Raw genomic sequence first — 60948 nt, forward strand, 5'->3', positions numbered from 1 at the left:
ATTTTACAAAGGATACACATAAACAGACAGATGGAAGGGATGCACAAAGCAAGACATGCGGGAAAGGGCATGAAGCTTCCATGCCCTCTCTGGGTGTTCTACCCTTGAGGAACCTCCATGTGTTCAGCTGTCAAGGGCTCTCTGAACTCTGTCCTTTTGAGTTGTTATGGAAGCGTCATTGTGTAGGGACAACTGATTACATCATTGGTCACTGGCAATCAATTCAAATTGCAGCCCCTCTCTCCTCCCTGGAGGTCAGGAAGTGGAGCTGAAAGTTGCCCTAATCTTGCAGCCAGTCATCTCACTGGCATTCAAAAAGCATTTTTATCATTCCAGAGATTTCAAAGATTTTAGGAGCTCTGTACCAGGAAACCAGGGCAAAGATTAAATATTAATATAGCTTATTATAAAACCATAATATCTCAATTACCATCCCCATTTTATAAGTGAGAAAGTTGAGTCAAAGAGAGGCTAAGTAACTTGCCCTTATCCTACTCCTAGGGAGTAGGAGCCAGAATTTGAGCCCAGATAATAATACTATAATATAAGCCTATACTTTTACCTACTATGCCATGTTAAACGTTTATTGGAGGCTATTGTTTGTACTAGCCTCCTGCACGAGGCCCCAAGAGACCAGACCAAACCAAAATGGAGTCACTCGTGTTAGGTGCCACATAATCAAACTAAACTCTGAAATGTCCAGTTTTCCAAAAACAGGAGATTCACATCAACCAATCAATCAGAAGGGGTCTAGTTTACCTAAGCGCATGATAAGAAAGTTCCCTCTGTTTTAACCCTACAAGGAAAGTACCTTTGAAACCCATCCTTTTTGTGTTCCATTTCTGCTCTCTTCAGCCCTTTTCTGTCCATAAAGCCAAGTTTCTCTGCTCAGCTCATCTGAACATTCATTCTATTTTATAGAATGAGGTGTTGCCTGATTCTAGAATCACAAATAATGGCCAATTAGATCTCTAAATTAAATTTTCTATAATTTTCTCTTTTGATAGCCATATCTTCCCATATTATGAAATGTGTTACTGAAAGATTCCAAGAATGAAATAATTAGGGCTGAATTAGTAATTAATAGTAAAAAGCAAATGGGAGAGAAATGAAGCTTTTACTAGGAAATAGCTGACAGAATTTAATGATTATTAGATATATCGGAATGAGGAAGAGTAAAAAATTATTTCTCAAGTGTTGAGAGCATAGGGAAATGATAATACCACAGACAGAAATAGGAGAATCACAAGGCTGTAAAGATTGGTAATAAATATTTCAGATTTTGTATTTGTTAAGATAAAATGATAATCATGTACAAATTCTAGTATGCAGCTAAAATAGATTTTACAAACTCAGGAGAGAGGTAAGAATTGGAAGTACAGATTTTGAAATTACCCCACATAAAATGGATAGTGGAAGCAATAAAACTCTTAAGTTCTCCAAGGTTAAAAAAAGAAAAGGATCAATCCTTGGGCTATAGCAACAGCTGAGAAGCAGGAGAGAGGTAGGAGGAGAGCCAGGGCAAGGTAGTCTCAGAGTTCAGCAGATGGGAATTTCAAGGAGAGGGTAGTGAACAGGCTTAGTACCACATAGGCTGACTTCTCTTTTCACTCTATACTCTCTCCTTGGAAGACTTCATTCTCACCCATATGAAAATGAGTCACATGTCCATATCACCAGGCCATACATTTCATCTAAGCTCCATACTCAGATTTCCAGCTGCCTGCTTTTATCTCCATCTGGATGTCTCAAGGGCATCTCAAATTCAAGATGCCAAAAATCTAATTCTGCCTCAAAACATGGTTTTCTTCCAGTATTCCCTATCTCGGAAAATAGCATCTGGCTGCACAAACAAGAAACCTATGAATAATCCACAACCTATCTCTCATCTCTCAACCCCAGCCAATCCATGCTCAAGTCATCATGAGTTTTAGCCACTAAATATCACTGTCCCCTTCCTGCCATCTGGCTATTACCATTCTAGCCTAAGCTACCACCATATTCCACCTAGAATGCTGTAACTGACTCCCATTTGGACTTCCCATGTAATCTTGTCCTCATCAAATCCATGCTCCTCAATGCACCTAAGAGGATAATTTCAAATGCAAACCTGAGTATGTCACATATATCCTAACCCTACATAAAACACTTGTTTCCATAGCTCTTAGGGCAAGGATCAAATCCCTTGCCTTGGCCTATAGGACCTGCACGATTGGCCCTTGCCTATCTCTCAGTCTCATCTCTACCACCTGTCTCTTTGCTAGTCTTCTTTCAGTTTCTTGAATATTCTAGGCTTCCACCACCATAGACCTTTGCATGTGCTTTTCCCTCTACCTAGAAAACTCCTTTCACCACCATCTCTACCCTCTATATCCTTTCATCTACTTATCCTCCAACTCTTGGTTCAGTGACACTATGTCAAACCTTCCTATTATTAGATGTTCTCATTGAACCATTTTTCTCTCCTTAGCTTTGAACACAACTTTAATTTTATAATACAGTTGACCCCTGAACAACATGAGTTTGAACCTCGTGGATACACTTATACATGGATTCTTTACAATCACAGGCAGATCAAAAATATATCATTCCAGGGATACAAAACTGAGTATATGGAGACCAAGCTTTTTGTATAGGTGGGTTCTGCATGGCCGGCTTCAGGACTTGAGTATGTGGGGATTTGGGCATATGTGGGGGTCCTAGAATCAATCCTTCATGTATTACTGAGGGACAACTATAATTTGTAATTGTTTGACCAATGTCAATTTCTCCTATCATACTAGAATCTCCACAAGGGCAGAAGTTGTGTCTTTTTATTCATTACTGAATCACCAACACATAACACAGTACCTAACATGGGTGTTCAATAAATACTTACCAAATGGATTATCAAATATTCTTTTTAAAAGTGCAAAAGGGCCAGGCATGGTGGCTCACGTCTGTAATCCTAGTACTTTGGGAGAACAAGGCAGGAGGATTGCTAGAGCTCAGGAGTTCAAGACCAGTCTGAGCAAGAGTGAGACCCTGTCTCCACTAACAACAGAAAAAAAAATTAGCCAGGCACGGTGGCGTGCACCTATAGTTCCAGCTACTGGGGAGGCTGAGGCAGGAGAATCGCTTGAGCCCCAGGAGTTTGAGGTTGCAATGATGACACGTGCACTCTACCCAGGGCAACAGAGCGAGACCGTGTCTCTAAATAAATAAATAAGAATGAGGACTGAGCAGGACAATTGGTGTTGACTACTAAGAAGATCACCAACAAACTTTGAAAGTATAGTTTGAATATACTGATAAGGACAGAATCCAGAATGAAGGGACTCAAGGAGCAACTGAGCAGTGGAAACAGGGGAGAGGATGATGAACTAGAAGGCTGACACAGGGAGCAGCAGTGTCGAGAGAAAGCTGCTTACTCTCATTTTGCTATTCATTATGCCATTATTACTGTTCTCGCAGTACTGGGAAGGCAAAGAGGAAAGAATTGAAAAGGTTAGAGACAGTCTACAAGTCAGAGAAGAGAGGACTCCCACTGAAGGAGTTTGTTTGAAAATGTCAACAAAGAGATGAAGTAAGCAAAGATAACATAAAGGAGTGGCCGGGAGTGGTGGCTCACGCCTGTAATCCTAGCACTCCGGGAGGCCGAGGCTGGTGGATTGTTTGAGCTCAGGAGTTCGAGACCAGCCTGAGCAAGAGCGAGACCCCGTCTCTACTAAAAAAATAGAAAGAAATTATATGGACAACTAAAAATATATATAGAAAAAATTAGCCGGGCATGGTGGCGCATGCCTGTAGTCCCAGCTACTTGGGAGGCTGAGGCAGGAGGATTGCTTGAGCCCAGGAGTTTCAGGTTGCTCTGAGCTAGGCTGATACCATGGCACTCTAGCCTGGGTAAGAGAGTGAGACTCTGTCTCAACAAAAAAATACCATAAAGGAGTGGTTAACTTAAACATGCCAATATAACCAGTTGAAAGTATTATTTGAATTTAAAGATAAAGATGCTGATGGGTTAATAACCAACTACACCTACTTAGAGAAAGCATGTGGATGAGAGCCATGTTGCAATCAAATGTTAAACTACACCACTTAGATGGAATCAGCAAAATCCAGATTATAGGAAACTTTATAGGACCAACAACCTAGTTCCTTCAACAAATAAATTGCAGGGGGAAACAATGGAGGAGGAATTTAAAGAATAAAAAAAACTTAAAAAACACCAACCAATCACAACATGTGGATTTGACTGGCTCCTAGTTCAAGTAAACTAAAAAAATTAAAAAATACAAAAATCAGCACACAAGCAGAAAATTGAACCCTGGATATTTGATGATAGTAAGGAAATACATTAAGTACTTCAGGTACAATAATAGTATTATGGTTATGCTTTTAAAAGATCCTTTATTTTCCAGAGATAAGATGATATTTATAGATTTCAGAAGCCTGATATTTGCTTCAAATACAAAAGGAGGTATGCAAGTAGTGATATAGAAGCAACAAGATTGGTCATGAGCTAATAATTCCTGGAGCTGGGTGTTGAATTCATTGGGCTTCATTCCATTTTGTAGTTTTTGAATATGTTTGAAATTTTCCATAGTAAATTTTCTGAAAGATTTGGTTTGCAAAAATAGGATTTTTCTTCCATATACTGTATTTTTAGATGGCCTCAGTTTTCTTGACCTGAGTTCCATGAATTTCAGGGAACCATGAGGATTATTAAACCACATCTAAGCAAAATTGGACTAAGTGATCCACCAAAAAACTAGGGTTGGGTAGAACACAAGATAACACTGGCTGGGTATGGTGGCTCATGCGTGTAATCTAGCACTCTGGGAGGCCCAGATGGGAGGACTACTTGAGGCCAGGAGTTCAAGACCAGCCTAAGCAACATAGCGAGATCTTTTCTCTATAAAAAATAGAAAACTTAGCTGGACATGGTGGCACAGGCCTGTAGTCCCAGCTACTTGGGAGGCTGAGATAGGAGGATCACTGGAGCCCAGGGGTGTGATGGTACAGTGAGCTGTGATCACGCCACTACACTCTATCCCTGGCAACAGAGAAAGATACTATCTTTAAAAAAAAAGAACACGAGGTAATAACACTTGAGGCCATAGAGGGTGGGCTTCTCTGGCCAGCTAAGCTAACTCAGCTGCTCTGGAGGATTCCTGTGAAGTGAGAGACCCCACACAGCATAGCTGGATGAAGCCCCCAGCCCCCAGGATGGTATTGCTAAGGTATCTCTGATGAAACTATGACCAGGTGGCCACATGTTATTACCACACGCAACAAGAGACCCTTGCCTGCGACACCATGGCAGGACAGGAAGAAGGAGTCCTTTGAGAGAACAAGCCAAAACCTACCAAAACATAAACAAGTTGAAACCAACAGGCTCTTCCTAAAAAATGATGCACCCCAAGCAAAACATAAAAAGAGAAAAAGAGTACTTAAATGAAGATGTGAATGGATTCGTGGAATACTTAAGACAGTCACAAGGGGGAGATTACAGCAACAGACATTCAGGAAGTAAGGGAAGAAATTGCAGTTGCTTTAAAGAAAGATAGTTGACAGGAAGGAAGACGATTAAAAAGACAAGCAGCAAAGAAAAATGTAATAGTATGTTTCCACTGTAGAAAACCTGGAACTGCAGATTGCCCAGCCACACTTGAAAATCAGGATATGGGCACTGGAATATGTTACTGGTGTTGGTCCACAGACCATGAAATAAACAAGTGTAAGGCCAAAGTAGATCCAGCTGTTGGTGAATTTCCTTTTGCAAAATGTTTTTTGGTTTTTTTTTTGTGGGGAGATGGGACACCTGTCTAGCTCTTGTCCTGATAATCCCAAAGGAGACTATGCTGAAGGTGGTGGTTGCTAACTTTGTGGCTCTGTGGAACATTTTAAGAAAGATTGCCCTGAAAGTCAAAATTCAGATGGAATGGTCACAGTTGGTCACTGGGCAAAGGGAATGAGTGCAGACTATGAAGAAGTTTTGGATGCACCTAAACCACAGAAACCCAAAGCAAAGATAACCTCAAATTGTTAATTTTTGATAATGACTAGCACTATTGTTAGTTAGCACTGCATTGTTACTTTCTAAAGGGCGCCTACTTCACTCATAAGAGCTAGATTTCCTTGGAGCCAAGGCTATATTATAGATATCAGTATGATCTGGGGGATGGTCGAAAACAGTTTTCTGCATTCTGTCCATCAAAGAATACTTCTGCCACTGTTTGGAGAAAATCAGTGAAGAAAAAAGAATGAGATGATTAAATTGGATTTTCTAAAAGAATATATTTTTAACAGAACTTAGACATATCTAAGTGGTTATATACCTGATTGTAACAATCATCTTTTTTAAAAGCAAAAGTATGAATAAATGTAAACCACCCCTAACAAAGGGTACTGCTTATTTTGGGGAATGAATTTCTGGTTATATTGTTTTCTTGGTTCAAAGTAAGTTCAAAGTAAATTATTATTATTACAGTAGAAATTTATAAGTTGTCACAAAGTCTGTATTTTTTAAATATTGAATAAAAACACACTTGCTATTTAAAAAAAGATAACACTTGAAATGCAAAATATGACAGGGGTAGACCTTCAAGTTGCTACCTGTTAAAGGTTTTGAAAGATCAAAATTTAACATAAAGGACGACAAGAAACTAATTGGAGGATGCATAAGAAGTATGCTGAATGTCCAAAGTCCTGGGTAAGAAAAATGACTCCATCTACTCTTCTGCCCCTAAGGCAGATTGGAGATTCGACGCCAAAGAAAAAAGTCATGCAGGTATAAAATGACCAAACCTGAATGTGGAATATTTGTTCCTAACGAAAGAAAAGAATAAGTGCACTAAAATAGTGTTATGATGTTGCCGATCTAGGGGTAGAGTCATTCAAATCTCCACAACCCACTTGTGTCATCTCTTCTTTGTCAATTCCATTTCCTTCCTCCCACAAATCTGAAATGCCCTAACGGTTGGAAAGACCCTGAGACAACAGGGGAAGAGAAAGAGGTAAGACCAAGTGTTTGGAGGAAAAGGATTAAACATTATTTTCCCCTCCCACTGAATCCTGAATTTAAGAAATAGTGTAAATTGGACTTGATAACTAGCACCTGCTTATTTGTGCAGGGTAAACAACGCGCAGAACTTGCAGGACAAGCTGTTTCGATACCTTTGCATAGCAGTGACTAAGCTACCGAACTGCGGGGCCCCTGCTTTCTTTGCCACCGGGCCCGCAGCAGCAGGAGTTGGGCCGGGCGGAGGCCGGTTCCGCTGAGGCGGACGGAATGTTAAGACATCCTCTCCAAAAACGCCGCTACCTCACCGTGAGCGGAGTTTAGAGGCCGCTGCTCCTCCTCGGGGACCAAGCCTCACCGCCAGACTTAATGCCTACAAGGCCGCGCAGCACCGCCGCGAACTTCGCGCCGGGCACGGCGGACGGGGCCACGCCCAACTCCACGCCCAAATTCCCGGGCTTTCTCCCGCCCGCGGTGGGGAGAGGAGCAAGAGAGAATGTTCGCCAATCAGAATGCAGACGTGGAGGTCGTTACCCTCAGGACCAATAAGAGAGTGGGTGGGCGGGGCCAAGAGCGCTCGTTCGCTCTTGGGATTTAAACCTCGGAGGCCGGACGGTTAACGGCGAGGTGGGCGCGTTGGGTGGCTGTGCGCCTGCGCGCACTGCGGGACTCCAACCGAAGCCGGTGGCGCTCTGCTAGCAGCGCGGTGGGACTCGGGGCAGCGAGCGGCCCTTGGCTCGGCGGGTGAGTTGGGCGAAGGGCGGGGCGGCGGGGCGGACGCCTGGGGGCTGCCCGCCCGCTACTGCGGGAGCCCGTACCCCGTCCCCGCTGGATAGCGCAGCGCGGGCCCTCCCGGGCGGGCCGTGCAAGCTGCAGGGCGCCGTGCACGGGGCGCCCGGGGAGGCCGGCCGCGGAAGGCCGGGCAGGTGCCCGGGGAGGCAGCCGAGCTCCCCGAGGCCCCGCGGCCGGGCGGTGCGACTGTGCTCTGTTGTTCCCGGGAGAGGAAAGTTACACCTTTTGTGGGTGTAACCGTGCAAGGTGTTTGCCTAGCCCAAATGAAAATAAGCCTTATTTTTGTTATTAAAATTATACGATCTTAATAAAGCAAATGAAAACATTTAGATGGCCTTTCAGTATCCAGTGCTGCTGAGAGCGTGAAGAAATAAACACCCTTGCACTCTGTTGGCGGTAATCAATTTTTCTAGAGGGCAAAGAGACAAATTGGACAAGAATGCAAACGTAATTCCATTACCCACAAAACCATCAAAACACTGTTCACATTCGGGTTTACTTAAGGTATATTAATTAGGAATATATACATTATATTTACATGATCATCCTTATAAAGTATGTTTACTATAGTTGTATATTGGGAATGTAATAAAGCATGTTAAATCTCAATTAAAAAGCAGATTATGCCTTATGCAGTCCGTAATATATTGGGAACACATTTCTATGCCAAATGTAGATATGCATTACCATTTTTAATGGATGCATGGTATTTTTTGCTATGGCTGTATTGTACCACATTATTTAACCAATTCCCTACTGATGTATATGTTTGCAATTTCATGGTCAAAATAGTGTGGTGTAGTGGTCACTTATACATACACCTGCCTAGATTCTTGTCCAATTTATCTCCTTAGAATAAACTCCTTGGAAAGTATGGCACAACTTAAATTTTGATTCATAATGCCAAACTGCCCTCTGAAAAATTGATTACCACCAACCCAGTGGAAGGGTGCTTATCGCTTCACACTCTCACCACCACTGGCTATTGAAAAATCTTGCATTATTAATGAGATTAAATGTTTTCTATGTTTATTAGTTATTATTTCTTTGGTAGATCATCTGTCATTTCAGTATTATTTTACTGACGCGTGTACTTTGTAATAGCTTTCTAAGAGGAATTCGAATCAGTCATTTTAAAACTTGTTACAAGTGTTTCTCCCAGTTTGTCTCTTTAACCTTAGTTTTAGTGTTGTTTGCCTTGGCTGCTCTGTTTTAACACTGCAATTCTTTTTTTTTTTTTTTTTTTTTTTTTTTTGAGACAGAGTCTCACTCTGTTGCTTGGGTGAGTGCGGTGGCCTCAGCCTAGCTCACAGCAACCTGAAACTCCTGGGCCCAAGCAATCCTCCTGCCTCAGCCTCCCGAATAGCTGGGACTACAGGCATGCACCACCATGCCCGGCTAATTTTTTACATATATTTTTTTTTAGTTGTCCATATAATTTTCTATTTTTAGTAGAGACGGGGTCTCGCTCTTGCTCAAGCTGGTCTCAAACTCCTAAGCTCAAGCAATCCTCCTGCCTTGGTCTCCCAAAGTGCTAGGATCACAGGCGTCAGCCACCGCGCCCGGCCAACACTCCAATTCTTTAAGAAGCTGCATGCTTACCTCACCAGACAGAGATAGAGAAATTTGTTGTAACTCTGCAATAGCCTGTCTAATGGTTAGAATCTAACTACTGACCCAGCCCCCTATGCCAATTTAAAATCCCCCCCTTCCACCCTCAAAAATCCTTTCAATTTTAACAAGCTAAACCTAGGTCACTGAGTCACTTAAGATTTTTGAAGAGAAGATACTGTTGGGTATTTTGTCCAATATTGTCTGTATTTATCTATAAAAAGACAAGTTGTCTAGCTGCTATGTGAAAGTTTCCCTCTAAGTAAAGAGAATGGACAGGTCTTTGTATTAGAAAGAAAAAGAACTGACAGTTGCCTTTATATTTTACTATTTGCAAAAATCATCTTCACATGTTCAAGGAAAGAAATGGGAGTGTGACATAAATGAAATGCAAAGGAAATAACACATAATATATTAATCACTGTATAGTATAGCACACATACCATTAAAAAAACTTATTTGGCTTTAGTGTCAAAAATCCTCCAAGCCCAAATAGAGTTCCACAAAGCACTATTTATTTTTTTATATATATGCATAATCTCATTTAAATTCACCACAATTGAAATAATTCCATTTTTAAAATGGAGAAAGTAAGATCTAAGCCCTATTTTACTTTCTTCTAACATTTATTTATTTCCTCCCATGGGACTTTTGAATTTGTACAAATACTGCCTCGGCAAATAATTTTACAGAGTTACATCTGGGCTTCTTATTGATCCACCTATGATGACTGTCTTGACTTTTTCTATGGTAACTACCAAAAACGAAGTCACTAAAATCCTTACTTTTTTATATCTGATAGTATAATCAACCTTGAGTGAATTTTCTTAAGATCTGAAACCATGATCCTCTAACTCCTTTGCTTCTACAGAATCTCCTATGCCTTTTAGTTCTTTTTCGACATATCACTGCTTTAGAGTTGATTTTTTAAAAATAAGGAATGATTTCTCAAACTTTGTTCTTATTTTCTAGGTTGTTTTTTTAACCCTTAATGCTAATGCCAATCAAGGTACATTGAAATAAGGTAAGAAACTGAAAAAAAAAAAAAATAACTTTGGTTTGTACTTACATATTTAAGTAGAGGATCTTTACATCAAAATTAAAGGACAAAGCAATCACATTTTAAGAAAACTCAGGGCATTATGAAGTGTTTGGTAGATGAATCCCAAAAAGCAATAACAGTGATTCAAAATCCAGAAGACCTGGATCATATAGAGTTGGCTATTTTGAATAAATTTAAAATTTTTTTTCCCACTATTTACCAGTCTCTAAAATGGGGGTATTTTCTGGTTTCCTGTCTTCTGGGATGTAAAAGCTATTATTATGTGCCTCATTACTCTTCAGTATACCACAAGGTCACCACTCTTTTTGTATGCTGTTTTACTTTCTAAACCTAGAACTCTTTCAGCAAAGTCTTATTTCTGTGGTCCACTGCCTACTGAGCACTACTATAGCACTTTTACAGCATCAGCTTATATTTATGTATTAGTAATGTTTCTAATTGTCGTACGTGTTAGTTATATTTAAACTATGAGCTTGAGGATAGAAACCGTATTTGTGTATCTGGAATCTTGAACATAGGTAGGAACAAACTAATTACTGGTTGGTAGATAGAACTTTGGGTCTCTTAAACATATGGCAGAATTATAAATGTGGGATAACACTGCAGTAATGAAAATTATTATTGAGGCAGAATGAGTTCATTTGCTTTGGGTCTATTTTTACTGTTACAACAGATAATGTATTGTTTGCTCTTTTGAATAAATGTAAGTAACATGTTGAGGGTTACTTACCAACTTTGCTTGGAAAACAAGCAAAGCCCCTCCTCATTTTCCTATCTCAGTGTGTAGTACTACCAGCCACTTGTTTGCTCAGATCTGAAATCCAGGAGTTGTCCTGAAAGCCTCCCCACTTACGAATGACACATTCACTTCCCCAGAGTCCTGTTATTTCTGTTTCCTTAATTTTAAATTCATCTACTTCTCTCCATCCCCCTTACTACAAATCTATTCTAGGCCATTGTCATCAATTGCCTTGATTATTCCTACAGCCTCCTAATTGGTCCCACTGCCTTCATTCTTTCCCTCTTCCAAGCCACAGTATACCCAGGGCAATAATTTTGCTACACAATTGTATCTAGCATTTAAATTTTTTCCAGTGGCCCCTCAAGATAAAATCTAAGCTTTTTAAGGAAGGCCTGCAAGGCTCAACAGATGTGACCAACTCTTGCTTACCTTTTTAAACTATGCTCTTGTCCCTCCCAAGCCATACTGAAGTTGCCTGGATGCATATGCTGTAATCTCTAACCTTTTACACAAACTGCATCTTCTGTCTTAGACACACAGCTCTAATTCTTAATCCTCACTTTAACTGGCTCCCACTTGTTCTGCAAGATTTAGCTTGAGTATCTCCTCGTTATAAGAACTTTCCTTAAACTACTAGACCAGGGGTAGGCAAACAATGTGGCCTACAAGCTAAGAATGTATTTTTACATTTGTAAAGGGTTTTTAAAAACAATATGCAACAGAGACCATTTGTGATTCACAGAGCCTAAAATATTTACTCTTTATTCCTTCTCTGCACTAGGTTTATATGCTTCATAAGGAAAGGTGCTGTGTCTTGTTTGGTTAGGTGACTTCGAGCTAGCATAATGCCTGCCACTTAATCAATTTTTCCAATCCTTAATTGGTTGAAATTAATATTTCTAAATTCTTAGAAAATAAGACACTCAGGTGAACCTCTTTATGAGAATTCAGATGAGTAACGAATAACTCATTTGCTTTGAAAAAGAACAGCATGACGAATTACACACTTGCAGTATTAGGCTTTGATGAATTTAAACACAAGGCACAGATTTCCAGGTGTACACAAATAAGTACATCTCCATTTTACAATTGCTTTTTGCTGCTTTCATCTCTTAATCCTTTTAGACAAGGATGAAATAACGTTTGAACTCTTTCTTGTTAAAGCAAAATCTTCCTTAATAGGACCTTAAAGTCTTAGCTGATCATCTGAATTTCTAGTACTTCTTACAGTAAATAATTTTTTTTGTATTTCTTTTCTGCCCACCTACCACTAGTTCGTTGTTGGTTCTTAGATCCTGGTAAGTTTGTGGTTAAGTGATGTTTTTTATTTCCATATCAACACAGACCCTCTTTGTTGGTGTCTCCAACATAGTATTCTCTTCCTCATGGAATAAATATGGGTGCTCGATGCGTCCCCTACGTACAAAATGCTGGATACGGGATTCCAATCCTTGGCATTTAGGACGATCCATCAGGGGCTTATAAGTGCGCATTTTCACTCCTTCTACAAAGGCACTGGTCTGCTTTATGACAGAGGGCTTAACATTTCTCCATTCTATCATTCCATCCATCTTTGGTCCTGTTCCACAGGGTATTGCAACAGAGTCCAGTCCTTGTAGCATACTATACAACATGTGAGTTTTGACAGCATGGTTAGCCCATAGCTGTTGTAGGTGGGTAACATTGAACTCCTGAACCTCCCGGTCATAGATCCACTTGATATTTTCAAACTTACAGTCATACAAGACTAGAGGAAATTCTACAGCCATACTAGAGAAAGAGGGAGAAGAAACAGAGTATGAGAATACATAGCAGCCATCCAACAATTCTTAAACTGAGGGTTAGTTGGGTTAAGGGGAATGGGCAGGGGGAGGGCATTGATATCAATATTGAATATCCTTGACCATAGCTAATAAAATACACCACCATCCCTAACCTTTAACAACTTTGTCATAATTGCTAAAAAGGCAACAAAACGGATTAACTTGATCTATATTATGTTAATGTCAATGGTAACAAGTCACCTAGAAGTGAGCTGACATGGCTTCATCATACCACTTAATGCTATTTTTCCAAATTTGTTAGTGGCATTTCAATTTTGTATAGTATGAGGAAAAATTGTATTTCGTACCTTAGGAATGAATTACTGGTATCTATCTGACCTCACCCTGTTCTCAAAAGACAAATCTTGACTATTCTGCCTTTCCTACCATTTCAGACACTGGAAATTATGAAAGATTCAAAGTGCAGCAGTGTGACTACTCAGTAATACAAAATAAGCAAGATTTAATAATGAATATGTCCAACTTTTTAATTTTACCAGAACCTAACAATAATTTCACTTAACATAAATTCAGAAACAAAGATGTGGAAAATGAATGTCCTTTTACTTAAGAAGCCTGGTCCAAACACCTGTTTCCTTACTAATGGGACAGAACCAAAAAATTAGGAGATATCGCTTATTCCTACAACCCGTTTCCTTACTTATGGGATAGAACCAAAAAATTAGAAGATATCGCTCACTCCTACATGCAAAGGTTAACATTCCACAAGTTAGATTAAAGCTTCATGAAGGCAGAATGAGTGACAGTTATTTATACAATCATGGGGGAAAGGAAGGTTGCTATCTTGTTTCTTAACTTACCTATATTGAGGTTTCTGGGGATTTTTCTCTATGTTCAGCAGCTCATCAATAATCTCTGGCTTCTCCATTCCTTGGCCAATCAGAAAGAGGATAGCCATCATACAGCGGACTTGATGATAAAGGAACGCCTGACCAGTCACTTCAAATTGACATAACTGAAAAGGTTCTTGCCATCTTTCCTCACCCAGGCTCTGGCACACTAGCTGTACTTGAGCAGACAGAATCGTCCTCTGAAAGTTAATCACTCCATTGGCTACATCCATTTTACACAAGTTCCTGAAATCATGGGTGCCAACATACTTTTGAGCTGCATAATTCATGGTTTCAATATCTAAATCAGCACGAGGGAAAAAATAACGGTAAGTCCGCTCAAGACAGCTGAACCTAGCACTGAAGCTAGGTTCTACAGGGGCCCAGGCCAGTATACGGATGTCTGGAGGGAGTACCCGATTGAGAATGTGGGTATATCGGATCTCTTTTGCAGCATCACTAGCTTCATCTTTTAAGTAAAAACCCTCTGAATCCCTGCCCCTTGGAAACTTAGAACGAAGGTCAAGAGAAATCACCTGTGGAATTAGAGAAAGATACTGTATTTTAGAGATACAAATAATCTCAGTACACAGTATGTATACCTAGCATATCCTGGTATTGCTTGCTTTGGAAACAGTATAGTTACTGGCCCTTACCTGTCCAAAGGCACTAACTCCTTTGTCTGTTCGCCCACATCGGTGATAGCTGGATGTCTGTCTGCTTTCTACTAGTCGAGTCTTGGTTAGAGCCTCAAACAGTTTCTCTTCAATCGTATTATTTGTGTTTTCCTGACTAGCAAAGCCCTGGTATCCCCAGCCAAGATAGGCTATTTTTAGGGCTATATGTCTTTGGCCATGAGCTCTGAAATCAAATGCACGCTTAGCTTTTCCACCTTCTGATGAATTTTCTCTAACATTTGTGTCCTTGGTGTTGGCATGTTCCTTTTTAAGTCTCTGTACCTCCTGCTCCAGTTCTTGTACTCTTTTTAGGAGTTTCTTGGTTTGGTTTCCATCTCTGTCATTTTCAGCCATCATATGACAACCCCAGGAATAAAGGAATCATATAGGTCCACCCTAACTGTAAAGAGAGCAAAGGGATACAACAGTTTCAGTACCAGATTTAATTTAATGCCCAAAGAATACACTTTTGTTTGTCCAGGGAATATAAGCATTAGCTTAATTATTATGGATTGATCATCCACAGATATTATTCTTTTCCACCCTATCTGGTCAATTCACAGGGGAAAAGAGAAAAAAAATTCAGCTATCATACTTAAGGTTTCTTTAAAGTAGTCAAAATTGTGGGAAAGTATCTACAGATTTCATTTCTCTATTCTTCACTAACCAAGATGATTAAGGACTGATGTTTTTCTAATCATAAGATTATGGACTACTTATGTCTACTCTGAGTTTCCATTGCTTTCCATTATTTCAGATAAAATAAGTAGCTTGTACGTTCTATTATCTATTATTCAGTTCCGTCTTAAAGGTAGTGCAATAGAAGCTAGCCTAATTGGAGAAGCTTATCAGTGATTATATTTCACATTGGAAGTAGAACCTGGAGACAAGATTTTCTCACTTTAAGCAGTTTTGATGGCAGAAAAAAGGTAATTAAGCGCCACTGACTTTTTAAAGCCAAATTTAATGCATGACCTGATAAAAGATTTCTGTACCTCTAACGATTACAAGAGTCTGATGTAATTTAGATGTCACTGTTGAAATTCCTAGTGAATTTCAGTAATCTGAAGACAACTGTACTACGTCCTTAAAATCAGGACAGTCCTAGACAATCTATGGCTAATGGTTAGTTATAGATCATCTCCCTATCTGACGGCTAAGTTCTGAATCTAGGTAGCGCATTCAGTTTTTGCCCTTTGAGTTTCTGTGTCCATGATATGTAGATTAAAAGTTTAAATGTAAAAAATGAAACTATAAAAATACGAGGAAAAAACATGAAATAACTTTTAAATCTTGGAGTATGAATGGCATTTCTAATTAAAACACTCTAGAAACACAGAAACAACAGAAAACCAAAAAATGTAACTACCTAAAAATCAAAATTTCTACCAGCAAAAAAAAAAAAAAAAATTCAAAAGGTAAACAAACTGGGAAGAAAAATGAATGATGGTAAAGGGCTAACTTCCTTAACATGTAAGTATTTCATGAATATATAAATCACTTTTAACGAAAAGATCAATAAGAAAAAGCCCAATAATCTGAGAGGTAAATGGGCAAAGACTAAGCATTTCAAATAAAAAGTAAAAAGCTTATGTTTTTTAGATGCTCAATTTTACTCAATTTAAATAACTGCAAATATATATGAGAACTATTTTTCACAGACCTGACTGCAAAGACTAGAAAGTTTGATAGTACACTACTCTGGAGAGGAAGTAGACAAACAAGCTCTAATAACATGCTGTTAGTACAACTGTAGGTGAGCATTTTGCCAACAGCTGTCACATAACTTTTGACCCACCCATTCCATGTCTAGAAATTTAACCTACAAAAGTGCTTGCATGGATATTTAAAAATTTACATGATATTCATTGCAACATTAATTTTTAACAAATGACTAAACCTAAATCACATCAATAAAGGAATGGTTGAATAAACTGTGGTACATTCATACATTGGAATTTTATGCAACTTTAAAGAAAATGAAATAAGTCTACATGTGCTGATATAGCTGGATCACCAAGGTTATCTTTAAGGTTCAGCAGAGTTGTGTTCTGTGCGCCTTTATGCACGTGAATATGAAAAACTTCTGGAGAAATCATAAGAAACTGCCTTTGAAGAGTAAAACCTGGTGGGGAGGCAAAATCCTTGCTTAAAATTATTAAGTGCAAGTATTAGTTTTTTAGTTTAAAAAGAAAAATAGGGACACAGGAAATAGTGGGCAATAGGTCCTAGCTTAGATCCAGTCAGGAAACTAGCACTGGGTATTGGCCTGGTTGACTTGGGTACCTAGTTATTTCAATGACAAGGGTACTAGAACGAACAGGTTTATCTTAGCAACAGAAGATGTGTTAAAATTACTTAAGCATAGGGAGTATATATATGTATACACGTTATGTATGTGAGTGTGTGTATGAGAGCACAATACCACTTTTGTGGTGGTTTTTTAGATTAAATCACTCTTTTGATTAAAAGGACTCATTGTGAAGCCAGACTGCCTGAGTTAGAATTCCAGTTCAACCACTTAATAGCTGAGTAACCTTGGGCAAATTATTTAACTTCTCTGTGCTTCATGTTACTCATCTGTGAAAAGGAGATAATCCCACACCTGTGAGGATTACATGAATAAATGTAAAGTACACAGAACAACGGCACCCTCTATGTACCTGCTACATAATGTACGTTAAGCAGTATACCCTATATAATGTAGTCTCATATGCCTACCAGAACTCACCTGCCCTATCCTAGGAGCTACTAAAGGTGGCAAGGCAGTAGAAACTGTGAGTGAGTAAGAGAGTGGAAATGAAAACAGGTAAGAACTAAGTTATTGCTCCTCCAAACTGTTCTGATACTGCACTGATCTCTCTTATAATTATTGAATTTATGATTGACTTAGGCATTCTTTCTCCATTTGAATGCTATAAAATGGAGAAAAGGAAATGAGCGATTTATGAGCTGGGAATTTATTATAAAACTGACCAATGTTATCTCTTGCAGAAAGTCCTATGGGGAAACAATGGAGGGACTCATGGAACCTGATGGACAAAAATGGGCCAGTGTGGATCCAGAAGAACGAATGTGGGCAGCTGCTACAGCCTTTACCCCTATCTGTGCAGGGGAGGGTGAGGGAGATGGCAGGAGAGAAGCCCAATCTATCCAATATGATCCCTACAGTAAAGCTTCAGTAACCCCAGGGAAGCGACCTGCTCTTCCTTTGCAACTGCAGTATCCACATGTAAAAAGTAATGTCACTTCAGAAATAGTCTCGGAGGCCTCCCAAAGATTCCGAAAGCCAGTGATGAAGAGAAAGGTGCTGCGTAGAAAGCCAGGTGGGGAAGTATTAGTGACAGATGAGTCCATTGTCAGTGAATCAGAATCTGGTATAGAAAGTGATCCGGATCTCTGGGACCTAAGACAAAGGCTGATGAATCTGCAGTTCCAAGAAGACAAGGAATCCCCAGTTGATAGTTCACAAAGATTTAATCTACCAAATGAATACCAAGGAATTTCTCAAGATCAGCTCATTCGCTATTTACAAAGAGAAGGAATGGGCCCTCCAGCTTATGAACAGGACCTGATGGTTGCCAGCAGACCCAAGTCCTTTATTCTCCCAAGGCTGGACCAGTTAAGCCGAAACCGGGGCAAGGTAGACCGGGTAGCCCGATATTTTGAGTATAAACGGGATTGGGACTCAATGCGGTTACCTGGTGAAGATCATAGGAAGGAACTACGTTGGGGTGTCCGAGAGCAGATGCTTTGTCGACCAGAACCCCAATCCAAACCTCAACATGTATATGTTCCAAACAATTACCTAGTACCAACTGAGAAGAAAAGATCTGCACTCCGTTGGGATGTTCGTTGTGACCTTGCAAATGGTGTCATGCCCCGCAAACTTCCCTTCCCTCTTTCACCTTCTTAAATCTTTCCCCTCCCCCCTCTTTCCAGGACTTATCTCTTCTTCTGAATAGAAAAAACTTGACAAGCCCATGGAACATTATAGAGTAAGGACTTCACTCACCTCTCATTGGTCTTTCCTAGCTATGTATCACATTGGCATCAGATACCACTTTACCTCCCAAATTACCACTCAAATCGAGCAATTGTGAGAGAAATCATGGCAGAGAAAGAGAGACCAGACTGGTCTTTGTATTTTGTCCAATTAGTAAGCACCATTTCTGTTCTATAACCTTTTTGTCTTTGACCAAAATATGAGTTGCTGTGTTTTTAAAGTTGCTGGGCATTAAGCTTATCAATTAAAGAATTTTGGAAATTTGTGAGTTTGAGTCTTATTTTATTAAATACGACCCTCAGTAAGATGAACTCAAACCTGGGCTATGATTCTGCTTCCAATCACACCGCCCATTGTACTTTCACTACCTAAATAATGAGCCAAAAGGAAGGAACAAAATCCTACCCTTTACCCACAGTCCTAAAGAATGGGAGAGAGGTAACAGCATAGTTATCCTCACTACTAAAGAGATACAGCAAATCCAGTAGCTATGTAAAATACTTTTTTAATAGATGGTCCCAAACAGTACTATAGAACACAGGATTCTAACCCAAGTTTTGTTTCAAAATTTTAATAAATATATTGCCTTCCAGTTCTTACTTCTGGAGTATTATGTTTTTTTATAATTTGCCAATGAGATTTACTTATGAATTATGTCTATCACTTGTAGGCTATTTCTACTCTGCAACAGAATTTCAAACTACTATCTGAAATCAGATGGATGCAAACAAATACCAGAATCAATTTGGCCTGTTTGGGTACAGATCTGAATACTAATTCTGCTCACCTTACAGTGGAATGTGTCTGTTGTTGATAGTTCTAATCCAATGAGGAACATCTGAAGTCTGGAAGTTGACAGTTTTAGCATTGGAGGCCAGAAGAGTAACAGCAGAAATAGTTTGCTTGTTCACAGAAAACCTTAACATAAACATGAATGACCCTGACCATTAGTATCTGCTAAAATACATTTTCTCTATAGTATTTAAAGCTGTATAATTAATTCACCCAGTTCTAGGCATTTATCAGGAGAAGAAGTAATCAATGACTCAAAGATATATGTAGGATATATTCACTGCAAACTGTCCACCAACAGTGGCCAGTTTATTTAAAGAGACATTTGGGAATCTTGGGAAACAAGGAAAAATGCAAATTAAGTGAAATATCTTGTGAACTACACAGCCTGATCTCAGCCATACACTCCTGTACACAGAGCACCGGGGAAGATCAAAATCTAACTCTGGGTAGTGGGATTAAAGGTAATTTTTATTTATACCTCAGGTTTTTTTTAATTATTCTTTTTTTTTTTTTTTACAACCAAACCACTCTAATTATTTACCTTTATCTGGATCTCAAAGTCCAATATTACCAAAATCAAAAGTTTCCAAGTGATTACCTAGTTTAACCTTATTAACTAAAGAACTAGGCCAGGGGGTGAGTCTGGTCATAAGGCAGATTTCTGGCAAAAAGAGGACCCGACCCCAACATTTAGCACACTGTTTTCTCCAGCACACCATAACCTCAGTGTGAAGCGCAACAGTTCCCAGGCGAACACCACCTCGGAGGGGACCGCCAAACGACCACAAAGACGGAATTCGTGTGTGCGCTAAACTTCGACTACAAACTAAAACACCCATCGCCAGACGTTCAATACATTTTTTGAAGTTATAAAATAAAGAGCAATTATCAGTGGACTAGCAGAAGTAGCATTCGTAGCCTGTAAAGCAATCCCCAAAATGATTTTAAAATCGCCGCCGCTGCCTGCCTCCCATCGCCCGTACTACTTAGCGTGCCGTGCCGACTTCCACCACCGTTTAGCTTCCTGCGCGCCCCTAACGGGGTCGGGGCGGATTGACCGCCGCAGCCCCGGGGCCCTCTGAACGCCTGTGACACAATCCAACCACAGCAGCCCGGACTGCCGGGAGTCGCCGCCAGGAGCTCCGGGAGGTACCGGCACAAAAGAAAAAGACGTGGTCTTAGACCGAGGTCTCACTTCCATACGCCGGCGCTTCCTTGGAAAGATTAAAGTAAGGGAAAGAGGGCAAAAAGAGGACAGCCGCTCGGCTGTGTGTCCACTCGTCCGCTCCTCTGCGGAACCCAAAGGACCCCAACCCAAAGGCCCACCCTTACCTTCCGGTCGCCGGCCTCCGCACCCCGCGACACAGGAAGCCGTCGCTCGACACCGCGCCCGCGCGCCCGCGGCCTCATGGGAGTAGGCCGGGCCGCGGCAAGCGCAGTTCCGGGAGCTCAGCGCGCAGGCGCGGCGCGGCGCTCTCCCGGGCGTTTCCCGGTCTGGGCGCTGCGAACGGAGGGCCCGTAGTACCACGAGAGTAAAAGGAGAAATTTTAGTGCTCTGCTAAAATAATAGAAGGGAAGTAATTTTTCAAATGTCTCCTATGCTTATTCGAAAACTAACAGATTGAAGATCCAGGTCCGATTTTGTACCTAGAGTAAAAGAAAGTTATCACTGAGAGACAAAAATATTTCCTGTTAGACTCCAAATGTGAAAGCTAAAAAGGAATATGATAATCTCAGAACAAACGACTGAGGCGCCTGGAGAGTGGCCGAACCACCCTGGAGAGTGTTGCTTCAGCACCACGGAGAGATCATAACTGCAGTTTCATTTGCGGATTTTTGTATTTTTACCTCCAATTCCAGAGACGCTGACCCAAATCTCAAAGTTCCAGTTAGAAAACTGAAAAAGAATGCGGTTTTTTCGTCCAAGTTTAGCAGTTATTGTGCAAATGAAAGTATGAGGTAGAGGTCGTACCGAGAGGAAAACCGTTTTCTCAGGATGGCTTTAACAAGGGGGCACATCTCAGAATAAACGTTAAAATAAGCAGGTATGTGGACACATCACAGGCATCTAGGGCAGGAGCAGAAGTTAGAACTTGAACTCTGCTTCCTTCCCGCAACCTTCGCATTTCAGTTCGTTCTTCAGATCAAACTCACACATTTTGTCTCTCCACTTCCCTACGCGACTCGCTAACCTCGCTTACATCTCGTAATGCGCAGGCGGAAATTTCCAGGCAGACACGGACGCGAGAGCCAGAAGGGTGGGGAGTGCAGCCTCTCCTCCCGGCGGACCGTCGGGGCGCAGGGGCAGGGTTCTGGCCTCAGTACCAAGGTTGCTGCCGCTCGCAGTCCCCGCTGCCGGCTGGCCTCGCAGAGCGCGGCAGCAGCGAACGCTGACCGCGATGGCGCCGCGTCCCGGGTCTCCAACGCCTGGCGCAAAGCCGGGGCCTGCCGGACCGAAACCTCGCAGCCCCGTACACCGCCACCCTCCGCCCGGCCGCCCGCGCCTCTCCCAGGCCCCGTGCCCCGCCCCGCTCGCCCGTGCCTGGCCCCTGCCCCGGCCCCGGCCCCTCTGAGCTCTGCGCCTGCGCCACGCGCCGGGTGGTCTGGGCGGAGCCTGCCGCCGCCAAGCCCATCGCCCCGTGGGCGGGGCCGGCGCTGCCGGGCGCCGAGGGGGAAGCACGTGCTGGGGGTGGCGGCCGCGGGCGCGGCTATGGCGTCGTTCCTTTGGGGAGGCGACCCAGGGGCGGCGAGGAGCGAGCGGCTGAGCAGCCACGTAACCGCCACCGAGCCGGGGAGGGCGAAGGAGCGGGGCTTGAGCACCGAGTCCCAGAGGGAGGGAGGGCGAGCCCAGCTAGCGCTTGGAGGGGGATGTCAGTGGTGGTGGGGAGATGTGGGAAGAGTTTGGAAGAGGGCCACGGAAAAGGAGATCCCCAGAGAGATAAGGCCTTTGGTTTGAAAGGGTGAAATGAAGACACCTGGAAATACAGAGTGGGAAAGCAGCTGGTAGTCCCAGCTAGACTCAGTTTCCTACTCTCCCAGATTGACCATTAAGCCTTGCCTTGCTTGATTCTTCCATCTGCTGTCGCACTTTGCTAGCCGCCATCCCCTTGTTGGTGCTGTGAGCCCCGAGTACTGCCCACATTTAAACTAGCGGCCTAATAAAGGGGAACTTCATGTAAAGGGACTACAGAAAGTCTCCAATTTTAGGGTAATTCCTATAGGAGATCTATTCCTGAAAGGACTCCATTAATACCACAATGGAAACGGTACTCGAGTGGTCTTCCCTGAATCCTTTCCAGCCTCTGTGGTAGGGGAGCACTGGGCTGCTTGATGGCTTGCTTCCTAATATTGGTTGAAATTTGTGTCTTTCAATAGTTTTCAAACCCCATCCACCCCCGGAAGAACCTTCGAGGTATTAAGAGTACTACAGTCCCAAACGTAGGTGAGTGCTGTTAGGGTAAAGCAGATCGGCCGCAATTAAAAAGCATTGCTTTCATCATGTCCCTGCCAAGTGAAATATCTTGGGCTCCCGTAATTTAACCTTCGAGACCCTCAGCTACCTTCCCAATCATTTTATCCACTCTGCAGATGACTCTTCCTGTCCGCACGCACTGAAGAGTCAGGAAGGAAAAATGGAATAGTGTGCTTTATTTCAGCTCAGCATTTATGTTTATTGTTTCTCTTCCATCCTTTTAGATGGTTCTATTAATAACACCGAAGAAGAGGATGAAGAAGATGTAGGTAGGAGATAAATTCATTTGCATGTACCCAGGAGGGTACATTCTGTTTCAGTTTATCATCATTTTCACAGTGTGAGTGAATCATATCTCATTTGGAAAAGGACTGTCTTTGCTTCTATTTTCTTTATCAATAGCAAATATCAGAGGAAATATTAATGCTAAGGAGTGGGTATATTTCTTTAGAGGAAGTTGGAATATGCAGGGAGTGGGTTAAGAATTTCCAGCTGTCAGGGAGGTATTAGGTCTCACGGAGATGGGCTTAGGCTGCTTGAAGCTAGAGGTTTTTGTAGCAACCCAGCATAAGAAACTAGATCCTCATGAAGAAGAAATTCTCAGTGCTGTGTTATTTCTAGAACCTTCTTTTAGAAGAAAGATGAGCATAGATGCATTTGCTTGATATGCAATCACTGAATGGGTGCGGAACTTATTTGATGTCATTTGGGAAGCTTGATGTCCCCGTTTTTATTTTTGCTTTTCTAGTGGATTTGGCAGCTAATTCACTCTTAAACAAGTTAATCCGTCAGTCGTTGGTAGAATCCAGTCACCGAGTGGAAGTTTTACAGAAGGATCCCAGCTCCCCACTTTACTCAGTGAAAACGTTTGAAGAGCTGCGGCTGTGAGTATTTTCAGTCTTTTAGTATGTATGGGACATGGCACGGAACACACTCATCTGCTAGTAATTAAAACCCTCTCCTTTGTCTTCTAATATTCAATATTAAAATGAGGTGTGTGTGCCAGCAACTTCTGGATAAAAATTTAAAAAAGAAAATGAGGTGTGTACATTTTGCATGCTATCAAAATACAGCTCAAAGAACAGCACCAGAATACCCAACTTGCTCAGAGAACTGAGAACATTTTTGATAGTAAACTATTTTAATCTTGCGGTGGTGAGGGGGATAGTTAAGTCAGGCACAGCCAGATTGCCACTGTCCATACCAGAACCCAGATACAGGGGCACTGATGACCCAAACATCCTCCCCCATCCCTTTAGATAAGTTAGAAGCATTTACTTTCCTAATTATATTTTGTTTCAAATGGTATTGAAGTGAATAACTTCCCCTGAAGGATTTGTATTCCCTATCTATCAATTGCAATTAAGGAAATGTATTATAACAGAAAGAAAAGGTACTTATACAGACTTATGAAAAGGGTAAAAATCCAAAATCCCTATGCTCAGACACTTTGAGGGTTTTTTTGTTGTTATTATATTAGTCTTCTCTTCCCCTGTCACAGATATTTTCTAAATAATAGAAGCCTACCTATGATTAAAAACAGTCTGCCCGTCCTCTACCAATTAATCTCTCAATTAAGCACATCCAAATTTGCATGTCATTAAAGATGGAAGTGTTCAACCCATTTGCTTTATCCCTATTCTGATGTTTTTCTTAAGACCTCCTGGGAAAGATGGATATAAAAATACTGCCCCAGAAGGACAATGTAATCATGTATCTTTTGCTCCTAGGGAGAACTGATAAAAGAAGCACCTAAATAAAATTTTGTCTTCTCTGAAAATCACTATTAAAAACATTAGTGTCATTCATGAAAAAGAACTAAACAATAAGTATCACTGTGTTTTTTGCTTTTGTGGAAAATATAACTCTCCTGGTAAACTGCTATATTCCTTTTTTCGGATGAGTTTTTCCTTTTTATTTTTTTTTGCTTTGTTCAACAAAAAGTTCAACTTTAGGCCCATACCACAGCTTATTGTGTATGTTTGAGGCTTAAGGTACAAATGATATATTTTTTTTCTTTTTAATTTCTTTATTAATTGTGAATACATAATAGTTGTATATATTTATAGGGTACATGTGATGTTTTGATACAGGCATACAATACATAATAATCAAATCAGGGTAATTGAGGTATCTGTCACCCCAAGCATTTATCATTTCTTTGTGTTTGGAACATTCCAATTCTACTCTTTTGGTTATTTTAAAGTATACCATAACTTATTGTTTACTGTAGTCACTTTGTTGTGTTATCAAATGTTGTTCATTCTGTCTATATTTTTGTACTCATTAACCATTCCTACTTTATCCCCCATTCCCATCTACCCTTCCCAGCCTCTAGTAACCATCATTCTACTCTTTGTCTCCATGAAATCAATTGTTTTAATATTTAGTTCCCACATGAGTAAGAACATGTGAGATTTATCTTTCTGTGCTTGGCTTATTTCACTTAAAAAAAATGTTCTCAAGTTCCATCCATGTTGTTGTAAATGGCAGGATTTCATTGTTTCTATGGCTATATACTATTCCATTGTGTATATGCACCACAATTTCTTTATCCATTCATCCATTAATGGACACAGATCTATTCCGAATCGTGGCTACTGTGAATAATGCTGCAGTAAACATGGGAGTGCAGATATCTTTTCCATATACTGATTTCCTTTCTTTTGGATATACCCAGCAGTGGGATTGCTGCATTATATGGTAGTTCTATTTTTAGTTTTTTGAGGAACCTCCACACTGTTCTCCATAGTGGTTACACTAATTTACGTTCCCACCAACAATGTACAAGGGTTCCCCTTCTCCACATTCTCACCAGCATTCATTATTGCCCATCTTTTTGATAAAAGCCCTTTTAACTGGGGTGAGATGATATCTCCTTGTAGTTTTGATTTGCATTTCTCTGATGACTAATGATGTTGAGCATTTGTATGTGGGCCATTTGTATGTTTTCTTATGAGAAATGTCTATTCAGATCTTTTGCTCATTTTTTAATCAGATTATTGGATTTTACCTATTGAGTTGTTGGAGCACCTTATATATTCTAGTTATTAATCGCTTGTCAGATGGGTAGCTTGCAAATATTTTCTCCCATTCTATGGGTTGTCTCTTCACTTTCTTGATTGTTTCCTTTGCTGTGCAGAAGCTTTTTACCTTGATGTGATCCATTTGTCCAATTTTGCTTTGGTTGCCTGTGCTTTGGGGGTATTACTCGAGAAGTCCTTGCCCAGACCAATATCCTGAAGCATTTCCCCAATGTTTTGTTTTAGTAGTTTCATAGTTTCAGGTCTTAGCTTTAAATCTTTAATCATTTTGATTTGATTTTTGTATATGGCAAGAGATGAGGGCCTAGTTTCATTCTTTGCATATGCATATCCAGTTTTCCCAGTACCATTTATTGAAGAGACTCTCTTTTCCCCAATATATGTTCTTGGTGATTTTGTCGAAGATAAATTCACTATAGATGTGTGAACTTATTTCTGGGTTCTCTATTCTGTTTTATTGGTGTATGTGTCTGTTTTTATATCAGTATCATGCTGTTTTGGTTACTACAGCTCTGTAGTATAAGTCGAAGTCAGGTAATGTAATTCCTTCAGTTTTGTTCTTTTTGATTAGGATGGCTTTGGCTATTTTGGGTCTTTTGTGGTTCCATATACATTTTAAGATTATTTTTTCTGTTTCTGTGAAGAATGTCATTGGTATTTTGATGGGGATTGCATTGAGTCTGTACATTGCTTTGGACAGTATGGACATTTTAACAATATTGATTCTTCCAATCAGTGAGCATGGACTATTTCCATTTTTTGTGTCCTCTTCAGTTTCTTTCATCAATGTTTTATAATTTTCATTGTAGAAATCTTTCACTTCCTTGGTTAAGTTTATTCCTAGGTATTTTATTTTGTTTGTAGCTATTATAAGTGGTATTACTTTCTTGGTTTCCTTTTCAGATTGTTTGCTGTTGACATATAGAAATGCTACTGATTTTTGTATGTTTATTTTGTATTCTGCAACTTTACTGAATTTGTTTATCAGTTCTAGGTTTTGTTGTAGTTTTGTCTTTAGGTTTCTCTAGGTAAAAAATTGTATCATCTGCAAACGAGAATAATTTGACTTCTTCTTTTCCAGTTTCGTTGCCCTTTATTTTTCTCTTGTCTGATTGCTCTAGCTAAAACTTCTGCTACTATGTTGAATAACAGTGGTGAAATTGGACATCCTTGTATTGTTCCAGATCTTAGAGGAAAGGCTTTCAGTTTGTCCCCATTGAGTATGATACTAGCTGTGGGTTGGTCACATATGGCTTTTATCATGTTGTGATATGTTCCTTCTATATCCTATTTTTTAAGAGTTTTTGTCCTGAAGAAATGTTGAATTTTATCAAATGCTTTTTCAGCATCAGTTGAAATGATTATATGGTTTTTGTCCTTTGTTCTGTTGATATGTTGTGTCACATGGATGGATTTATGTGTGTTGAACCATCCTTGATTCCCTCGGATGAATCCCACTTGATCATGATAAATAATCTTTTTAATGTGTTCTTGAATTTGGTTTGCTAGTATTTTGTTGAGGATTTTTGCATCTATGTTCATCAAAGATATTGGCCTATAGTTTTTTGTTGTTGTGTCTGATACATTTTTCAGTGTTACTTTTACAGCTCAGTTGCAAAATGGCTTAATTTAGAAATGCACCTTTCAAGTATGTGTTTCTGAGACTACTGACCAACCATAGGCTTTGTTTGATTTGTTTTGTTTTTTGACAGAAAGGAAGAGTTACTAAAAGGAATCTATGCAATGGGATTTAATAGGCCATCCAAAATCCAAGAGATGGCTCTCCCTATGATGCTGGCACATCCGTGAGTTTCCAGGGTAGTGGTATTCTAACTTGGTTATTTTTAGTCTCTTATTTTTGATATATGTCCAGGCTCTTGTATTCATTTTATGCCCAGTGGTCTCCTCTTTTCTGCAGACCCCAGAACCTCATAGCACAGAGCCAGTCTGGAACAGGAAAAACAGCTGCCTTCGTCTTGGCAATGTTAAGCAGAGTTAATGTCTTGGAATTGTTCCCACAGGTAAGAAAAGCCTGAAGGAGAAGTGGGAATGCTTGCAATGCCAATGCTGTTATAGTGATAGGTGATATGGCTGCAGTGATATGATTGCTACAGTGATGCGACAATATTTAGAATAGACATTCTTTCATGAAATCATAGAGCATTGGGCAGCGGTATAGGACAGTTATAGCCCTGGCTTTATAGTCTGACTGGTTTCAATGCCAACGTCTCCGCTTACTAGCTGAATGTCTTAGGCAAGTTAGTAAATCTCTCTGAGTCTGTTAATTTTTGTTTGTAAAGTTAAGATAACATCTGTAAAGGCGTGGGTCATAGTAGATCTGTTCACCCTCGAATCCTAACATTTAGCACAGTGCCTGGCCTGTAGAAACCACTCCATTAAACATTGAACAAACACAATGAATGAATGAATGCCTCATGGGGTCATCGTGTGGATTTAATGAAACAATGTACATTTTTAGCACTATGCTTGGCATAAAATAAGCATGCAATAATGATAGCCATATAACTGTTGGGCCAGAAGATCATCCAGTTCACCTCACTGATTTAGCAGAGGAAGGAAGCTGACACTTGGAGAGGGAAGTATCTTTCCTGAGGTCACACACTCAGAGGAGCTGAACAAGGACTGGCCCTGGCATCCAGCTCACCATTCTCCTACTGTAGTTTCCACACATGAAAAGTATGGTCATCTCTCCTGACTCACTGGAAAGGCTGAGAATCCATTAGCACTAAATGATGTGGGAGCACAAGGGCCCCTCAGCAAGGTTATACTCTGACCAGCCAGATAAGCTACAGATGCGGGTGACTAAAGCCAGGCATAGGAAATCTTGTGCATTTTAGACAAGTTCAGTGCAATTTGTTTTTGGGGTTTGATATTTTCAATAACAATTCTTCAGGATAAGCTTTGCTTGACTACATATTGAGAAATGTTATGTGGAAACTATTTTTAGCACATTGGCTATGTTTGCTTCTCTATCACAGACCCCTAATAGAAGCATATAAATGTATTAGATCTCACCAGTTTCTTCCATCAACATTTTTATTCATCAACAACCACCGTTTGTAGGGAGTATGGACTAACAAATGAGAGAGTTTGGGGGGACTATTACCCTGGCAGGATCTGTATATCCATCTATCTATAAAATATAGGTAATGTAGATGAATTGGATCAAGCAAGGAGTGTTCTAGAAATAAACTGACTTTTAATAGCAGGCAGGAGGTGACAGGGACCATGCTAGAGCTATAATTTATCTTGCATTCCCTTTCTCACTATTAATAATCCTTAGCCTCCCTGCATCCTGCTCTTCTCCCACCAAAAGAGAGGGTGACCAGTAAGTTGTGTTTCTAAATAACCCTTAAGGGAGGACTATATAAAAGATAGCTATTTCTGCATCCCTCGGCCCCTCCCCCGATACTCAGCATTCACCCCGAATCTATCCACTGTTAAATTGTGTTCAGTTTAAAATATTTTATTCAACCAAAACCTCCCATTTCACTTCTGTGCTTCTCCCTGTACAAATTTTGATTGTAGTTAAAATTTGAAAGATGGCTCATATGAACCCTTCTTCTCCCTCTAATTCTCTATCTGACAGTGCCTCTGCCTGGCTCCTACTTATGAGTTGGCTCTGCAAACTGGCCGTGTGGTAGAGCGGATGGGAAAATTCTGTGTGGACGTTCAAGTGATGTATGCCATTCGAGGGAATCGAAGTATGTACCAGTAAGCCAGTCCTCACTGATTTTTTAAATCCTGGTTTCACCACTAGCAAGCGTGTTATATAACTTCTATGCTTTCTCATCTCTAAAATGGGGGAAATAATAGCACCTGTATCATAGGGTTTTTATGAGGATTAAATGAGATGATACAGATAAAGCGTTGTGCACACCTGGCTCATAATGAAATCCCAGTAAACATTAGCTACATCATTTCCACATCCTGCAGGATGATCCCTTTGTATATCCTTTACTTTAAGACTTGGTGGTTTTTTGCAGAACAGGTTTTATTTTTGTTATTTTTTTTATTAAAGTATTACATGCTCATAGTGAAAAGAAACTTTAAAAGACAGATGATTAGAAGGTAAAAGTGAAAGTTGTTCTTCCTTGCCCTCCAAAAACCTATTCCCAAAAATCACTACAGTATTGTTACATGCAAGCCTTTGTTTTTTGCTTCCTTTTTTTTTAAGCTCATACAAGCACAACAAGTGTACATACATGTATTTGTTTTCATTGAGCGTTCACAAAAATGGAACCACTTTTTTCATATTGTTCATTCTTTTGACTAACTGCATAATATTCCATAATTTATTTAATGTAGTCTATTGTTGGATATTTTGATTGTTTTCTATTTGGGGAAGGTTTGTGGTTTTTCACGGCTGTGCCAGTATTTCTGTAGGATAGTTGGATTTGCTGCAGTGTGGTTTTTTAAATGACTGTGAGGCAGAATCAAATATGTAGGACTATTATTAGCATAAACCTAGAAACTCGAAAATTTATCCTAAGAATCTTGCAAAATCAAAAACCACAATGACCGTCAGGGTTTGCACTTGGAAAATCATTACAGCTATACTTTTGCTTACAAGTTTTATAAGTTGTAAGTTTTATAGTTACTTTGCCCTGAATTCTGGCCTGTTGGAGGCTTTTGCACCTGAAGGAGCACTTAAATCCCTTTTCTCCCTAGTTCCTAGAGGCACTGACATCACCAAGCAAATTATAATTGGCACTCCTGGAACTGTCCTAGATTGGTGTTTCAAACGAAAGTTGATTGATCTGACTAAGATTCATGTGTTTGTCCTGGATGAAGCAGATGTGATGATTGACACCCAAGGTTTCTCAGATCAGAGCATTCGCATTCAAAGGTAATCATCAGATTCATCCTTTCTTCCTCAGTCTTCTGTACAGACAAGGAATTCCATTTGTCTGCTGCTCTTAATTATCTTTATTGCTTAATTCCTCACCACCTTCACCTCTAAAACAAATTTGGGTTTTCATTATTTTCGCCCGCTCAGGGGGCCTTCAAACTCTTAACAATTTTCCAACTTGAATCTTCAGCTTGTAACCTTGCCCAGCTGCTTTACTTTTGCAACATAGGCTTACAGATAGGATCTATACAGTGGGTCTGCACCAAGTTTGCCAATAATGTTTTATATTTTAAGCAAAATTCTAAAGAGGAACTATTAAAACCTGATAAGTTTATTGTTAAGAATACAATGGATAATTGGAATAGAGTAGCGAACACAGAACCCTGGGATCAGGAGACTGGTGACCTCATCCTGACTAAATCATATAGTTTTCCCGGGCCTCTCTAGCAGGATCACTGCAGGGGCTTCAAGCTACAGATTACCAGGCCCAATCTCAGATTTACCGAATCAGAATTTCTGAGAGGGGGTTTAGGAATCTGTATCACTTATTTTTAAATAAAGTATTATACACTCAGTGGTAAATTCAAATAGTGTTGAAAGACTTGTAGTGAAAAACAGTCACCCCTGTTCCAACCCCAAGAGAATACCTCTCTTTCTGATATTAACCTTCAAACTTTTAAATAATATTCTCATACTGCTATTTCATTATCTACCGACTTCCCATTATAGGAAGTGGAAATTGAGTTCTTTTGAGCCACTACCATGCTCCCTTTTCTCTCCCGTCTGATCACGTCTCTAATTATATCATCAGTTTGGTTACATTAACAGTCAACATTGATATCATAGGACAACATAGGTATAGTTCACTGCTGAGCCAAGCACTGTATTATTGTAATTACAGTCATCCCTAAGTATCTATGGAGGTTCCAGAACCTCTGTGGATATCAAAATTAACATATGCACAAGTCTCTTATATAACATGGTGCAGTATTTGCATGTATCCTATGCACATCCTCCTATAGACTTTAAATCATCTCTAGATTACTTGTAATACCTAATACAATATAAATGATATGTAGATAGTATTTATTGTTTAGGGAATAATGACAAGAAAACTGTACATGTTCAGTACAGGTGCAATTTTTTCCAAATATTTTCAATCTGCTATTGGTTTAATCCAAAGATATGAGGGGCAGACTGTATGTTTTTATTGTATAACTTTTTCACCTGGAATTAACAGTTGCCTTTTTTTTTTTCCATTTAGTTAGTATCACTGTGCAGTTGCCTAGCTATTACATCAAAAGTGTAATATGTCACTGAGACCTCCAAATAGTCAAATAAAATTTTTAAAAATCCATTGATTTTTTTTGTTTGTTTCTGGCAATATCCCAAGCTCCCTCTCTCCAACTTCAATCTGGACTGATTGCCATCTAGACCTGCTGTGCTGCTGCCATGATGGGCCTTCCCTTTGCTTATATACAGTTTTGCTTTTTTTTTGTTTCAGGATATTATGGGGGTACAAACATTTTGGTTACACATTATGACTCTGCCACACCCAAGCCATGATTTGAGGCATGTCCTTTCCCGCCTACAACACTCACCACGTCCATTAGTTGTGAGTTTACCCACAACTAATGGACCCAATCCCCCAACCCCCAAAGAATGTTACTACCCTGTGAGCACGTTAGTGTTGATCAGTTAGTGCAATTTGATGGCGCGTACATGTGGTGCTTATTCTAGCACCTCTTATATTTTCCTGGATAGAGCTTGAGCCCATCTTCCGAAGTGAGGTATCACAAGAATGGAAGCATATACAGTTTTAAATCTTTTATTTTCTGTGTCCTTTTTCTTGGGTGGCTTCCTCAATATGCTGGAGCATATTTTCTAATATCTTCTTTAAAAAGGATATATAGAAGATTCATTTTTCAGCCTCTACATGTTGGAAAATGTTTTTGTTGTACCTGTAAATTTGATCTTTTGATTTATAGTTTGCCTGGATAAGGATCCTATGTTGAAAATCATTCTCCCTCTAAATTTCGAGAAATGTTGAAAACAGAAAAGTTTTTAAAAATAACTTTAATAAATGCAAGAGATTAAAGATAAGAGGAACTGGAGGAGGCATTAAGAGGTACATGAGAGCTCTCTGTACTTTCTGTGCAATTTTTCTATAATGCTAAAACTGCTCAAAAATAAAACATTTTAAAAAATAACTTTAATATTTAATAACTATCCACAGCTTCCAGTGTTGTTGCTAAAAAGCTTAATGTCATCTGATCTCCAAGTTTTTGTATGTACCCTTTTATTTTTTTTTCTCTAGAAGCTTTTAGGGATCTTCTTTCTTTATAGTATTCTAAAACTTTTCAGTGACATGCTTTGGTTCAGGTCTTTTTTCATTCATTGTACTGGGTACATATTTTGCACTTTTATTCCCCAAACCTGTGCCTACCAGTAGTTCTGGGAAAATTTCTTAAGTTTCTCTTTTCCTAGAGTGACCAACTGTTTTAGAGAACCAATCTGGGATGCAGTCATAGCAGGCAAAAAAAATGATATAAAATAGAAATAATCATACATGTGTGTTATTACTTTAAGATAAAAATATGGAAACGTTTATTTGAATTATATATTCTGTACTTTTCTGTGACATAAATGTTACTGTTTAAACAAAATAACATTGGAACTGGTTAACAGTGGCAGTTATTAGCAATAATAGAACTAATTAAAAATGCATAAGAAAATATAACAATATTTTATAATGTTCAGTCTCTGATATAGCAGCTTATTTTAACTTTTTTAACTCATTGTTGGATGTTTATGTTTTGTAGGTAAGACTATTGCATTGTCTTAAAATATGTAAAATGTAAGTCTTTTTACAAGGAAACATAAATACAGTAGTACTAATTAAATGGATATTACCTATATTTAATGGAAAAAAAGACATGTTTCTTTCTGTCTCATGGTACAGTAGGATGTTTTTCCTTGTTCTCTGTCCTTTTCCAATAATACTTCTCTGAACTGACTGTAGCTTTCTGGTGGCAAAGCTGCATATAGTCAAATGGAAAGTTCATTTTGACTGACAGCTCTGCTCTTATCACGCCCACACTGATTGGTATCAGTCCAAGGTGATGAGGTCAAGCTAAATAGTCTCTTCACAAAAGTATTTGTTTAATACTTAGGATTTGACTTTCTAGCAACAGTAGGTTTTTATTTATTTTTTGCAGTTTAAACCTATGGTTGTTTTTTCAGTTTTATTGGGGTACAATTGACAAAATTCATGTATATTCAAGGTGTACAATATGATGTTTTGATATTTGTATACATTGTGAAATAATTATCATAATCAGGCCAATTAACATATTTATTACATCACATAGTTTGCTTTTTTGTGTGTGTGGCAACAATATTTAAGATCTTTTAGACTTGTAAGAATTAGTTTCTGTCTCCCTACAAATGTCTATCCACTATATCTACAGGCTTGTTTTGGTAGACCAGCTGTCTGTCATTCACACCTCTTGCAAATTCATCATATAGGCTATGTGTAAAACATCTAGCATTTTTAAACTCTCTGAATTACATTAGACATCATAAGTTAAACCTCTCTCTTGCAAGGAAAATGGTTATAAAGCACAGAGGTGAATTAAACTTGTGAAATTAAAGATGGATTCCAAGTAAGTTAGAGATTCAGTAAACAAATGAGAAAGTCCTGTTCAACTTTGCTTCCCTTTTTTGATGATGGTTTTTGAGTTCTGCAGCAATCTTACTTCTTTTTTTTTTGAGGGAAAAAAAGCCATTTTCTTGCTATGTAAGTTTTTATCACGCCCTGTACATAGCACCAAACAACTCGGATGCAGTCTGTCCATTCTTTCTTTTTTTGTTGATTCTTCATGGCCCTTTCAGAGGTCATCAATCAGTTTTGGAGAAACAGCATGTCATTTATGCTTTTTTATAGTCATTTCTCCATTCTCATCACAGTGTATTTCCAATTTGGAGAAGGACATTCTTTTTTGTCCCACGTTTTGAAAATATGATTTTATGGCAGGCCAACATTTTAAATCTTTTCAATGGCCAGCAACAATGATGGCCACACTATAGGCACATGTCTAAGGAAGCCATCTCCCTCCATTTCCATAATATATAGCTAAAAATCTTTTTGAGTGCTTCTGTAAGTTTTAAGGAAACTGAAAAATAAACAAAAACTTTGATAACGAAAGGCTGAATATCTCTTGCATCTATAAATTTGTCATATAGACTATGTCTAAAACGTCTAGCATTTTTAAACTTCTAGCATTTTTAAAAGGGGTAAACAGATCATACCCCTTTTTAGAAGTGTTGTTTACAAAGTGTACAGGACATTTAGCTGAAAGATCTTTTCCTTTTCTTTGATAAGAAGTTTGTAGATGATGGAATTTTCCAGAATTTGCATTTGTACTGTCTGCTGCATATGCAGAGAGTTGAGTGAAGGCTAGTTTGTATTTGGATAAGATATTAACAATCTTGTATATTTTCTGTTTTATTTTAACTTCATAAAAGTCAAAAAGATATTTTGAAACTCCATTTTATAAATCAAAATATTTAAGAGCTAGGGGGAATTTTTTGATTATTGCTGTGATTTAACATATCGCATAACATACTATTGACAACATGGTCATTGGTAAGATCCAATAGAATCATTTATACACTAAAAAGGTGAGATATCTGTTACCAAAATTTCCTTACTTACTCACCCACAGGGCATTTTACTTGCAACCTCTGAACCAGGAAATGTAACCATACTGAGTTTCTTAGAGATATCGACGGACAATACAATAATGCATGTTCATTTGTGTGATATGGCCAAGCTAATTATCCAAGTTTCCTGTTCTGTTTGTTTGCTACAGTCTCTGTCTTTCACAGCAGACCTTTTCCCTTCATATCTGGGGATACTTGGCTAGTTTTTCATAATCTAGGATGAGGAGCTAAAATTCTAATTGGCAGCTCTGTGTGCATGGCTGGGGCTTGTAACTTGGGAAGCTTCACTTTGTGATGTTTTCATTTGGAGGACTATGTATTATCTCTTATCTCCTTCCTGGGGGAGAGACCCTTGGTTGCTGACATTCTGGGAGCAGGGTAGGGGAACAGACTAAGAGGGGTCTGCCATTCAATATGCATATTTTCACTCAAATCCCCTCTTTTCAGCTATATGCTTTGCCCCTACCTTCTATTGAGGCCAGCAGGTATCCCCAAGTCTGGAATTTCTGCACAGAATAAACCTCTAGTCTTCTGCTTGTACGTGCTTAACTGCCTAAAGTAGGAGGATCCAACTCTTCCTTATATATATTAATATTTTTCACTAGTCTTCCTTTTTAAAATAATTTTGGGCAGAGATCAAGGGAGATTCCCTTCTTGTCATTTCTTACCAATAAGTTGCTATGTTTACATATAACAGCAAATGAAAGATTCAGAGCTACAGGAAAGATGTAATCAAGAAGAGCTTTGTGGCTGGGCACGGTGGCTCATACCTGTATTCCTAGCACTCTGGGAGGCCGAGGCGGGTGGATCGTTTGAGCTCAGGAGTTTGAAACCAGCCTGAGCAAGAGCAAGACTCCATCTCTACTAAAAATAAAAAGAAATTAGCTGGACAACTAAAAATATATAGAAAAAATTAGCCGGGCATGGTGGCACATGCCTGTAGTCCCAGCTACTCGGAAGGCTGAGGCAGGAGGATCGCTTGAGCCCAGGAGTTTGAGGTTGCTGTGAGCTAGGCTGATGCCAGGACACTCACTCCAGCCCGGGCAACAGAGTGAGACTCTGTCTCAAAGAAAAAAAGGAACTTTGTAAGAAAGTTCCTTTTATTTTCTTTTTGTAATACTATAGGCATCAAAAGATCTTTCATTTTCTACTCAAGGGAATATTAAGTAATAATTATATAGAGTGTTTATGTTGGCTGTTCAGTCCTCCATTGTTCAGTTTTCCTTCCCTTTGCTTAAAAAAGGTTAAACCAGTGATGTCCAATAGAAATATAATGCAAGCCACATGTATAATTTTCAATATTCTAACAGATACTTTTTTAAAAAACAGATGAAATTAATATATAATTTACCCATTATATTAAAATATCATTTCAACAAATGATATAAAAATATTGAGATATTTTACTTTTTTTTAATACTAAGTCTTCAAAATCCAGTGTGTTCTACAGAACAGCCCATAGTTTTTTCTCCTTGTATAATTTATATAAACTTTCTCTGTAGAAAGAGATGGCCCAGGCCTTAGGATACCAGTCCTCATGCCAGCTTTCTCCAGATGCAGGATTGTGACACAGCAGATGGCCAAGAGGCCCCAGGATACAAATGCAGAATTTTCCTAGTGTCTCCTAACATGTACCCATTTTCAGTTCTTTCCCCCTAAGTTCTCTGGTCCCTGGAGCTTGCGGGTCCTAGACCTCTTAGTGGTTCTCATGTTGTAGCTTCATCTACCTTCTCACTTACCACCCTTTTCCATCTCCTAAGGGGGGGTTAAAATATCTTGTCCACCAGTTTCTCCTCGCCTACTCTCCATGTTTTTGTGGATTGATATCTCTTTTGATCATGTTAGTGGGATGTGGGCAGTGAAGTGGTAGCACATGTAGACAGTCTGCCATACTGTCGTCTGTCAGATTGTTGTTTTTAAAAGCTCCTGGGATGATTGAGGCCTCTGGCTTAAAATAATGTTTGGGAATTACTGCTTTCTATGATCACTCTCACTCCCTTTTAGCCTAACAGTTTATTCTTCAAAGTGCTCTGTCTTCTTCTCAGAAGAGCTGATTTCTCTCTGGTCTCTCTTATTTATTTTGTTTTAAAAATTTATCTTTTATTGATGTATGAAATATATAGAGAGGAATACATGAATAATGTAAGTATGCACTGAGTGAATTATCTCACAAAAGGCCACGTTTATGTAACAACATAACTGAGTAATAGAACTTTACCCAGACTGAGTAATAGAACTTTACTTACCAACACCCAGCATTCCGTTATGGCCCCTTACCTATCACTGGCCTCTCTCTTTTCCCCAGGATTAACCTCTGGCCTGACGACCTCCACATACTGATTTCACCTGTTTTTGAACTAGATGTAAATTAGCCTTGTATTCATTATGGGTTCAGTGTACATTGTAGTTAATACACTTTCCCATTTTGCTCCCCTTTTATTAATATCTAGGTTCTTCTCATTCTAAATACAGTTAGTTGTGGCTGTTGTTCTTCCCCTCACAAGATATATAACACCTGCCATGGAACGACTGTTTCCTTCCTCACTGTTTACCTGTGTGTGGGATTGTAACCATGAAGAGCACCTAGACTCCCCGCCTGGCTGCATGAGTCTGCCTCCCCTAAGGAGGAAACTGGCATGAGAAACCTCAGACCCTCCAGAATATGTCCCAAACTTTCCTCTGAGCTCCACGTTCCGATTTTGTATGTTTCCAAATTCTTGGTGGCAAGGAGGGGCAGAATACTCGGCTCCTTGCACGGAGGTGTAGCAGGTGTACATGGAGCAGCTGATGGCAGTGGCATGAAGTGCTTAAAAGAGAGTGACGAGATGGCAGCCAGTGATGGCCTTCCCTTCTCTCTTACAGAGCTCTACCCTCCGAATGCCAGATGCTCCTCTTTTCAGCAACCTTTGAGGACTCTGTGTGGCAGTTTGCTGAGCGAATCATTCCCGACCCTAATGTCATCAAGTTACGCAAAGAGGAGCTGACTCTGAACAATATCCGGCAGTATTACGTGTTGTGCGAGAACAGGAAAGACAAATACCAAGCTCTGTGCAACATTTACGGTGGCATCACTATTGGTCAGGCCATCATCTTCTGCCAGGTAAACTGTGGCTTTGTCTTCATCCTGCCCACATTTCCCTACAGGTGGAGTCGGGGGGCGATAATATCAGTAAGTGCCTCATGGCCAGGTACCATGTTCAGCACTTTTTGTGTATTATCTAGTTTAATCTTCAGAGCTACTCAGAATAGAAATTACCTGTATTTTATGTGTGAAACTTAGAAAAATTCAGTAGTGAAGTAGGGTCTTCACTATGATATTAAGCAGCGGGCCTTCTCATTTTGGAGAGACTGCTTCTAATGCTTCTGCATTTAGATTCATGTTTGCTGTAGTTTTTACAGGCACCCTTTGTCAGGTTAAAGGTATTACTTGCTATTGATATACTCTATTTTAATTTTCATATTTGTTTTTTGCTGTCTGACATGTTTCATGTTTGTGTATTGTTTTGTTTTGTTTTGTTTTTTGAGACAGAGTCTCACTTTGTTGCCCGTGCTAGAGTGCCGTGGTGTCAGCCTAGCTCACAGCAACCTCAAACTCCTGGGCTCAAGGGATCCTACTGCCTCAGCCTCCCGAGTAGCTGGGACTACAGGCATGCGCCATCATGCCCGGCTAATGTTTTTCTATATATATTTTTACCTGTCCAAATAATTTCTTTCTATTTTTAGTAGAGGCAGGGTCTTGCTCTTGCTCAGGCTGGCCTCGAACTCCTGACCTCAAGCGATCCTCCTGCCTTGGCCTCCCAGAGTGCTAGGATTACAGGCATGAGCCACCGCGCCCAGCCGCACGTATTGTTTTATTTTCTCATTACCATGTGAACATTCTAAGCTTCACGAGAGCAGGGTCTCATCCATCTCCCTCACTCCCTTATCCACTGCTCCAGACCAGCACCTATCTGGCACGCGAACAGTGCTGAAAAACATTAGTGTAGAATAAAAGAAAGCACAGCTCTGCCACTGGCTACCATGGAACCTTGGCCAAGTTACTTAACATTTTTAAGCTTTTGGGGGAGGGTTGTCTGTCTTTTAATTTTTTAAATAAAATTAGGTAGCTACTTCGTTAAATTGTTGTGGAAGCACACGACCATAGTGCATGTAAAGATTCCAGCCGATGCCCTGGCACGTAGGAAGCACTCTGGTGTGTCTGTTGCTGTCACTTTTGCATTATATCATTTTGTCACTACAGCGCCATGTGAGCATGTTTGTCTCCATTTCGTGGTGAGAAAGCCAAGGCTCTGGCTAGCTCAGAGGATGTGGCCCTGGAAGCACAGGCAGGGGGAAAATTCCATGCCACATTCTGAGGCCCCCGAGGACTGAGGGGGAGGTGAACAAAACTCCTCTGCAGCCCTCCCCCTCGCCCCCTTACCCTGCAGGCATGCACATTGTAAACACAGTGCAGGCGGCTTTATCATGGGGTGCTGTAGGTGGGCTTTGCTTTTTCATGCAGACTCGTCGAAACGCCAAGTGGTTGACCGTGGAGATGATGCAGGATGGCCACCAGGTGTCTTTATTAAGTGGGGAGCTGACCGTGGAGCAGCGAGCTTCCATCATTCAGAGGTTTCGGGATGGAAAAGAGAAGGTTCTTATCACGACCAATGTTTGTGCTCGAGGTATGTGTATTTAAAGTCGGGTTTAGGTATAATTTACATCTGACCAAATTCACTCTTTTTTAAGTGTACAGTTGGTGAGTTTTGACAAACATATACAGTTATGTGACCGTCACTGTCACTAGAACACAGCACACCTCCTTCTCCCCAGTCTCTTTATTTTCCTTGGAAGTCAGTCAGTCTCCCCCCACACGTCCCATGGCCTCTGGCAACTACGTTGGTATGTTTTTGTGTCCTCCGGAACGCCACAGAACTTCCACGGTAGGCAGCCTTCATGTGTGACTTCCTGTTGTACCTCACAGCGCTTTTGACTTTCATTAGTGCCACTACATGTGTCAGTGGTTTGTTCCTTTTTATTGCTAGTAATGTTCCGTTGATAGTTCATCCGTTCCCCAGCTGGTGGGCATTTGGATTGCTTCCAGTTTGGAACTGTTCTAAATAAAGCTGTAATAAAAATTCACGTGTAGGCCTTTATGTAGATATATGATTTTATTTTTCTTGGGTAAATACCTAGGAATGGAATTGTTGGATCATATTGTAAGTGTGTGTTTAGCATTTTAAGAAACTACAAAACTTTTTCCATAGTGGCCGTACTGTTTTGCTTTCCCCCCAGCAGTGTAGGAGAAATCCAGCTGTTCTGCGTTCCTGCTAGCAGTTGGTGTTGTCACTCTAGTTTTAACTGTTCTAGTAGATACTCAATAGTGTCTCATTATAGTTTTAATTTGCATTTCCCTACTAATGTTGAGCATCTCTAAGGTCTATTAGGGAGCATCTCTAAAGTCTATTAGGAAGAAAAAAAAAACCTTTATTTTTTTCAAGACAAGGGCCTTCCTACTTTCTTTGTCCCTCCTCTATATCCTTGCTTATATGCTTAGACTCCTATACTCAAACAATGTTTCCTAGTTCATTCTTAGTTCAGCAAATAGAACTGAGAGGCTGTGATGTTGGAAGTGAGTGCTGAGCACTACACTTGGGAAGGGCGTCCTGAGAAAGAATGAGGTCCCTGCCCTCCGGAGCTCACCACCTATTCTCCTGCCCCTCTAGACTGGCAGGACCCAACAGAACTTTCTGCAGTGAGGGAAATGTTCTATTCTGTCCTATCTAGTTGGTAGCCACTAGCTGTAGACAACTCTCAAAACACTTGAAATGTGACTAGTGCGACTGAGGAACAGAATTTTTAATTTTAACTAAATTTAAATAGCTACATGTGGCTAATGGTTACCATATTGGGCAGCACACCTCTAGACCCTACAGGAGAGCGGGCACAGAGGGCTCCAGAGTCAAGGCCCAGTGCAGACAGGACAAGGCCCATGTCCCAGACAGCTTGTTCTTGTCGGGTAAGGAGAGGCACTACGGCTCCCAGAGGTCTTCCTAGGCAACATCAGATTTGAAGGGTTCTGAAGGGAGAGTGGTGGTTCTGTTGAATGGTAATTACAGTTTGTTTGGGAAATGGCCAGACTGTAGGATTGGAGTGCTGTATTTGTGAGTCAGGAGAGAAAGAGATGAGACTTTATGTGACGTAAGGTATTGAATTGCTTGTACTTCATCCTACATGAGTTGGGCAATGGGTTCTGAACACAAGTATCCTGGGCATGGCTGTGCTGACCGCTGTGGAGAGATGTGAGAAGTGGGAGAAGAGGTAGGGAAAGCCAGTCTGGAAACTGTTACACCGTTGAAGCAAGGGAAGGAATAATAAAGACCTGACTGGAACAGTAGGCTTGGAATGGAATAGAGCCAGGGCCCTGTGACGGCTGAGGGGACACAAAACCAAGAGCCTGTGGGGGCCTAGGTCTGTGGGCTTGGTGCGAACACGTCTCCACCACACACACGCACACGCACAGGCTTTGTACATATTTAGACCTCTGTAGAATTAGCCTGTATTGACACTCTTCTCTAGACATCACAGCATGCTGGTAAACTGCCTGACCAGCATACCTGTTTCGATTACATAAACCCAGGTTTGATTCATAAATTGTCTCTATTGATGACAATTCCCTCAGCAAATGTGGTTCTTGCATGGCCATGTCTTAAGAAAAATGTTGCAGGACCCTACAATGTTTTTCCTCTTCTAGGGATTGATGTGAAGCAGGTGACAATTGTTGTGAACTTTGATCTCCCCATAAACCAAGCACAGGAGCCAGACTATGAGACCTACCTCCACCGCATAGGGCGGACGGGGCGCTTTGGGAAAAAAGGCCTCGCCTTCAACATGATCGAAGTGGATAAGCTGCCCCTGCTCATGAAGATCCAGGACCACTTTAGTAAGTAGCGCTGCTTTGGCAGTGTGAACTGCAGCCCTGATGCCGACGGCCACGAGGTGTGTATGGGAGCTTGAGTCCAGAGGCTCATTGGAGTGTGGAGGCAGAAGCCAGGGTGTGGACAGCTTCTAATTCACAGGACCAGAGTTGTAGTATGAGACAGGTGATTATATAACTCTTCTATGGCAGTTAAAGAAAAATTTAAAAATCAAGTGGGATAAATATGAGCTCAGATTTATATGTTATAGCTTATTCTGGAGTCTGGAGCAGATTTTCAGTCTATAAGGAAGTACCCTAAGCAAGGTAATGAAGTCCTATAAGATTAGCTTCTGTTCCCAGCTTCGTCTTTTATTTACACTTTTCCCTCCTCTTGATCCACCCTCCCAGAGAGAATAGTACTAAATTATGAGGTCTGCTGCCTTTCTTCCAGCCCCCCTCTACCCAAGCTGGGCCCTGACATTGGCCTGTTGCAACTCTGGACTGGCAGATCGCACTGCCGGAAACACAAAGGGTCCCGTGACTGGGATGTCCACTCCTCAAATTACCCCGTGCCCCAAAGCCCGTGGATGTGGCCGGGGAGCGGGGGAGGAGGACGTGTTTCGCCTTCCAGGACGGTGGTCCCTACCCTCTGTGGGAAGCAGTGGGCACTCTCCCCAGGGCAATGCCCATAGGCACACATATGGAATAGAAGTTTTAGAAGTTTACAGACTGATCTAGCACATCCACCCACCCTTAGGGAAGTAGGTTAAGTGCCCCCTGCTTCAGGCTAACTGGGGAGGTAGCCTTACGGCCACTGTTGCTGTGGTGACTGTGTGGAGGAGTATCTTCCCCAGGCCCTTCTCTGCCCCAGGGTGTCTGGATATGTACGTTCTCCAGTCTGGTGCCCTTGACACTGCTTTAGTTAGTGTTAGTTGGATATTTTGGTACCATCCTTTCTGTGCGTTCCTGTCTCAAGGCTTTCCACACAAGGTGTCAGTGTCTTCAGAAATTCAGAGTTGGATGGAATGAAGTTGCATTTAGGCCCTGGGGTAAGACTGGTTCCATTCTCTTTTGTTCTTTTAGACAGCAGCATTAAGCAGCTTGACCCTGAAGACATGGATGAAATTGAAAAGACTGACTACTGAATAAACGACTTTATTGTTTGTGCAATATTCTAGTTTATGTGAGAATGTTCCAATGGGTTTTGAAAGTAATTTTTTATTTTGAGGCTTTTTCGACATAAAACTGTCACACAGATGGCAAAATAAATGTCATGGTACCCTTAGTTTTAAGACCTGAGGTCTTTTTGAAACCAAATTGATGTGAAACATGTGATCCTTTTGAATAAAAAAACAAGATTATTTTTTTTCTAATCTTTTTCCAGGTGAGCATCTCTGTGTGGATTTTGTTTATATAATCTGAGCAGATCATGCCTCTTGTGAGCATCTTCCAGTGCCACGAGATGGCAGTAGAACTTCGCTGGTTTTAGAATTTGAACCAGAAGGAAGAAGCCACAGGTCTTCAGGCCTCACTCACAGGCTGTGCTTTCCAGCCCCAGGGTCTTCCTCCCGCACCCCACACCCTCCCTGGCAGGAGCACATGCATGTGCTTAAAAGTACAGGGTAAAACCTTTAAAAGGTGAAACCATTTGGAAAAGAATTTCAGAATATTTTTTTATTTTGCTTTTTACTGTCTTCAAATTAGGGAAGATTTACTCCATCGTCAGTAATTTCATAGTCTCTGAAAATGTGGCTTTACTATAGGCATTTCTGAAAAATAGGCAGTTGGGGCAATTTAAAAAAAAAAAAAAAAAACCAGTAGCCCTATTAAAGAAGTAACATTTCAGGGAGCACAAAGGTTTTGTTTTTAAGAACATAAAGGCATGTCTGAGAATCCTGCAAGTCCCACTGAGATGCTTTTTATCCCTCACATTTGCCACTCAGAAGTGAGACAGTGAGCTTAAGAAAATGGGATAAATGGATGCTCCCCAAAAAAGCTAGAGCAGGTCTTGCAGCTGGAGCCCAGACACCAGCTCTGTCACAGCACCAGACTGTCCCAGTGGCTTCAGCGAATGCTCCTGTCACCCCAGCGGGATGGTGGTTTCTGCCATATCTGCTCTGATGCTCTGCTTGCTCGTCACCCTGCCCCTATTTTATCCCTAAAAGCAGTGTTCAGAAATACATGAGAATCACTGAGCTCCCTCATCCAACAACAGATACTTGTTGTGCACCCTTTCTGCTAACACCAGGGAGAGGGAGATGAATAAGATAGTAACAGTCATCTCAGAATTCAGTCACTAAGCCAGCGTGAAAACAGACTGTGCCTTGTCAGAGTGAATGTGGTACCGCCTGGCAGTTTTCTAACCTAGGTCCACCGAGGCAGTGTTCCCGACCCAGCTCATCACTAGAACTACCTAGAGAACCTAGAAAAAAATACAGATCCTTTCCCATTCCGACAAAATCACTCTCCAAGGGTAGAGTCCAGTACACACAAACGGGAGCTGAGAGCGTAGGGAAAGCAGAAGGTGACAAAGACCTCTGTCTTCAGGAGGAGACGCCAGGCAAAGAGACGTCCACAGAGACAGAATCTGTAAACAGTGGAGCTCCCGCTTCTGAGTGTCCCCCGCTCAGTGCTCCTGGTGTCGTGCCTGCCTTCATCTCCGGACTAGCTGCCAGTGGCCAGCCTTGTTGTCCACTCAGTACTCAGCCCCAACACAGTGCCCACCATATTGTAGGTGCTCAAAGAATATTTGTTCTTGTTAAGAAAATATTTTTCTTTCTTTTGCCATTTCCTCATTCATTAACATTTTTCCTTGAGGTTCTCCGTCCTAGTTTTGAACCCCAGTTATACGACACAGGATGAGTAAGCATGGGAAGTGTATCAAGACATTTTGCTCTCTTACTAATTGAGAGTTGAGTTGGACTTTCCACCATACTCAGCTCAGCCTTGGGGTGTCCTAAATAGAACTTTACCACTTCCCTTTCCAGGTCAGATCTCTGGTAAGATCTATACCAGTTACTATGAGTGTCTCCAGTAATTTCCATTTGGCAGCTGTTCCCATTAGCCTGCAGACGATGGCCATCCCCCTGCCTTCCCCTGGGCCCCTCTCCTCACATCCCTCTGTCTCACCACTTAGAGGGCAGCAAAGCCGCCCTGTTTTCTGCGTGCATCACAGCTGTGTTAACACTAACTGTCCAGTTTGGTGAGTCAACAATCCCAAGGCTATTCTGCAGGGCACAGCTCCCTGGTCAGAACTGTAAGCAATTTCCCTATCTCCCCACATGGCCTGGCCAAGATCATCACTCTCTGTGCCTCCCTGAGGAAGAAGCAAATGGAGAGGCAAGAAATAACCAGATGATTCCAGTGCGTCTGTGAGCTCGGTCAATGAGCTGTGTATTGCTTGGCACCAAATCCATTTGGTTTTTCTTGGCCAGCTTAATGCTGTTAGCATATTGAAATTCATGACTTCGTAGAGCAGGACTGTGATTTCCAGTGGTGAGCGAGCGCCTTGCCTGGGGCGTGGCTGCTGTGATGTTCCGTGCTGGATCTAAGGCAACTATCAATAATAGGAAAGACACATGAGTTGGTCATAGTCTGGGAGGATGTCTGGCAGCTCCTTCTCAAGAGACATTATTGCTTTCCGTCATGAGAAAGTGTTGATCCTCCTCAGCCAAGCTCAGTCACCATGAAAGCCACTGGCAGTCTCTGCACCCATGATCAACAGTGGAAAATCTTAGAGCATTGCTGGGGTTGGGGGGCAGGGGTGGGGCAGTGAGCAGTACCTTTCCAGACAGCAGTGGGAGAGAGGCTGGCTTTGTCAAGCCTTGGTTTGGCTCTCGGTCCTCTGAGAGACTCAGTCTCCTTCCCTGTGATTCAAGTAGGGGCCTAGATTAGAAAGGGGACCCAAGCAAAGACAACCCAGTGGTTGGGATGGGCCTGAACTTTGCTCTCTGAGCTGGGGGCCCAACTCTGCTCTCACCCGCAGACAGTCCATTCAGGAACCCAGCAACTGGGCACACACTGGTTTTACCAAGGGAGTAGCAGAAGGATCAGATCCTCTTAAATCTTAACCCCCTCACTCCAGCCACTTTGGGGGACTAATCATGTGTATCAAAGACCCTCATATCATTTTAACCCACAAACTATGAACTATCACAGTCTTGCTATATGCTGCAGGGAATAACAACTTTCTGCTCTAGAACAAATCCAAAAAGCACTCACCCCAACATTTTCTATACTTTTTTCAATCCATGGCTAAGGGCAGAGTGAGGCACTTCCCCTTCCTGCCCTGCTGCTCGGCCTGGGCTGGTGGTGTCATCCCGGGAGTCTGTCTTCTCAGTCTCCACCCTCCTGTGCCCCTCGGGTCCCTCAGAGGGATGATCAGCCACGTGCTGGCCTTTTCACAGCCCCTCCCTGCCCATCCCTCACTGCGCTTCCTGGTGTCCACTCGGAGAGAAGCTGTTGGAGCCATTGTCCCAGGGCAGGTCTCTCTTCCTCCAGCCTTCCTTACTGCTGTGCAAACTGTCATTTTGAAATGGGGCTGGGGTTGAAGCATCATTCTCCATTTTTAATGTGGATTTTCCACCCCCTTTTAAACATTAAACTTTTAGACTCTTCTTGTGAAATACAGGAAACACATCTGAAGTGGGATGATTCTTTGCTTGCAAAGTACCAATGTGTTCAGCAAACCCACGGAGGGTCTCGCTGGCCTGTGTCTGAAACTGTCTAGCCCTCCTTTACCAATCTGTCCGCTTCCACTTCTGCTGGATTAGTAACAGCCAGAGGCTCTAACAAGAAAGATGAGCTCTGAAGAGAGGCTCTCTCCCTCCCACATTCAGAAGAATTAATCAAAATTTTTTAATGAGAATCTAAAGTCTTTAGAGAACTATCTGTAGCACTTTTCTTTAGGAATTAACCTTTACCCATAATTTTTTTCTAATCAGAATAACCATAGATTTCTATATTCTAATTTCTAGAATGTATTTTTCATGAATGAAGTCTCCTGTTTTGAGCTTAATATTTTTCTATTGCTAGAAAGAACGGTACAGTGTCACTCCAGTCCCTTAGTTTGTGATTCATGGCCAGAAACCCCACTTGGGAGGAAGCGGTTGCTGGGAAGCCCTGCTCTCTGTGAGGTTCAAGGCACAGGCTGAACAGGCCACTTTGTGAGGTGGGAGCCCCCTCACAGGAGCCCCCTCCGAAGGAGGAGAGTTACTTGGAGTGCACACTGCAGTTCTGGTTCTTGAATTACTAGGCGTTTGGAATAAGCTCATCTCTGAGACTCTGCTATTCTCAGACACCATGTTTCCGTGGCCCCACACAAACAGCGACACACGTGGGAGAACATGAGTCACAGAAGCTTTGCACAAAAGAATATTGTTTTCCACAAAGGAAAATGGAGTGATTAACTTCTTATTGCACCTGTCTTAACTCTCAGACTCATTGGCTTCTTCCCCACGTGGTCATCTCTTTGTCAGCTGTGTCAGCTTGTGCAGAATGTGGATTATTTTAAATTTAATATTTATATTATAACAGCAACAAAATAGCAAACAAAAAGTGGAAAAATTATCAAAATTCTTACTTTATCATAAAAATTATTGTCTTGATATCCTCTTTGTTTTACTATAAATATTTGTAGCTAATCATGGTGCATATATGTTATATTCTTTTATTTGAAACATTCAGGTGTTTTCTTCATGTTGCCGCATAGTCTTTGGGATTATTATTTCAAAATAATAATCAACTAGATTATGCTATCTAGTGAATATGCATATGCTACCTTTTTTGAACATTTATGTGATGCCAAGTTTTCCAATGTTGTAAATAATGTTGTAGCAAATATCTCCTTGCCCAATATTTTGAATTATTTCTTAAGATTAGAGACATTAAGTTTGGGTACCAGGTCAAAAAATAGGAGAATTTGTGTGGCTTTCGACTGCCAGGTTGCTTCCGAAAGGCTGTGGCTGGCACAGCGTGTACGGCCCTCCCTGCTTGGCCTCGCGCTACCAGCACGGGAGGTTTTCATTTCAAAATTGCTTGGTAACTTTTTTTGGCTTATATTTCTTTTAGTACAAACAAGATTGAGTATTTGTTTTTAATATGTGGTTCATTGTTTGAAAAATATCTGTAGTGTTCTTTGCCCATTTATCTTATGAGATCTTAGTATTTTCCTTATCCAGTTCTGTGAAATATACGTGTGAATTGATTTTTTCAAATAAAGATATTAACCTTTTTTTACTGACAAATATATTTTCTCAGTCCGCCTTTTTAAATTTGTTATAATTGTTTCACACAAAATTCCTTAATTTTTTGTAATATATTAATAATTTTGTGACTTTTTTCTCTGCTGGTTCTACATTGTTAGCACTACTCTAGAAAACATTTAATTTTATTCTCCATTATTATTGTGCTTTTTATCTTTAAAATGATATTTGACTTTAATCCAGCTGAAATTTGTTCTGGTATGAGGCATATCAAATTGATCACAGTTTCCCTTTTTAAAAAATATTAACTAATAATTCTCATACCACTTATTGAGAAATTTCTGTTTTCTATTTTCTTCTGATATCTCCTTTATCATACCAAATTCTACACATTTCAAGACATATGGGATTCTGGATATCTACTTAATTCCAGTTTATTCTTGTGCCAGTAGGAGTTTTAAGTATTACTATTATATAATGTGTTTTAATTTAAGGATTTGTCCCCCTCTTGGCTACTTGAATTCTCTCTCATATTTTAAAAAAGTATCATTACCAGTTTATTCTTCAAGATTAGTTTTAGACCTATTTTATCTATTTCCATAAACTCCTCTGGCTTTTTATTTGCATCCATTTGGCATGAATAATTTATTCAGTCCATTGTGGAGAATTGATTTCCTTACACTGTCGAATCCCATGCTAGCTCTTTCCTGTCTCAGGAAGGTCGGGTGGCAAAGACAGCCGAGCCAGAGCTGTGCGGCGGGAGGGGCGGGCGTGCTAGGGGGGAGCCGGGCCGGGCCGCGGCGTCTGTGTCGCGCTGGCCCGGTGCAGCCCGAGGCACAGACCTGCCAGCAGGGGGAGCGCGCGTGCGGCGGGAGGAGAGCCGGGTACGGGATGGGTGGGAGGCCCGGTCTAGCCCCACCTGTGCGGGGAACCTGCTCTGTGGCCACGGACAAAGTCACTTCGCCCGCCGTGGCCTCGCTCCCCGCAGGCCCTTGCAGCGCCACGGCCCTGTGTGGTGCCGCCGTGCTTTGCCTCTGGGGGCCTTGGTGGCCGCACGGCGGAGACCGTGGCTAACGGGCTGGCGTCAGTGGAGCCCAGCACCCCGCAGACGCTCTACAGCCGTGGGAAGAGGGAGAGAAGCAGGAGCTTGTGTGTCCCCACTTTGGAGAAGAGTTTTCACTCAGCCAGTGTGTTTTAGAGCACTCTGCCTCTGTGGATACGAATTCTCCTGGGGCGCCCTCTCGGTAACCTGCAGACTTCTGCTTTGGCAGGTCTGGGTGGTGCTGCTGCTTTCCAGACCGCAGTTTGAGTAGCAAAGTTTTAGAACGCGGATCTAGGGGAGAATTCTTGGCTGGAAAAAAAGGGGGGAGCCCGTGCAAGGGGCATTAGAGTCCTGGTCACAGTTGTGCTTTAAAGGTACGTGTAGGCCGGGCGCAGTGGCTCACGCCTGTCACCCCAGCACTCTGGGAGGCCGAGGCGGGAGGATCGTTTGAGCTCAGGAGTTCAAGACCAGCCTGAGCAAGAGCGAGACCCTGGCTGTACTAAAAATAGAAAGAAATTATCTGGCCAACTAAAATATATATAGAAAAAATTAGCTGGGCATGGTGGCACATGCCTGTAGTCCCAGCTACTCGGAAGGCTGAGGCAGGAGGATCGCTTGAGCCCAGGAGTCTGAGGTTGCTGTGAGCTAGGCTGACGCCACGGCACTCACTCTAGCCCGGGCAACAGAGCGAGACTCTCTCAAAAAAAAAAAAAAAAAAAAAAAGGTATGTGTATAGACAAGAAACTTGGAGACTCAAAACCACTTGACACATTGTAGGAGCAGTGTGGTTGTGAGTGACTTTCTTTCACATGTTTGTTGTTATAAAGTATTTGCAAAGAATAAAAACTTAGAAGAAATCTCTTAATGAAGACCAAAAAAAAGCAGTTCTTCGTCCTCTGCCACACTGAGTGCACAGCACTCGTCTCTCCCCTGAGCTGCTCTGTACTCCTAGAGCAAGGTTTCTCTCAAAATGTTTTCAAACTGTCTGCTTGAGTTCGCTCAAGTTTAGAACCATCTGAGGCTATGACGACACCGCAGAGGGTGACGTGGGGCAAGCCATCCCACCGCTGGTGCAAATGCAGCCTTCAGAGATAGAAGAAAATCCCTTGTTCCCCAGCCAGGGTTAACCCACAGTCACACCAAGTGACCAGCAACACCCTCAGCACCCACTAAGAGTGTCAAGGAAAATCTCTGGTTTAAAAGTTTGCCTTTCTTACTGGAAGAATTTTTATGAAGCCAAAGCATTGACAAGTTTGTCATTCCCAGCATCTGCTAACACCCACCCCCAACCCCCTTAGATTTTTAGTACTTTTGCCCTCCTCATTTTTAGAGGGGAGGAAAAACTGTCTTGAACAGGCAGAAGGTTTTATCCAAGGTGTTTGGCAGTGACTCTGAGTTCTGGGAAAGATTTATGTCTTCATCCTCTGGCATAGCCTAGTGTTAGCTCACTTAAAACAACTGAATAAATGAGTTCACTTTATCCTGTCAGAGTGGAACCTAGGGCGGCGTGGTACCCGGCTGGGGTCCACGGGGACCCTGAGGCAATGTTCATGTCTCAGTCACTTGTGCTGAGCTCAGCCGTTTTTATGTCCGTCTGAGGTCATTTGAACGAGGAGGGCAGGGAGCAGAGAGACCTGTGGAATGAATGTGTGATGGAAACTCCACTTGGAGTCCAGAGAGCTCAGCCAAAAGCACAAAGTTAGGGGTTTCCTGAAAAGGCTCCCGTCGTCTCTCCCAGCCAGCAAGACCCCGGTGCTTCAAGTCTGAGCTCCTTGAAGGGCTCCTCTAGAGAGGTTTCTCCACGCTGATCATCCCAAGGGTATTTGAATTTTCCTCTCTTACTGAGTCATTTTTTTCTTTCATGCTGCCCCACTACCATTAAGACTGGGCCCTGTGACCAGGCCAGAAAAAGGAACATGGATTCTGTCCTGGATGGACCCTCTGGGCCAGGCCAAGCCCATCTCTCTTGCTTGGGTGCCGGCTCGGGGTTCAGCAGGCGGTTTGGTCGTGGGCCTAAGGCAGCGCAGCTGGAAGAGAAGGCTGCGCCCAGGACTGCTGCACAGCAGGCAGGCTGGAGGGCGGGCCTGGGGTCTGTGCCCGCCCACCCCGGGAGACAGCTGCGTGACCTTCTGGCCCCCACCCCAGGCCTGACTCCCCTTCCAGAGTCCTCGGGCTTCAGCCAGAGGGAGGGGTGGCTTCTGTCTTAAGGGTGGGGGCCCTGGGACTGTAATAGTCCCTCATAACTTCTTAGCATTTAAAGGTGACAGAGCATGTCCCCTAGACTGTGAGCAGTCCAAGGGCAGAGACCGTGCCTGCTTCCTGAGGAAGGAAGGGAGCGAGGGAATGAGTGAGTGAGTGAGTGAGTGAGTTGATCCTCACAAATCCTGGGAAACACTCATGGAAACTTAATGCTGCTTTGTAAACAAGGAAGCCAAGAGGCTGAGATTTGCCATCGCAGCAGAGCAGGGATTTGGCTGCAGGCTTGTCTGAATCCCGCTCTGCCCTGCCCTGTCCTGGCCCCTCTCCTGGGTCAGCACTGCCCCGACCCAATCGCTGCTCTCACACCTTTGCCGTCTTTGCCGATCTTCACACTGCGTATGTACAACTACATGTATATCTAAATATGTCCCTAAATCAACTTACTACTGCTTAAAAATATAACCAGTCTGATGCACTAGTTATCCTCAAACCCTCACTGTGATTCTGATGCCTGCTAAAGTTTGGGAAGCCGTTTGCTGGTGTGTTTGGCCACTTAAGAGTGTCCTGGCTTTGTCACCCATGTGTCCCAGCCCCTCCAGCCCTGTCTTGCTACCCCAGCTCTGGGCCTTTGCCAGAACTGTCCACCCCTCCTGGCTTACTCACATTTCCCCTTCTCACAGTGTCATTATGAGGACAGAGCACGTGAAATCAGGCTCAGCCTTTCACGGCCTAGTTAAGAAAGGCAAGAAGTATAAATGCATCAAGAAAAACATATTGAAATTCACACATAAGGGTGCAAAGGGCCAGTGCCTGCTCATTTTTCTGTGACTCGTGGGTCAGGATTCAGAAGTGGTGGGGAGGACCTGGTAAATAAGTGAGCTCCGCCTTCCCCAGAGCGGCACTGTCCAGTGAACTTTCTGCAATGAGGGAAATGTTCCATACGGCAGCGTGGCTGGGAGACGGTTCTCCACGGGCCGCTTGCGTTTCCATACATGTTTGCAAGTAGAGGCACTGCCTGACTTTGTTTGGGACACTTTTCAAGGACATTTTTATATAGCCAGCAGCCTTGAAAGGCAGACTGTCTCCCGGCAGAGCGAAGGGCGGCGTGCGTACTGCCCTTACAAAAGATCCACGGTGCCTTTCTGGTCGCGCGAGCCACCGTGCGTGCAGGTATCATTCTGCCTTGTTCACGTAGCTCTGAGGGAACTGGACCTTAGGGAAACTGGAGCAAGAAAACGCTGTTACTCTGGCTACTGACAATTGCTATAAATAATAAGGTCTGTTGTCTCTGACCCAGGAGTCTTTTGCCAGCATTTGTGAAACTGGCAGACTAACTTGTTGGTTTACAACCAGGGTAAAATACGGGATCCTTCATATATCTTGACACATTGTCCCACACACGTGGCTGTTGAGCACTTGAAATGTGGCTAGTGTGACTAAAACACTGAACTTTCAGTTTTAGTTCATTTAATTGTAAATAGGCACGTGTGGCTAGGGGCTACCATATTGGACAGCACAGCTTGGAATGTTCAAGGGTGAGCTGGAATAGCCTTGGTCAGGGGTGCAGATGGTGTTTTGATGATCCTGTAGCCCTAGGAAGAGTGGCATTGTGGAGAGACCAAGGGCAGAGAGATGCCCTTTACTTTTTATTGCATCCGAAGAGGTTTGAGGTTGAGGTTTGAGGATTGAGAGATGAAGGCGCAAAGCAAAGAGAAATCGGGACAGAATTCGAAGACTGGAGATGGGGCGAGTGTCTGGCATGGGATATAAGCCTTTTGAAGAAGGCTTGGAGGCCAGAGAGAGAAGATATGGCCTGAGAAGAGCAGAACAGTGGCCCTTAAAGAATCTACTCAGCCCTGCCTCTCCCCTCAGCTTGAGAATGTGGCCGTCTGCCCTGCATGGCTGAAGCCTCCTTTGGGCCTGCTCAGCTCCCCAGGCCCTGCCCTTCTCACCCGCTGGTGCGGAACAGTCCCCTCTTTGATTGCTGCCTCAGGCCCCACTCACTGTCGGGTCATCTGTGCCTAATCAGGCGAACTGGGGCTGGAGGGATGAGAAACTGAACTGGGCTTCTCATTGCAATAAAGTTTATTATTGGCAACAGCTGTGGGCCTGGGTTGGCTGTGCCAGAGTCTATGGCAGCCGGGCGTGCGGGGGAGAGTTGAGCTGGAGAACAGCAGGGCGGGAGTGTATCTACAGGGTGCTTTGCCACCTACGGCTGGCACGGCCAGTCAGCTTAGATCCACACCCACCCTGCCTGGAGCCTGGGCCTTGGCGAGCGTGGAGGCCACTCTGGAGCCAGAGGATTCTGGCCACAGCCAGCAGGTCTGGATTGCCCAGCAGGCATTTATTTACATTTATTGCCATTTATTTTGCAAATACCACATAGATTTCTCTGCAAGTTGCTTTTCTCACCTAACAAAACATTGTGAAAGCCCCTCTAATTTTGTCTTTTTTTAAAATCATGGTAAAATGCACATAAAGTAAAATTTACGGTCTTCACCATTTTAAGTGTACATGTCAGTAGCATTAAGGATATTCACATTGTTGTGCAGCCGTCTCCAGAACTTTCTCTCTTGCAAAACTGAAGTTTTATACCCATTAAACAACTCCCCATTTCCCCTCCTCCCCAGCTGAGAACGACCATTCTACTTTCTGTCTTGATTTTGACTCCTCCAGGTGCCTCATCTAAGTGGAATCAGAGCATTTGTCTTGCTGCAGTTTATCAGTTTTAATAATTTTATAACATTATATTACATGGATATATGTATATCATTTGACAATTAGTAGTACCTTTGCCACTACAAAAAATGCTATAAAATGTTTTCATATGCCTATTCTTGCCTGTTGGGGTTTGCTTTTTTCTTGTAGTGTAATTCCAAGAAATTACATGGCTCAGTCGAGGAGATGCGTATTTTTAGTTTTCGCATATTTTCCAGGTCCCTTTCTCAAAAGTCTGTGCAATGTGCACGCCCATCAGCTGTGATGAAGAGGACGGTTTCTCCCGCGTCTTCTCCAACCCTACATATGATCATTCTTTTCAAGTTTCACAGTTTCACTCTTCTGATAAATGAAGAATAGTATCCTATTTTTAAAATTTGTATTTCCTTGACAATTAGTTTGAGCATCTTTCTATAAATTTATTGGCCATTTGGATTTTCTCTTCTATGATCACCTATTCCTATCTTTTGCCCATTTTTCTACTAGGTTATTTCTCTTTCTTATTGGCATGTAAGACCTCTTTGTGTATTATACATGTTAACCCCTATTGGTGGTATATATCGAAATAATTTCTCCAGTCTATAATTTGCCTTTTGACTTTTCATATGTTATCTTCTAAAATTTAAACATCTTATGTCTATCTTTTCCTCTATAGCTTCTGGATTTTCTGTTTTGTTTAAAAAAGATCTCAAACTCTAGATTGTAGAAATATTCTCCTAGTATTTATCTTAATGAACTTGGTTTAAATATTAAATTTAAATCTTTCATCTATTTCATCTATTTGGAATTTAGTTTTAATAACTTACGAGATAGAGATCTTAACTTTTTTTTCATTCAGACATATAGCCACTTGTGCCTACACAACTTATTAAATAAACCATGGTTTGAACACCACCTTTATCACACCCTATAATCCATATGTACTGGATACATTTCTGGACTTGGTTCTGTTTCTGTCCCATGGGGCTACTTATCTTGTCCTCTACTTTTAATATATGATTTGACCACAATGATTTTATTCTTTTCTAAGGCCGCGCTAACCTCAGTATTTCTTTGTTGCTATTGTCTTCATCGTTACTATTGTAAAAGTCCTTCCAGCTACCAGAGCCCGTGAGTGTCAGTAACTTTGAAAAAGCTAGAGAAAGGCCAAGAAGGGGCGGGGAGGGCTGTCCCCTACCTGCCTGTGTGCCTTTCCAGGAATCAGCCAGGGCAGAGGCCAGTGGCCACCTACTATGCGCTCAGCATTGCTCTTGCCATTAACAACATGGTTGGAAGGCCAGACGTCCAGCACTGTGGTGATTAATACTTCCAGGTTCTTGTCTCTCAGTTCCAGAAATATATCCTCTATGTTCAGCTTTGTAATGCTGAGCTTGGGCCCTGTGGACCCCATTTCTACTTTTCCAGCCGCTCCCTGCTGGACTCAGCCCACAGGGGCCACGAGAGGGAGGCTGCAGGCTGGAAAAGAAGGCTGGCCATGCTCCTTCCTGTTTCGTCTGTGTGTTCCCCGGAAGCAGCACCCCACAACGTGTCTCCCCCCCAGTGCAGCGGGTCCACCCTGAAGCAACGGCTGAATCCAGTTTGCAGTTCTTCCAACGCTTCATCCTGCACCCCACCCTTCCACCCTGCACCCCTGCCCAGAGACCCCAGCACCAGCTGGCAGGCTCCCCTTCCGCAGAGGCCCCAGGTCTGGCCTCCTCCTTTAAAACTCTTCCTTTGGTTTCCCCAGCCCTAGCAGGGGTCTGCTCCTGCAGTTGCGACCTCCATGGTACCTTCACATTCTCTTATTTCCCTCTGCTTACCTAATTAACAACTGTATACCTAGTTATCAATTCTTCATGTTAAATTCTCTTTTTCAACTAACTGGTATCATTTCTGTCTCCTGACCGGACCTCAATGGACACAGGTAATGAGGAATTGAAGTTTCTGGGCGCTGAGGGCTGCTGCTCTTGGCTGCCCTGCAGAGAGATCCCCTCCCTCGTCCATTCCCAGAATTATTTGGCTGCTGGTTGCCGAGGAGACGGCTGACAACTTCTAGTTGCCAAGCCTGCCCTGGAGCTCTACAGAGACTTTCTGGAAACTCCCCACTCCTTCCTGCTCCCCAGCCAGGGAACTTGGAGACTCTGGCCAGGTTGGGTGGAGGACACTGCGGAGGAGGGGAGGCGACAGGCCTGGAGATGGAGAGAGAGACTGGAGGTTTCCGTGGGCCCCGGCCTCCCCCACAGACCTCAAGTGCCTGGCCCACCTTCGAAGGCCAAGGGCTGGCCTGGCAGGCTGCCCTGTGCTCTTTGCAGACAGACACCCATTGGATCCAGCCAGACTCCCGCCAGGCCCTGCAACCAGACACTCAGCCACAGAAAACTGTCCCTATGTTGTCACTCCAGGCCTGGTGGAAGCCGCATTGCCAGTTGGGGCAAAACCAAGGAAGAGCCTGGGAGCTGAAAGGCCTTCGCTGGGGAAGGAACCTCAGCCACGCTGAGCGTCTCGCTTGCAGCAAGCAGCACTCAGCGCACACTGGGGCCTGTGTCATGCCCACCCCGGTCGAGTCCCTGATAATAACCACAGCATTGATACTAACAGTGAGCGGGAGCCTACTTCACACACTTAGGTGTGCAAAAATATCCCTTCATTTCATTAAAATCAAATAGTTGACTCCACTTCTGAGGCTTCTGCCTTTTTCCAGGGTCCCACCAGAATCAGCAAGCTTATTGCTACAGTTTGAATGTGTCCGCTTCAAAATTCAGGTGTTGCCACTGTGACAGTATTAGGACGTATGGCCTTTAACAGGTGGTGAGGCCATGAGGGCTCCTCCCACGTGAGTGGGAGTGGGTGCCCCTATGAAAGAGCAAGGCAGAGGGCGTTTACCTGTTTGCCTCTTACCTACCGCCATGTGAGGGCGCAGCAACAAGGCGGCCTCCCAGAAGCAGAGAGCAGCCCCCGCCAGACACTCAGACCCGCCAGTGCCTTGCGCTTGGACTTCTCAGCCTCCAGAACTGTGAGCAATACATTTATGTTCATTTATAAATTACCCAGTCTCAGGCATTCCGTCACAGCAGCACCAACAGACTAAGACTTACAAGGTACCGAAACCAGGGGTGGCCTCCAGCCTCGGCTCAACACGGGCACGGACCGCTGCGGCGTCAGGCCTCGCGGGCCTGTGCAGTCCCCGGCCACCCTCCTCCCTCTGCCCTTCAGCCGTGATCTCTTCTCTCCAGGCTCGTCTTCTCCCAGGGACCTACTGACCTCTGACCTACCCCCAAACTCAGGGAAATCTCTTCCAGGCCTTCCCAGAACTAGTAAAACGTGTATGTTGGTGTCACGCGGGTGCTGCTCCTGCCCTGCAAAGCTGCCCGCGGCAGGGCAGAACCAGATACCTGGCCAAAGGGTGTCTGTTCTGTCTTTGCAGAGTCGTGTAAGGTAAACTAAGGACATCATGACATCTCATTCCTGAATATTTAAGTATTCATTTCAAAGACAATAGAATCACTGTCTTACAAAATCACAAAACTATTATCACACGTAACAAAATTAACAATAATTTTCTAATATTGCCTAACAAGCAATTGCCCCATTTTTCAGAGCAGCGGTCCCCAACCTTTTGGGCAACAGGGACCAGTTTCCTGGAAGGCAGTTTTCCCAGACGTGAGCCGGAGCCCTGTGGTGATGCGAGCGGTGGGGAGCGGCTGCAGGTACAGGTGAAGCTCCGCTTGCTCACCACGACCGACCTCCTGCTGTGTGCCATGCGCCCCACCCCCACCCTGTCTCCTAAATTTCATGGAAGACACTTTTTCCATGGGCAGGTGGGGGAAGCACGGCAGGGCCCGGTCCCTAACAGGCCACAGACAGGTACCGGTCCTCGGCCAGGGGTTTGGGGACCACAGTTACAGAGGACAAACCAAGACTTGGAGTGGGTAAGCCACTTGTCAGTGTCACTCAGCTGTGGGCAGCAGAGCCAGGCTCTGAGCCCTGGTGTGACTCCAGGACCCACTCTCTTTCCACACGGGCAGTTCTTACAACAACCCCGAGTGGTGTCAGGGGGGGTACTGCAGTCCTAGGGAAGCAGCGTCTCGCCCACTGTGCCCAGGTGGGGCTGGCTGTGACAGGGCTCCGGGAACGTTAAGCAGATGGAGAGAGAGCTGGTCCCCAGGCCTCCTTCCCTGTCGCCCCAGCAGGTGCCCAGCTCCACCCGCTCCCCGCGCCTCCTTCCTCTCCTGACCTGCTCACCTCCCCTTCCAGCCCCTCCCTCCAGGCCCTCCTTCATTTCCTCTCTGGCCTCCCAGGAGCAGTTTACAAAGTGACCAGGCAGGGACCCTTGTCCGTCTTCTGTCCCTCTTGCCTTCCTCCCTCCTCTCAGCCGTGAGCACGGCCCTGGCCTGGGACATGTGGCCTGGGGACCGCCGACGCCTTTCCTCCCCAGCCCTGGGCTCATCTCCTGCCGGGGTCCCCGAGGACTGTGGTTGACCTTCGACAAGGCACACGTGGAAAAGCCATTTGCTTGCAGGAGGGTCTGCTTCCTCTGCCCAGCCCAGCTGGCCTGTGGGTCCACACTCTGCTTCTCCGAAACCCTGGGATTCCGGAATCAGGATTCAAATGGCCACAGCAGGCTGGGAGCTGCGTGGAAACCCACCGCCAGGGAGGAGGGGCCTGCAGGCTACACCAGGGGAGCCAAGGTGGGAGCACAAGACGAGGCCGAGGGACGAGAGTCAGATGGCCCTGGGTTTGACATATCCCCACGCTCTGAGGTGGCCCCTGCCCATGGTGAGGGACAGGGTCTTGGAACGGAGGCGGCAGCAGGCAACCGGGGCCTGTTTCAGCCAGCGGGAGGCTTGTGCAGCCACCTTCCTATCAGAACAGCCAGGCGTGCCCCGCCTGCCCCGGGGCAGCCCACACTGGCGCCCTGCTGCAGGGCACACGCCCCCGGGCGCGTGAACAAAGCTCGAGCACAGCATGGCCCCGAGCAAGAGTCCCAGTATTCTTGTCAGACAAGAAGGAACATAGCAGTTCCGTGGGCCCTTGGCCAGGGTGGAAGGGGACAAACTGGAGAGTGCCCTGAGGTGGGGAGCAGCACGGGGCATGGGAAATCAAGTCACCAGGAGAAAAGGGGAGAGAACTTCAGCCCGTTTGCAAAGTGAGAACAGCAGTACTTCCTCACGGAGTTGCTGGAAACACCTGACACCTGCCTGGTGTATTTAAATGTTCAACAAATGGTACCTATTATTATAATTTAGGTAGCGAAGACAAGGGCTGCACTTGCTGTTTCAAATATTGAATGACTTCCATTTAGAAGAAGGGTTGGAATAATTTTGCAAAGCTTCAGTGGAAGAATTCTCCAAGGATAGAAGTGTCGGGGAAGCAGACTTCAGTCCAGCCTGAATAGAAAGAGGGCACGAGCTAACATTTGTTGAACGTATTCGCAGTGCTGTGCCAGGTGCTCGTTAGGGGCTCAGTATGTGTGCTTGCATCTTATCTGTCTGATAACTTGACTCGGTAGTTTGACTATTCTCACTCTAAAGATGAGGCCCCAAGACTCAGAGAAGGAGGCAGGCGACCCAAGGCCGTGCAGAGCCCACCAGTGCTGCCCCGGGAGGAGGTGCAGGGCCCTTGCTCTGGAAGGCTGCAGAAGGGCTTCCTTGGCTGAAAGGGGGGTCCCACCGGCCTGAACAGAGCCCTCAGCCTGGTTGTCTAAAATTTCACATCAACCTATGCAAGCCTGGGCCTTATAACCACCTCGTGTCTGCGTCTAGCTGCAAGACCACTCCAGGGTCCAGCCCAGGTTGCTCTGAGCCCACACAGCTGCCTCTCCTTCCCGCCAGGCTCTCCCCAGGCAGGGAGCGCAGGTGCTGGCGTGAGCCCCGGGACCCAGGCAGGCTGTGCACGGGGGCCCCACAGCGAGGGGAGCGCTCAGGGCCGGAGCAGGAGGGGAAGGTGAGAAGCAGCCACCAAACCCGGAAGTCTGCAGCTCCACCTGCCCGGGGCCAGCAAAGCACAGTGCAGGACGCCTCGGCTTGGCTGAAGCCCCTTAGGAAAGAGGGGAAGGGAGAAAGGGAGGAGCCCTGCCATACCCAGCACAGTGTCTCGCACTCAGTGGACGCCCAAGAGACATTTGTTGAACCCATTATTTACATTCTTCAGGTCAAGGAGTATAAGTACTTTTACTAGGACAGGAGCTATACATACATAATCTCATTTATTCCTCTCAAGAAAACTGTGGTATAAATGAAGAAACTGAAGCTCAGAGAGGTTAAATAACATGCTAAGCTCACACAGTAAAGAAGAGGCAAATTGTGTTCTCACAACTGTGCTTTCTTGTTTCTCAAAGCAAGGGAACAATCACCTTGTCTCTCCGGTCCCTGAGCCCCTGCAGCGGAGACGGAAGCCCTGCGCCTACTTTCTCACTCCAGTCACATCTCT

General features: G+C 42.8%; 3 protein-coding genes and 1 pseudogene across 9 annotated transcripts; 3 read left to right on the top strand and 1 right to left on the bottom strand.

Moving 5' to 3' along the window:
• The first annotated feature begins 5012 nt into the window (after nt 1-5012).
• LOC123641124 lies at nt 5013-6154 on the top strand (annotated as a pseudogene).
• Nucleotides 6155-7621: 1467 nt separating this feature from the next.
• HYLS1 (HYLS1 centriolar and ciliogenesis associated) lies at nt 7622-18839 on the top strand. Its single transcript, XM_045555614.1, has 3 exons — nt 7622-7750; nt 10382-10433; nt 17560-18839. The coding sequence occupies exon 3, from the start codon at nt 17579-17581 to the stop codon at nt 18479-18481; it is 903 nt and encodes a 300-aa protein (XP_045411570.1). The 5' UTR covers nt 7622-7750; nt 10382-10433; nt 17560-17578; the 3' UTR covers nt 18482-18839.
• PUS3 (pseudouridine synthase 3) lies at nt 11960-21870 on the bottom strand. Of its 6 annotated transcripts, none has more exons than XM_045555611.1 (5): nt 21568-21870; nt 19359-19489; nt 14545-14965; nt 13859-14424; nt 11960-12984 (listed from the first exon to the last, which is right to left on the bottom strand). In XM_045555611.1, the coding sequence occupies exons 3-5, from the start codon at nt 14920-14922 to the stop codon at nt 12525-12527; spliced, it is 1404 nt and encodes a 467-aa protein (XP_045411567.1). In that variant the 5' UTR covers nt 14923-14965; nt 19359-19489; nt 21568-21870; the 3' UTR covers nt 11960-12524. The 6 variants fall into 6 exon arrangements, with proteins under 6 accessions (XP_045411567.1, XP_045411566.1, XP_045411563.1 ...); XM_045555610.1 differs by having other exon boundaries at nt 21215-21870; XM_045555607.1 differs by having other exon boundaries at nt 20699-21870.
• Nucleotides 21871-21950: 80 nt separating this feature from the next.
• DDX25 (DEAD-box helicase 25) lies at nt 21951-43739 on the top strand. 2 transcript variants are annotated; one of them, XM_045555630.1, is made up of 12 exons: nt 21951-22139; nt 22742-22808; nt 23063-23107; nt 23587-23722; nt 27595-27687; nt 27801-27903; nt 29493-29607; nt 30575-30752; nt 38343-38580; nt 39982-40144; nt 42214-42402; nt 43462-43739. In XM_045555630.1, exons 1-12 carry the CDS (start codon nt 22077-22079, stop codon nt 43521-43523), a joined length of 1452 nt encoding a protein of 483 aa, XP_045411586.1. In that variant the 5' UTR covers nt 21951-22076; the 3' UTR covers nt 43524-43739. The 2 variants fall into 2 exon arrangements, with proteins under 2 accessions (XP_045411586.1, XP_045411587.1); XM_045555631.1 differs by lacking the exon at nt 21951-22139 and adding an exon at nt 22194-22632.
• The last annotated feature ends 17209 nt before the right edge of the window (nt 43740-60948 follow it).

The sequence above is a fragment of the Lemur catta genome, chromosome 7 (genome assembly GCF_020740605.2).
Source record: "Lemur catta isolate mLemCat1 chromosome 7, mLemCat1.pri, whole genome shotgun sequence".
Lineage (NCBI taxonomy): Eukaryota > Metazoa > Chordata > Mammalia > Primates > Lemuridae > Lemur > Lemur catta.

Excerpts from the sequence above, each read along its gene's own strand:
- PUS3 (XM_045555611.1), bottom strand. The coding sequence starts at position 14,922 with ATGATGGCTGAAAATGACAGAGATGGAAACCAAACCAAGAAACTCCTA. Across the intron at positions 14,425-14,544 it reads GAGTTAGTGCCTTTGGACAG|GTGATTTCTCTTGACCTTCG; the intron begins GTAAGGGCCAGT and ends CTAATTCCACAG. Across the intron at positions 12,985-13,858 it reads CCCCAGAAACCTCAATATAG|TATGGCTGTAGAATTTCCTC; the intron begins GTAAGTTAAGAA and ends CTCTTTCTCTAG.
- HYLS1 (XM_045555614.1), top strand. The coding sequence starts at position 17,579 with ATGGAGGGACTCATGGAACCTGATGGACAAAAATGGGCCAGTGTGGAT.
- DDX25 (XM_045555630.1), top strand. The coding sequence starts at position 22,077 with ATGGCGTCGTTCCTTTGGGGAGGCGACCCAGGGGCGGCGAGGAGCGAG. Across the intron at positions 22,809-23,062 it reads TACTACAGTCCCAAACGTAG|ATGGTTCTATTAATAACACC; the intron begins GTGAGTGCTGTT and ends CCATCCTTTTAG. Across the intron at positions 40,145-42,213 it reads GACCAATGTTTGTGCTCGAG|GGATTGATGTGAAGCAGGTG; the intron begins GTATGTGTATTT and ends TTCCTCTTCTAG.